The following is a 72,089-nucleotide window of genomic DNA, read 5'->3' on the forward strand; positions in this document are numbered from 1 at the left end:
TCCTCTTACACTGGGGTAATTGCTGCCTCACTGCTCCCTGTAAAAGGACTGAGTTTTGCAGTTTGTGTGAGGTTTTCCCAACTCTGAAGTAGACAGTGAAACAAAAAGCCATTTTATTTCACTTTTTTCTTGCTGGGGGAGCTGGAGTTTGCAACAACTGTGTTTTTACCTGTTTTTCCCCAATTTTGTTACTTTCTGTGGATTCTTTATTTGATTTGAGATTTCTTTCACTCTTTCTGACTTTTTTATCTAGTAGGAGCTCTGAGGCCAGATTGTTCTCTTTGATGGGGGAAGAGTGACTGCTGTTTGCAGTTAACTCTCTTGCACCACCTTCTAAAGATCGTTTTATATTAAAAGGAGCTTTTGATCATTACAATAAAATCATTTTGCAAAAACTTCCTGAAAGCATGGAATGAAGACTAAAATAATTCACAATTGCCTTTAGATGGAGCACTTTCACTTTAGAAATATTTATACATTATACTGGAAGCCACTGAAGGTCTTACAGTCCTTAGGAGTCTTTAGAAACTAAGGAAAATAAGAACTTAAATAAAACTATAAAGCAATAATGAATTTTTAATGGGTTGGATTACAAGCCACTTACATTTCTATTGTTTTCCAACTAGTAAGCAAAAGGAATATAATTGCATTTATTTCATTTTAAACAGAAATGTTTTCTACATCTTTTTTATGCTGAAGTATATTAAGCAAGAAAAGAAAAACAAATGTTAAGTATGTTGTCTTTTTGTTCATAGTTTTTGTGTTCTTCTGATAAGATTTATCTGAGGACCATTTGGGTTGGATATTTTAATCACTTGTATTCTTGCTGTCCAGGTACTTTTTAGTTCATCATGTTGGAAAAATGCCACAACAAAATAAACGAACACTACAAATGAATATCACATCTAAGATATGATTCATTTTAACATTTTTTCAAAAAAATTTAAATTTACAGCACATGACAATGTAACAAATAGTTCCCATCAGTTTTTAAGTTGACCTGTATACTTCATGTAAATAAAATTTAAAAAGGAATTCTTTTTAATTTTAATAAAATGTACTAAATTATTTTATAACAATATTGATTTATATCAATATTGTATCAAAAGCTCAATTATTCAGCTAACATACAGTAGTTATACAATTATTTACTGTTTTGCAAAGGGCATAAATATATTATGTTATACAAAATTTAGTTTACAGAAATTTACATATACTAAACATTAAAAGTACAAATGAAGAAACAGATATAATTTTTTTCTTTTGACTTTTTTTAGAAGCTTGAATACATTTTAGTGAACTTACTTCTTGGAAAACATTAGATTGATTAATTGAAAACTGTTTCCAATTTTCCCCAGAATGCATTATGTAGCATTTCATTTCTTTTTCTTTTTTTTTGGGTGGGGGGGTCTGGTCATGGGGCCTGAACTCTGGGCCTGGGGGCTGCCCCTCAGCTCTTCAGCTCAAGGCTAGCGCTCTACCACTTGAGTCACAGCACCATTTCCGGCTTTTTTTCTTTTTGCTTATGTGGTGAGAGGAATCGAACCCAGGGCCTCATGCATGCAAGGCAAGCACTCTACCACTGCGCCACCTTCCCAGCCCCTCATTTCTTTTTCAAAATATAATTTTATTGTTATTATTAAGGGTTATACAGAGGGATTACCATTAAACAAATCAGGTAATGAGTACATTTCTCTTTTGGACAATGTTACCACTTCCTTTGCTTTATCCCTGTTTCCCCTCCCCTTCCTGCCCACAAGTAGCTCTGTTTATTTTCTACATAGAGTATACTGAATACTAAGATTGCATTTGTTCAATCTTCCTTCCTCCCTTTCTGCACCTTCCCTTTATCCTCCTAGGAAGCAGAAAAAGATAAAGGAAAAAATGCACACACATACACACACACACACACACACACACCAACAACACCAACATAAATAACTCATGTTTTAATTTCCTGGAAACAGGTATAAATTTGATGACCAGTGATTTTGACAAGGAAGTTGCAGCTTGCATGACTTTAAATATGCAAATTTGAATACCTTCAGTTTAGAGTAAGCATTGTGCTTTGTGTTGGTCTGAAAAAAATATAACACTGACTGTCAAAGAATTGTGTCCAAAAATATTTAATTCCCTTCAAAATGTCATACACATTATGGTGGCTTCTGTGTTACCTCTAAAGTTTTAGTCATCCTAGGTTAGTTACATTACTTAACATAGTCCATTGAGTCTTCAAATACCATGGTGTTTCATGCCATTGATATTTCCATATCTAAAATTATTTAGAAAGAACTATATAATATTCATCACATTCAGAAATGCAAGCAAAAGATTAGAGAATCTGCCCTATTCTTTTGATATGATTTCATACCAACTTCATAAACATTCATTCCCATTGTAGTATAATTGAAAATTTAATACCTGAATTTTTCCCTTAATTTTTTTCTGTGCATTTCTATCAGCACTTGGGTGAGAATTTAATGTCCTAAGTGAGACTCATCCTTATGCTTTGAGTAGGTCTTCAACTTTAGAGATTTCTTCATTAGTTGCTAGAGTCCTTATCCTCTAATATGACTTGGTCTTCCTCCTCTGCATTCTGACATTGTTCAAGATTCTTTGTTCTCATGAATGTTCATGTCGAACTGAAACACCTTTGTACAAATACTAAAGTTTAACAACAACAACAACAACAACAACAATAGAATACATTTTTTAAAAAACTGATCATTCAATTTGTCTAAAGATTTTTGTATAAGGATATGATAATTGACTTTTAACTAGACATGCTTCTCATAAAAATTTTCATCTGTTACATAAAGGTCTTGGCCTCTTTTGTTCATAATGATGAGGACTAATGACAGTTTTTGTTTAAGACTTACTGTTTTATTTTTGGAATATAATGTTCTGTCCCACTATTCTTCAATCAGTGAAAATAACTTTTCCTTCCAGTGTATCTTATTTCAAATTTGTCATTTCTTGCCATTTGTATACTAATAAATTTCCTATTGCAGTCCCCTGAGTTATTACTTTCCCAAAATATTCATTTTTGGGTATGAATATTTCATTTATATCTGTCTTGGGCCACCGCAGCAGAAGGAGCTATTGACCTGATTTTTTGCTTTTTTCCTGACATCTGAACCACCATTTTAGTTTAATATAGTTTTATTATAATTTATGTTTTCTATCTCATTTGGGGTTGATTGTACTCTCATGAAAATTCTAGACTCAAATATCTAGATTTAGATATAACTTTTATTTTTGTTCTCTATATGTGGAGCATAACTTATAAATTTTTCCCATTGGTATTTTTCCGTGGCTTGGAATTCATTTTTGTAATGGTTATAGTTTTAGATTCGTCATTTATATTTCTCTATATACTATTAATCTCTCTAAATGACTGATTATAACCCCCTTTTTATCACAACACAATTTACTACTTCATATGTATTAGCATTTTCTCTTTTTTCTGTATATTTCTATCAGCACTTGGGCCCTAATTTAGGTCCATCCTTTCCATGCCTTCTAACCACTTAGGAGATTTCTTTGTAGTCTCAGATACTCAAATTCTCATATGTCTTTGTCATCTTCAAATGTCTTGTGATTTTAAGGCAGGTTATGATAACATAAAAGTTTAGGTTCTCTACTAATAAACTTTGCCTTTGAAAATGCTGATTGGATTTCAACTATATAATATTTTATGTCTGTGTATATTATATCAAAGTATTAGTGGAAATCTTTATTAAGAAATGGAACAGTGTTTCTTGTTTATGCCTTCTAAAATTTTTTCCTTCTATTATCTAGTCAAAATTTTCCCTGTCCTAATTATATTTCCTTTAATTAATTCCAGCAATTTCTTACAATGTACATAACAATGTTTTCTACAGATATATGTGACAAATTTAGTTTTTTTCTTATGATATTGAATTCAACTCTAGGAACATGTTTTACAACTTGATCTTGGTTCAAACTGTAACATGGAAAACTGGTCTTTCCTTTTAGCTTTAATGCCTCAAAAACATGGAAAGAGGAATCACAGAAATAGTGGGACAAAGGATGAACCAATTCAATAGTGATACTAGACACTATGTTGTAAATGATCTTTACAACTTGTGGGGGAGAGGAGACCAGAGGGGGGAACAGGAGGGGAAACAGGGGGAGAAAATGAGGGAAGGGGTAATACTGTTCAAAAAGAAATGTACTCATTACCTTACTTACGTAACTGCAACCCTTCTGTGCATCACCTTTAAAATAAAATTTAAATTAAAGAATGAAGATTTTAAAAAACCATGGTTTCAACTGCTTAGGAGATTTACTGGTTATTCACTTAACCGTTGAAAGTCTATTATGCCCTCATCATCTTCATGTACACTGTAATTAAAATCCAGGTTATAGCAACAAGATGAAGCCCAACATCAGGAGGTCACACCTTTAATCCTTGCTATTCAGGAAGCTAAGATTCTGAGGATCCTGGTTCAAAGCCAGGCAGGAAATTCTGTGACACTCTTATCTTCAATTAACCAGCAAAAAAAAAAAAAAAAAGGAAATGGACCTGGGGCCCAACGTGTCAGAATACTAGCACTGAGCACAAAAGCTTAGGGCAGTGCCCAGGCCCTAAATTCAAACTACAGGAGGAGTGCTCTTGTGCACATGCAGGCACATGTGCACACGCACGCGTGCACTCACACACACATACACACACACACACACAAATGATTGAACTTCTCCACTCATTTTTTGCCTTTGAAGATGACGTTTTGGTTTAACTAGATAGTACTCTTGTGATAGATTTATTGTAATTCCTGTAGTCACAGGTATCTTTTTCTAATTATTCATCATGTAGAAATGAATTTTTTATGCCCTTTAGAATTTGTTCCCTCTTTTCTGTAACACAGTGCAATGTTCTCAATTTCCCTACTCACTGAAAAGATCCTTTCCCTCCTTTGAGTCTACATTGAAATTTGTTACATTTTGAATACCAAGATAATTTCTAATTACTATCATAGGCTTTTTTTTTTCAAATTTGCTAGTCCTGGGGCTTGAACTCAGGGACTGGACACTGTCCCTCAACCTCTTTGTGCTCAAGGCTAGCACTCTTCCACTTGAGCCACAACACCACTTCTAGCTTTTTTGAGTTGTTAATTGGAGAGTAGAGACTCCAGGGACGTTTCTGTCCTCTGGCTTCGAACTGCCATCCTCAGATGTAAGTCTCCTGAGTAGCTAGGATTAGAGGTACAAGCCACTGGTGCCTGGCAATAGGCAATATTCTTGAAATGTATCACAATAGTTCCTTCTTCAAATGTATGGTTTTACCTCTTATATTTATAAGTTAATTTGTGGAAAAAGTTTCTTTGCTTTCTCTGTAATTTCTATCATATAGTGAGTGAAAATTTAATGTAGTATGCCATATACATTCTGATACTTTGAATGTATTGTCAACTTCATTGAAATCCTTCCATTTATTTATTTTTTTAAATTTTTTTTAAATTGTGAAAATACTGTACAGAGGGGTTACAATTACATGGACAAGATAATGAGTACATTTCTTATCAAGCATTGTAGCTTCCTCCTTTGTTTCCACTTCCCATACCTTCCCATCCTCCACCCCCCACTCCTCCTCCCCACGCCCACAAAAGTTGTAAAGTTCCATTTTTCCACATAACGACTTGTACATCTCATTGTTGCAATGGATCCTCCTGTATCCCTATTTAAATGATTTGTTTTTTCCCTTCACCTCCACAAATTATACCAACCTCAAATACAGTGAAAGCAGTGGTTATACCATGGGGAAGGGACATACAAAACAACAAAGAAATAATCTTATAAATATGTTAGAAACAATCATCTGAAAGCAAAAAAACAACATTTGAATACATATCTTAGGGTTCATTTCCCTACCATCAACTTATCTGACCTTTTCTGCTTGACTCAGACATATACTAGTAATTGCAAATAAGGGAAACCATGGGACCTAAGTTTATTTGGGCCAGGCTTACTTCACTTATTATAATTTTTTCCAAGTCTTTCCATTTCCTAACAAATGGGGCAATGTCATTCTTTCTGATGGAGGCATAAAATTCCTTTGTGTATATATACCACATTTTCTTGATCCATTCATCTACTGAGTGGCATCTGGGTTAGTTCCATATCTTAGCTATGGTAAATAATGCTGCAATAAACATAGTCATGCTGGTAGCTTTAGTGTGGCCTTGTTTGTAATCATTTGGGTAAATGACCAAAAGTGGGATTGCTGGGTCATAGGGGAGCTCCATACTACTTTCAAAAGTGGTTGAACAAGTTTAGACTCCCAACAACAATGCAGTAAGGTTCCCTTCTGTCCACATTCCCTCCAGCTTCTGTTGTTATTAAAATTCTTGATTAGAGCCATTCTAACTGGGATGAGGTGGTATCTCAATGTCGTTTTGATTTGCATTTCTTTTATGGCTAGAGAGGTTGAGCATTTCTTCATGTGTCTATTGGCCTCCTTCTTTCCTCTTCAGAGAAGTTTCTCTTTAAGTCTTTAGCCCACTTATATATTGGGCAGTTGTTTCTTTGAGGATTTGTTGATGAGGGATTTAATTTTTTGAGTTCCAAGTATATTTTAGATATGAGACCCTTGTCCGTTGTATGGCTAGTGAATTCTTCTCCCAATCCATGGGCTTTCTATTGATCTTGCTAGCTATGTCCTTTGCCATGCAGAAGCTCTGCAATTTCATGCAATCCCATTTGTCTAACCTTTCGTACATTTGTTGTGTTTCTGGGTCACTATTAAGAAAATTTCAGCCTATGCCAAGGAGAACTAGGGTGTCTCCTGTTCCGTCCTGTAATGTTTTCAGAGTGTCTGCTTTGACTTCAAGGTCTTTGATCCATTTTGAATTGATTCTGGTGCAGGGTGATATATAAGGATCTAGATTTAGTTTTCTACAAGTTATTAATCAGTTTTCCTGAAGAGGCTGTCTTTCTTCCATTCTATGTTTTTAGTTCTCTTATCCAAGATGAGATGTCTATATGTCTGTAGGTTCATTTATGGGTTTTCAATTCTATTCCATTGGTCCTGAGGTCTGTTCTTGTGCCAGTACCAAATGTTTTGATTACTAAGGCTTTGTAGTAGAGTTTGAAATGATCACAAACAAGACCATACTAAAGTTACCAGCACAACTATGTTTAATGCAGCATTATTTACTATAGCTAATATATGGAACCAATCCAGATGCCCCTCAATAGATGAATGGATCAAGAAAATGTCATATATATACACAATGGAATTCTATGCCTCCATCAGAAAGAATGACATTGCCTCATTTGTTAGGAATAGAAAGACTTGGAAAAAATTACATTAAGTAAGTCAGGTCCAAAGAAACATAGGTCCCTTGCTTTCCCTCATTTGCAATAACTAGCATATGTCTGAGACAAGCAGAAAAGGTCAGATAAGTTGATGTTAGATGAAATGAACCCTAAGATAAGTAGTTAAATTTTTTTTCTTTCTTGCGATTGTTTTTAACATATTTATCAGATGATTTTTTTTGTTGCTTTGTATGTCCCTCCCCCACGGTATAACCCCTGTTTTCATTGTATTTGATGTTGGTATAATTTTTGGAGGGGAAGGGCAAAAACAACCTGTTTAAATAGGGATACAGGTGGACCCATTGCAACAATAAGATGTACAAGTCGTTATGTTGAAAAACGGGGGGAAGTTTGGAAAGGATGGGAAGGGGAAACAAAGGAGGAGGCAACAATGCTTGATAAGAAATATACTCATTATCTTGCCCATGTAATTGTAATCCCTCTGTATGGTATTTTCACATAATTTTTTTTAAAAAAAGGTCAAACTGTTTCTTTTCCTGCTGCTAAAGACCTAGAATTGTATAATGACTAAGTATGCCCTTATTTAAGTGCAGTGCTGGTTCAGAATCTTTGAAAGGAAATTTAAGTGGTCTGACCTTAGGTATGATGCCAGTAGTACAACTACTGGCAGAGGACCCTGAAATAAGTGTGAACTCATACCACCACTTCAGCATGTTCTGGTCAAATATTCCAATTTTTCTTTTCATATTTTTCTTGTAGAAACTCTCACTTTTTGTGAATACTTGAAGTATGGAATTACTGAAGATCTATCATCAAATAATGCTAGCCTAATCTGTTTACAGATTTTATTTCTGTGCTTTTGCATGAATTCAATTTCCTGTTGTGTAAATGTTTGTCATAGATTTCACCCATGCAGCAGGTATAACCCTCTGGTTATATTTCCTACTGGAGCAGGAAATACAAACTAAGAAACCAATCTTCATGTTCAAAAATGTGGGGCCTTGCTGACTACATTCGAAATATTTCTGGTTGTGTAGGAGGCGCGTCATGTCTGGCAGCATCTTCAGGTGCTTCTCCTGTGCCGCTTCATGCTGGTTGCCATAGCTGGTTCCGGATTGGGAGCACAGGCAGCACAACCATGTGCCTGAGTCCATGGTCTGAAGGGCCACCCTGGCTATCGCCACCACCCTGCATCTGTGTGCTGTGCCTGGGCAGGGTCTGGCCCTGTCTTGGCTCAGTTTGAGACTGTGGGACACGAAGGGACACAGTGGAGCTACTCATTACTGCAGGACAATCTCAGCTACACCTCCTAAGAATATTTTCTGTTTCTTCTTGGAACCATCATGGAAGCAGGTCACATAAAATCTTGGGTGCAGCAGCACAACTTGGTGCTGCAGTTTCTGATCAAAACAACAGCACAGAACTTCGAGCCCATTCCATGACCCTTGCTCTGAGTGCTTCCATGCCATCATTTTCACTCTACTTAATTTGGTTTCTTTTCCTACTCAGTCCTTTACGTGTTTGCGTTGCCTTCGCCACTGCTACATTGTGAACTCAAGAAAAGTAATTATACTTTTGTTTTCATATAAAACAAGAGCAAGGAAAGAGCAGATACAGGAGAATATAAAACAAGAGCAGGGAAAGAGCAGATACAGGATAAATGAGGAGTATATGAAATGGGGAGTACAGCAAGTAACAGCATAGGACATTGACTAAACTTATTGAATATTTTACCAGTGATATACTAATGAAGCTATTTGCATGTTGGAAGAGATTTAGCTGTGAAATATGTCTCTTTTGTGGAATAATTTTGGCTATATCTGAAGGTATATAAGTAGTTTTAAACATATGTACATTAACATGAATAGCACATTTACCAAATTGTACATATATTTTTATGAAAATTACAATTTTCTTTATCCTTCCTAGAGGTATATCTTGAAGACACAGTTTATAAATATTTAAAATATGCTTATTTTGTTTCAGAATCTCTGGAGGACTCACAGTTTGGGCATTGTACAATATATCAATAATAGTTGTTTTGAAATTGTGGCTTATATTTTAATGCACAGGTATGAGCCATGGCAAATACAGCTCTGAATGACAAACTACTGTGTATAATTTCATGTAGATTCATAACTTTGTAAAAACCAACCAAACTTATTTAAAAAGCTAAAAACATTCTCTGTTCCTTCAGTAATGGGTATGGTATACAGAGAAAAATCGGGTTAATTAAAATATAATTTACCCCAAGTATACAGTCTAATCGATAATTGTCAATTAATGGAATTATTTTTGCCTTTAATTACTCTAAAATTTCATAATTTTAGTTGATATAATTAGAATTCATTAAACACACATACCATCCATAGACAAAGAGCTGGATGTATTAACTCCCATTGCTTTCACTTTTGCTCTACATATTACCTAGGTGATTATAATAGGCATTATGTTCATATTAATGCTTTTATGCTTCAAATTTAAGTTTCTAAAGTTTAATAGTGTTTTGCTACATAAATAATATGTAACAATAGATATTAAATGAATTCAAATATCAGAAATCAACAAAAGTAATGACAAAATATAAAAATTTTAAACTATGTATAAGAAACGCTTGTAAAATTTACTTGCTATGAGAAGTGAAAATGTGTATCAAATTGTTGAGCATCACCCTTGAGCAAAAAAGGTAAGGGCGATCATGAGACAGAGTTCAAGCCCCAGTATTAGACACAAATTTACTTGCTAGAAAATATTCCATATGACTTATATGCTTTGATTCTCTCAATAATGGGAGGTTAAAAATAACCTACTCCTATCAAATTTGGGATGATGAATAAATACTTCCATGGATGAAATTAGACTGAAGGAAACAAGAAAATAAGGCAAAACAATAACATACTCTTTATAAAGCACATTGTTAAAAAATACTGTGTGTACATTTCTGAGAAGAACTTTCCTATTTCTCAAAGCATAAAAAAATCCTGATGTTATATATAATCCTGGTGATGATGTGGAGAATAAGAAACCCTAGCTAGGTGCCTGTGGCTCAGTCTATGATTTGAGGATCATAATTCAAAGCCAGCCCAGGCAGGAAAGTCCACGAGACTCTTATCTCCAATAAACTACTGAGAAAAAGCCAAAAGTGGCACTGTGACTCAAGTGGTAGAGTGCTAGCCTTGAACAAAGAGAAGCTCAGAGACAGAGCTCAGGCCTTGAGTTCAAACCCAGGACTGGCAAAACAAACAAACAAAAACAAAAAAATCCCTTATATACTCTTGATTATGAGTGAAACCACTATAGGAACAAAATGGAGGGTCCCCCAAAAGCTGAAAATAAATACCATATGATTGAATTATATCACATTTGAGCATTTATCTAAAGAAATGAAATGCAGAAGCTGGGAACTTGGCTCAGTGGTAAAGTGCTTGCCTTGCATGCATGAGGCCCTGGGTTTGATTCCTCAGCACCACATAAGCAGAAAAAGCGGGAATTGGCATTGTGGCTCAAGTGGTAAAGTGCTAGCCTTGACCTGAAGAGCTGAGGGACAGTGCCCAGGCTCAGAGTTCAGGATCCACAACTGACAAAAAAAAAAGAAATGAAATACAAGATATAATAGAAAAACTTAAACATCCATGTTTTTTGCAAACATTTCACAATAACAAGCTATGCAGTAATCTGGATATCCTACAAATAATGGATGGATAAAGAAAATGTGGTTTATATACTTAATGGATTTTTGCTTAGCCATAAAGAATGAATAAATTATTCCTCTTGAAAAAAATGGATCCAACTAGAGAACATCATATTAAGCAAAGTGGGACAGGCACAATCAGAAGGGGGTCAAGTTCAGAAGGACAAAAGTTGCATGTTATACATGTTCTCTCATATGGAAAATATACACACATCCATATATAGCTAAGTGCAGGTGGCTCACAGCTGTAATCCTAGCCACTCAGGAGGCTGAGATATGAGGATCATGGATCAAAGCCAACCCTGGCAGGAAAGTCCATGAGGCTCTTATCTCCAAAGAACCACCAAAAAGCCAGAAGTGGAGCCATGGCTCAAGCTATAGTTCTGTAGCCTTAAGCAAAATCCTCAGGGACAGCACCTAAGTCATGGATTCAAACCCCAGTACAAGCACAAAATAAAGACATATATAGTGTGTATGTGTGTGTATAAGTATGTGCATACCTATACACACCTTTATATACATATATACATAAGTACATATAAATATATATACATATAAATACATATAGGAATACAAAGCAATTATTAATGTGAGACTATGGGCAAAGGGGGGGGGAGAAAGGAGAAGGAAAAAGAATGGAGGGTAAATGATATCAAAAGATTTTCTCATGAAGCTTCAAATGAATGGAATAAGAAAAGTCTCTTCGACAAATAAGTGCTAATATATTGGATATACAATGTTAAAATGATACTTTCAATTTAAACTTCACCACTTGTAGGGAAGGTATCTCAAAAAATATGCACAATTTAAACAAAATATTTTTTAAATAAGTTGAGGAAAAATTTGAAATCCAGCCATAAATAACATGTCATCATATTGGTAGAAAGGGAAAACCTGAAAAACTAGGCTCCTTAAAAATTCTCTTGATTATTTTATTTTATTTTATTTACATTTTATTATTATATCTTAAATAGTTGTACGAAGAAGTTCCCATTCTACAAAACAGTATATGAATACAAGGTGTCTGACAACATTGTCATCCATCGCTCCTAACCCATCCCTTCTCTCACTTTTTTTAAAAATTGAGATTAGGTGATTACCTAACTTTCACATATTTCAAAGTATTGTGGAATAGTGATACCTAGTTAAAGTCAGAAACACATTTTAACCTTCACAAGGCACATTGTCATTATCATGGTCTACAACGTTTGTGAATTCTATGAGCTTTGACAGTATAAATTATTTCATCCACATGAGGTGATGATTACATTTCTTTCATTTTGCTTAGTGTAGGATGTTCCCTCTTTCCCTCTCATTCTTCCCTTTCCATCTCTGTCTTTGGGTTGCTTAGTTCTTTTTATGTCCAGTGCAGTTGATGGGCCCCTTTACTGTATGTTGTTCCATTTCCCACTTATTCTGTTTCTCCTTCTGGCTTCCTTCTTCCATTGCATGCATATATCTACCCAATATATGGTCATGAACATGGAGTCATTTAGCAATGATACAACAAAGTGGGTGGCTGTTCTTTTTTTCTTGAGTCCTTTTTATTTTGTCATATCTTCTTGTATTTTGGCTTTAGCATCCACATAACAGGAAGACCATATGCTGTTTGTCTCTTTGTTCTTGGCTTACTTGGCTCAAAATAATCTGCTCTAGTTCCATCCATTTCCCTGCAAATGTCATTATTTTGTCCTTTCTAATGACTGCATAATATTCCACTGTATACAGATACTACCACTTTTGGATCCACTCATCAGTAGTGGGGCATCTGGGTTGTTTTCAAATCTTGGCTATTGTGAACAGTGCTGCAATGAACATGGAAGTGCATGTGTCTTTGTATACTGGTTCCTGTTGTTGAGGGTAGATGCCTAGGAGTGGTATGGCTGGGTTGTAGGGGAGGTCTATATTTAGCTTTCTGAGGTAGCTTCAGACTGCTTTCCAAAGAGATTTTATTAGTATGCATTCCCACCAGAAATGCAGTAGGGTCCCTCTTTCTCTACATCCCCTCCAGCATTTGTCATTGGATGAATTTAGGATGTGGGCCATTCTGACTGGGGTAAGTTGGTATCTCTGTTGTTTTTATTTGCATATTTGCATTTCCTTTACAGCCAGGGATGATGGACATTTCTTCATGTGTTACTTTGCCATTTTTGTCTCCTGATAAGTCTCTCTAGTTCCCTTGCCCATTTCATGATTGTTTTGTTAGATTTGTGAGGCATTTGTTTCTTGAGTTTCCTATATATAATGGATATTAGACCCTTGTCTGATATTTTGCTGGTAAATATATTTCCCAATTAGTTGGCTTTCTTTCTAGTTTGATTGCTATTTCTTTATCTGTGCAGAAACTTTTTTATTTTAAGGTAGTCCCATTTGTCCAGTCTCTCTCCAGTTTGTTTTGACCTTGGGTCTCTGTTCAGGAAGTTCCTGCCTTTGCCTATAAGTTCAAGTCTCTCTCCTACTCTGTCCTGCAGTAGTTTCAGATATTCAGGTTTGATGTTAGAAACAACACAGGAGGGATCATGATACCAGATTTCAAGTTCTACTATAGAGCCATAATAACAAAGACAGCTTGGTACTGGCACAAAAAGAGACCGAAGAACAATGGAACAGACTCGGACCCAGAAAAAAAGCCACATAAATACAATCAGTTGATATTTGACAAAGGAGCCATAATCTCTACAACTACTGGTGCTGGGAAAACTGGGTGGCCACATGCAGAAAACTGAAAGTGGACCCTAGCCTGTCACCCTGCACTAACATCAACTTAAAATGGATTAAAGACCTTAACATCAATTCTTTTGATATTTAAGAGAACTTTATCCTGTGTTAAAAGCATGAAATTAAAGGTTGAGCAAAAACATTTTCAAACAACATACAACATAGTCAGAGTATAAACATAATATCATTTACCTAAAAATAGAACGTTTTGTATTTGGATACTAAAATTTTATACCCATTTGTTACTAGATTTGTTTAACATAGTCCTGAAAAAAATTAATCTTCTTGAAAGTGCCAATTTAATATCCAAAACTGCAGTACCATTTTCCCCTCCCTGAATAATTGTATAAAGATAAAACAATAGGTTATTGTTTAAAATAATTGTCAATCAAATTTTAACATATTTTCCATTTATCCTTATTTTGTAAGGACTGTAAGACACAATGCAAAAATCAAAAATAAACAGACATTATAGAATCACAACTTCTGCTGCACCCAGTGTGAAGCCAAACCACCAAATATAATGACTACATAATTAACTGGCAATATCTTTAATTTTTCCTTGCTTTTAATGCAGAACCAATCAGTACCAAAAAATATACTCCATTAGCCAATACTGTAGCAGTACAGTCACATCTAAAACTTTGCGAAAATAACACACATTACCTACCAAGAATGATGACCATAATGGCTTTAGTTTCAAAAGTATCCTTTGAGAAATGGCAAATTGAATCAGCAACTGCTTTCCAATGTCGAAATTTAAACAAATGAAACTATCAACTTGAAAGTCTTCCTCTCTTAAGCCCAGTGTTCGTGGTTTATACCTGTACTCATAGCTCAGGAAGCTGAGATCACAGGGTTGTGCTTTGGAGCCAACTCAAACAGGAAAGTCTATGACACTCTTATATCCAATAAACTACTCAGAAAAAGCCAGACATAGTGATGTGGCGCAAGTGGTAGAGCACCAGCTTTGAGCAAAAGAATCTCAGGGACAGTGCCCAGGTTTTGGGTTCAAGCCCAAGGACAAACTCACATAAAAAGTCATCCCCTTTTGTTTTCTGTACGTTTATTTATCTTTTCTACTTATTGTTATTTTTTGTCTATACTGGAGTTTGAAGTCAGGGTGTTGTGTTTGCTAGGTAGGTACTTTAACACTGAGTCACACCTATACCTAAAACTGGAAATTTTTATCCATCAACATTATCCCTCTGAATTCAGCATGAGTTACACATATAAAATTTTAAAAGGAATGCTTGGTCCTCTTTAATAATACATAGTTATAAAGAAAATTATTTAGATGGAAGGGAAAAATTTTCCTCGCTTAAGTACTACCTAAAAGGAAGAAGAGTACTGAATAGAGAAATTGTATGGGCTAAATCAAGGCTATTTTTCATATTATTTCATCTTAAAAAGATGTATCAAATATTTTAAGTGAAAAAAGTATATAATTTACAATATTTATTGAAGTGCAAGCTTAAATACTGTGTATCAATACATCCAACCTGTACAGATTGAGACTTGCTGCAGGAGACTGGATGATTGTGCTTGGAATTTGAATGATACCAGTGGAAAGCTCTGATTCTTTGATCGTTTATTCTGAGTAAAGACACAGAATTATGGGTATCTGACCTTCTGCAATAATCCTGACAAAATATAGGAGGGATCCCCATATATACACATCTTAGTGTTTCCTGATTTCTTGTCTACCCCTTGGAATGTGCCCTTTTGTTTATTTTCTTCAATTGTATCAGGACAATGGGTGTGGAGATATCTACAATTTAACCCAGCCTTTCCTTGCCCCATGCTGTTACTAAAAGATTGCTGAATATGTCAGACCTGGTGCTGGCCCTGTAATCCTAGCTATTCAGGAGGATGAGATATGCGGATCAAGGTTGAGACAGACCAGGCAGTAAAATTCTTAACACTATGGTTTCTAATTAATCACTAAAAAGAAGTGAAGCTTTAGCTCAAATGGTAGAGTACTAGCTTGAGAAAAAATTTTCAGGGACAGCACATAACATATAAGTTCAATTTCAAGGACCAGCATACACACACACACACACACACACACACACACACACACACACACACACACACACACACACACATACACAAGATTGAGGGGCACCTGTGTCTCACACCTGTAATCTTAGCAACACAGGAGGCTGAGATCTGAAGATCATGGTTTGAAGCTAGCCCACACAAGAAAGTCATTGAGACTCTAATCTCCATGTAATCACCAAAAGCCAGAAGTGGAGCTGTGGCTTAAGGGACATCACAAAGGCTCAGGAACACAAGGACAGCACCCAGGCCCCAAGTTCAAGCCCCAGGACCAACACACACACACACACACACACACACACACACACACACACACACACACACACACACACACACACAATATAAGGTAAGACTGCATGGGCGTATTCCTTATCTGTTATTATGGAATCTGCTGGTAGGAACCTGCACTTATACATGTAAATTACACTTCCCTTCAGATAAAAAGTGGGTATAGCCTGATATGGATACACAAATCCATAATCTTTGCAATCACTAAGTCATTTGGACTAGTCATTCCATTCCTGGATGTTTATTATATCAAGGAAATGTATATGTGGACACCAAATGCTGGTTGCTCACACCTACTAGCTACACAGGAGTCTGATACCTGAGATTGAAGTCTAGAGCTGGCCTAGGCAGAAAAGTCTGAGAGACAAGATTTGTATTATTGGAGGTATGGCTTAAGTGGTAGACTGCCTGCAGCTGAACAAGAAAGAAAGCTAAAAGGAGGGATGGAAGGAGGGAGATAATTTGATCTGGCCCCAGTAAAGGTAACATCAGGCAGGACTAGAATTTGAATAAATCTAGCCTTTATCAAAGCAAAATTCAATAAATGTAGGCCCCCAAATGATGCTTTAATATCCAAATAGCAGTTGGAAGAAAAATGGTTCCCACATACCTAATTACCATGATTGCCAGATAACATACAGTTAAATTTTAAAATTTTTTTGATAGTAGTAATTCAAACTGATCACCTTACAGACATCATAAAATGTCATGAAATTTTACACATGATATAATTTTAAGGATTTTCCCAAGTCTGATCCTATTAAATTGATAGGATTTTTTTCTTTTGGCCAATCTTGAGGCTTGAACTCAGGGCCTGGGCACTGTCCCTGAACTTCTTTTGCTCAAGGCTACCGGTCTACCACTTGAACCATAGTGCCACTTCTGGCTTTTCTGTTTATGTGATACTAAGGAATTAAACCCAGGATTTCATGCATGCTAGTCAAGCACTTTATCACTAAGCCACATTCCCAGCCTGATAGGATTTTAATCCTGATTACTACCCAATTTCTTATATCTTGGTGAAAGAGGATCATTAATAGTAGATAAACTCTAGCTTATACTTCACATTTACTCTCTGAAAGAACTGAAAGATCATTCTTGTTATAAATTTTCCTTTGACTTATAGCAATTTCATGGACTAATTAGAGGTCAACTTCTTTTAAATGAATTATTTCTCTAGAGATGTTCTATATTTTATTATAATTTCTTTGCTTTGTAAGCTGCTCTGTAATTAACTATAATTATCTATAATTCTTACTTATTTTCCAAAACAAAAGATCATCAAAAAGAATTGTTGTGATAGCCTGTAATATCACCTCTATTTTCCTTTATAAATGACAAATAATATATCAGCTTAAAATTTCTAAAAACATATCCTTTCACAGGTATAATTGTGATTATTACTCTGTTATTTAGCAAATACATATTGTGAACAGAAATAATCCAAATATCTTACTGAATATATTAATAAATTATAATTTACTTGTATAACTTTATTTATGTATTTTACATTATGTAAACTAGATTTACTAACAATATGCCATAAAGCTATTTTTACAATTATAATGACCTACCTGGTTGAGTATTTTCTGAAATGTATTAGGACAGTATATTCTATTAAAAAGAACTATTTAACATTTTGTATCCAATACTGTATATATTATTTTTAACACATACTGTCAGATATACTCATAAGAACACAATGACTATAGAAAAATGAAGGAAAATTTAAAATGTTTCTTTTTGTAGTACTGGTGATTGAAATCAAGGCTTCCTATTGCAAAGCAAGTGCTCTACCATTTGAGTCACACATTAAGATCTTTGTAGTTTGAAGTGTATCTCTCCTTAACTCTTCCCTTATAAGCCCCAATCTCAATCTCCTACCTCTATCTACTGAATTATTAGCATGTTCCATGATGCTTGACCTTAAAATATTATTTAAAATATCAAATTAATTTCCAACAAGAATATCATTTTTACTTTCTCCAAAACCTGATTCATGAATAAAATACTTTATCTTATCATTTAATTTCTAGTAAGTGCCCATGATTTTAATAATTATCAATCAACATTTATTATTGTATGGCATGTTTTTCACTTAAAGATTTTAAGAGTGTGTTAAAATTATTTAACAAAATATTACATATTACCTAAATATATGCATAAAACCACTTTATTTTCATTTACCTTTATCATGTATCACTGAATTATTTCTGTTGTTCATTCTCTTTAGGCAAATCATTTCATCAACAAAACAAAGTAGAATGCTATTCTATGTTGAATTAACATCATTAAATAAAGTACTGTAATATTATGTACCTTTCTAAAACTTGCATGTGTGAGATATTTTAGGGTTTTTTCTTTAAAATTATATATCATGTTCAACATTAGAATTAAACCAAAAATTCTAATAACAAGTGATTTTATTGTGCTTGTTGAACTAGGCCTATTTTTTGTTATTGTAGAGATGATATATAGAGGGGTTACAGTTACATGAGTCAGATACTGAGTACAATTCTTTTTGAACATGTCTCCCCTTCCCTTGTTTTCTCCTCGATTTTCCTACCTATTCCCTCCCAGAAGATGTACAATTCATTTTCCATAGTGTCTAGTATCACTGTTGTTTATTCACCCATAGTTTATCTGCCATACTTATCCTCCCAAAGACAAACAAGATCAAAGGAAAAGAAAACAAAAACAGCAACAACAGTAACTAATATAATTCTCTTGTTTCCTGTTCTTGGAGTTCATTTTATAAAATATTATTTTATATGATCATATGGTGGAAAGCGGGAATACCATGGGGAAGTGAGCGGGGACAAGGCTGAATGAGGGTATACCATGGAATGAGAGGGACAAAATTATGTCATGTGGCAAATGTAATATGGCAATTCTCAGTAACAGTGACTAGACATTTACTCTACTGGGGTTATGCTACATAATTAACAAATGCTACACATAAAACCCCCAAAAAGGTTCCTTGGCACAGGCTGAATTTTTCTTACTAGAGACCCAGAAACACAACAAATCAAAGAAAGATTGGACAAATTGGATTGGATGAAACTGCAGAGCTTCTACATGGCAAAAGGACATAGCTAACAAGATCAATAGAAAGTCCACAGATTGGGAGATCTTCACTAGCCATACAACAGATAAGGATCTCATATCTAAAATATACTTATAACACAAAAAGTTAAATCCCCCAATAACAAATTCTCAAAGAAACAACTGCCCCATTAATAAGTGGGATAAAAACTTAAAAAGATACTTCTCTGAAGAGGAAATAAGAATAGCCAATAGACACATGAAGAAATGCTCAACTCCTCTAGCCATAAAAGAAATGTAAATCAAAACAACATTGAGATTCCACCTCATCCCAGTTAGAATGGCTATAACAGATGCTAGAGAGGATGTGGCCAAAGGGGAACCCTACTGCATTGTTGGTGGGAGTGTAAACTTGTTCAACCACTCTGGAAAGCAGTATGGAGCTTCCTCAAAAGACTCCACATAGAGCTCCCCTATGACCCAGCAATCCCACTTCCAGGCATTTACCCAAAAAATTACAAACAAGGTTATACTAAAGCTACCAGCAGAATTAAATTTGTCGCAGCATTATTCACCATAGCTAAGATATGGAACCAACCCAGATGCACCTCAGTAGGTGAACAGATCAAGAGAATGTGACATATATATATATATATATATATATATATATATATATATATATATATATATGCATCTATCTATCTATCTATCTATCTATCTATCTATCTATCTATCTATCTATCTATCTATCTATCTATCTATCTATTCCGATTCTATGCCTCCATCAGAAAGAATGACACGACCCTGTTTGTTAGGAAATGGAAAGACTTGGAAAAATTATATTAAGTGAAGCAAGCCAGACTCAAATAAACATAGATCCCATAGTTTCCCGTATCTGCAATAACTAGTATATGTCTAGGACAAGCAGATGAGGTCAAAAGCTATGTACTTATGACCATAAAATCTGATCCTAAGCAAAATGAACCCCAAAATAGGGACACAGAGGTTTTAAGTTTGTTGCTGTTCTTTTTAATGTACTTATAATGTGCTATGTGATTTTTTTGTTCTTTGTATGTTCTTCCCTCATAGTATAATCCTTGCTGTCACTGTATTATATTCCAGTGCCCTACATCTTGTATATAGATTTTTCTAATTTGGGGAGGGGAAGGGAAATAACAAAATGCTAAAATAAGGATTCAGAATGGCCTGTTGTAATAATGAGATGTACAAGACAGTATGTTGAAAACGAACCTTACAACTTTGCGGGGGGGGGGGGGCGGTAGGGATAGGGAGGGGGGTGGAGGAGAAGGAGGAGATGGAGAGGTGGAGAGGAAAGGGATGGTAGAAATCAAAGGAGGGTGTAACAATGCTAGATAGGAAATGGACTCATTACCTTGCTCCGGTACCTGTAACCCCTCTGTATAGTATCTGCACAATATACAATATATATTAAGAAAAAAAGAAAATAAAAAAAAGAGGAATTAAAATTTAACAATAATACTTGTATAAGGGCTGGGGGTGTAGCTTAAGTGGTAGACTGGCACTAAGCAAAGGAGAATCCTTGAATTATAATTTCAATATTGCTAATATAAACTCCAATAAATCTTAAGGAAGAAAAAAGAATGAGAAAGTGAAATTGTCAGATGTTTATAACCCAGTTTGTAATTATGCTGTACATGATAATGACTAAGATATTTCAGAACTTGAGAACCTCAAAATGTACAAGGAAATCTAAGAAGTTGAAAACATGTTTTAAGAATCAACCCCTGACTGACAGAAATTACAGAAAAATTGAAGAGGAAAATTGTTTCATTCATAGAATTATAAATTTCTATGATATAGAGAAGGGAAAAACACATTTGAAGGAGGGATGGATTATTGTGAAATAGGAAACATGCCAAAATTTATTATAAATTATAATTCCAGGAAAGATAAAAATACCAGAAGACATAGTTTTAAATTACTTTCCACCCACAAAACAATCATGAAGAAAAACTAAAATCAATATAAGTATGATCAAAAAATGCCACAGAATTCTACAAGTATAACAAAACATATATGACATGGATTCAATCAATTACTAATATTGATTTTTGTGGGCTGCTAAGTTGTGTATAATAGCTATTAAAACAATGACAAAATCTGGAAAAAACCAGAAGGCACATATTTTAAAATTATTACCCTATATATATACACACAATGGAATTCTATGCCTCCATCAAAAAGAATGACATTGCCCCATTTGTTAGGAAATGGGAAGACTTGGAAAAAATTATATTAAGTGAATTAAGCCAAGCCCACAGAAAGATAGGTCCCATCATTTCCCTTATTTGCTATATCTAGTATATGTATGAGTCAAGCAGAAAATGTTAGATAAGGTGATGTTAGGAAAATGAACCCTAAGATATGTATTCAAATGTTTTTTTTTCTTTCATGCATTTGTTTCTAACGCATTTATAAGATTTTTTTTGTTGCTTTGTATGTCCCTCCCCCACAGTATAACCTCTGCTTTCACTGTATTTGATGTCGGTATAATTTGTGGAGGGGAAGGGGAAAAACAAGTCATTTAAATAAGGATACAGGTGGACCTGTAGCAACAATGAGAAGTACAAGTTGTCATGTCGAAAATGAACTTTACAACTTTGGTGGGCAGGGGAGAGGATTGGGTGGGGGGGCGGGGGGGAGGGGGAGGCTGGGAAGGGTTGGGAAGGGGAAACAAAGGAGGAGGCTACAATGCTTGATAAGAAATGTACTCATTATCTTGCCCATGTAATTGTAACCCCTCTGTACAGTATTTGCACAATAAAAAATAAAAATTTTAAAAATTATTACATTAATAACTGAAAAAATCATGTAGGAAAGAGTACATCGAAATGTAGATGTGTGTTTCTGAAACTTTGAAGAGTACAGGATCAAAAAATATGGCTTAAAAGTCATGAAATTGTAGTATAAAATAAGTACTGTTTATCAGGAAAACCGAAGTTTGTAGAAGTTTCTAGCATCACAATTACAAAAAGATCAAAATGGCTACATGTAGGGGCTGGGAAGGTGGCTCAGTGGTAGAGTGCTTGCCTTGTATGCCTGAGGCCTGGGTTCGATTCCTCAGCACCACAAAAGAAAAAAGCCAGAAGTGGCACTGTGGCTCAAGTGGTAGAGCCCTAGCCTTGAGCTGAAGAGCTGAGGGACAGTGCCCAGGCCCACAGTTCAGGCCCCATGACCGGACCCCCCCCAAAAAAAGTGGCTACATGTAGCCTGTTACAGAAATCCGCAATTTATACAAATAAGATTGAATAAATGAGGAATTTAAATTGTAAAATAAACTGCTTTAAGTTACATTACATTAGGAAAATTTATGGAGGTTAAAAAAATCAATCCTTCAAGGTAAAATTGTAGCATTTAACATATATGTGAGAGATACTAGAAAGACTGACAACAATTTTGGGGAAAAAGTTACATTAAGTTAATCAATACTGCAAAATATATTTTAAAAATAATACAAACTAAATAGGTCACAAGATACACAGAAACTATTTTAACTGTTTTTGTAGAAAAAAATGAATCCAGTACAAATTTACAAAAGGAAAGACATACTCTGTGAATGACTGCAAAAGCATATTAATGATGCTGACTTTCAGCCCTGTAGAAAAAGTCTATCAAGAACACTGAGACTATTTTGGTAGCTTTAGACTTTAAGATGAGAAAACAAAGCAGATCTTTCCTATTCTATGATACCATTACAATAGAATATAAAATGGTTTTAGAAATAAGGTGAGATTCACCCAAAATCTTAGAAAATAATCACTCAGAACATTATAAAACTACATCAATATCAGAATGGTATGAAGTGACTAATTTGAATGACAGCATATTGAAATAAATATTAGAAAAAAATAAGTATTAGACATTGGAAAAGGGACCAAGTTAGAAAAGACAGAACAAATTTTAGAAGGCATAAACAAAAACTGATTGCCAATTTTCGGACTCATTAACATTGAAAATATCAATAACAATATATACAAATTTATCCAAGAAAAAACTCTAGTTAAAACCTAGTTGGCATTTATAAAGCAAAAAATTGATTAGAGAAGATGAATTGTCAAACTGTTATGATACAGATTTAGTTACATGCAGTACAGGGATATGTAACAGGAAACAGAATTTGGGATAGTTAGACAACTTATTAGGTAATGTGCTAAAAATTTTGGGTCACATTCCAAGCACCATAATTTGCCTTACTTAAGATATTAAATTTTCATCCACATGCTGATTAAAATATGTAGACATATTAAAAATCTCAAGGTCCAGTTCTAGCACACACGAACAAGGAAAATTTTAAAACCAGTCCTTTTACTGAACAGATATTTTCCCTGAGTAAATTTATGATGAGACTGAACTAATTTAGCTTTAAATAATGTGAACATAAAGCTTCTTAAGAAAATTTAGAAAGTAGAAAATTTAGAAATCAAGATGAAAAGAATGCAAAAAATAATCACAGTTGCACTGGACACAACCATGATATATGTACATATGACCATATAAGATGATGTTAAGCAAAATGAACTCCAAGATAGGGACACAGTGTTTTGTTTTTTCTTACTATTGTTTATAATGTATTTATAATGTAGTTTTTTGTTTCTTTGGTATGTTCTTCCCCCACGGCATAACCCCTGTTTTCACTGTATTTGATTCTGTTTCCCTGCATCTTGTATATACATTTTTCTAATTTGCAAAGGGGAAGGGAAATAACAAAATGCTTAAATGAGGATACAGTGTGACCCATTGTAACAATGAGATGCATAAGACACTATGCTGAAAAGGAACTTTACAACTTCGACAGGGGTGGGGGAGAGTTGGGGACGTGGGGAGGGAAGGGATGGTAGGGGGAAAACAAAGGAGGAAGTAACAATGCTCCATAGGAAATGTACTCATAACCTTACTCATGTAACTGCAACTCCTGTCAGTATTTTTACAATAAAAAAATAAAAAATACAGAGAGATTGAGAGATCCATAGAGAAAACAAATCTAGAGTTATTTCAGAGACACTGAAGAAATACATTCATATAAGAACCACAATAATGACTAATTTCAAAGATTTAATGGGAGAAAAGAATCAGTAACTTGGGGCAAAGGTATGCAGTTATATTTTAGAAAAAAGAAGGAACAAATGTTAGAAAGCATGAACAAAAAGCTCTCTGCTACATACCAAAATCCTTATTTAAAAAAAAGATTAACTGTGCCAATATTGAGACAAAATGTATTCAATTTTTCAAAGTAAAAGATCTGACTAAAATAGAATCAAGATCCACAGAGTTAGAAACTGAGTGGAAGGCTGGGAAGGTGGCTCAGCGGTAGAGTGCTTCCCTTGAATGCATTAGACCCTGGGTTTGATTCCTCAGCACTACATAAGCAGAAAAAGCTGGAAGGGGCACTGGGCTGAAGTGGGGTTTGATTCCTCAGCACTACATAAGCAGAAAAAGATGGAAGTGGCACTGTAGCTCAAGTGGTAGAATGCTAGCCTTGAGCTGAAGAGCTGAGGGACAATGCCCAGACCCAGAGATCAGGCCCCACCAACGGCCCCTCCCCCCAAAAAAAAGAGAGAGAGAAAAGAAACAGTGGATAAGCTGAATTGTCAGGTTGTCAAAAGCATGCTTCTAATCACATTTCTATTAGAAAAACAGCTGAGATTTATAAGCTCATGTACCCTGACTTGAATACTGTATTAACCGCTTACATCTTGATTTGTGTTCTAAAAGGCCTCCCTTAAAGATTATACAGGTGGACCCATTGCAACAATGAGATGTACAAATCGTTATATAGAAAAATGAACTTTACAACTTAGCCATAAAAGAAATGCAAATCAAAACATCATTGAGATATCACCTCACTCCAGTTAGACCCACAAAAATCAAGAACTCTAACAACAACAGATGCTGGAGGGGATGTGGACAGAAAGGAACTTTACTTCATTGTTGGTGGGAATGTAAACTTGTTCAACCACTTTGGAAAGCAGTATGGAGGTTCCTCAAAAGACTTCACATAGAACTCCCCTATGACCCAGCAATCCCACTTTTGGGCATTTACCCAAATGTTTACAAACAAGACCATACTAAAGCTACCAGCACAACTATGTTTATTGCAGCATTATTTACCATAGCTAAGATATGGAACCAACCCAGATGCCCCTCAGTAGATGAATGGATCAAGAAAATGTGGTATCTATACACAATGGAATTCTATGCCTCCATCAGAAAGAATGACATTGCCCCATTTGTTAGAAAATGGAAAAACTTGGAAAAAATTATATTAAGTGAAGTAAGCCAGGCCCAAAGAAACATAGGTCCCATGGTTTCCCTTATTTGTAATATCTAGTATATGTATGAGTCAAGCGGAAAAGGTCAGATAATGTGATGTCAGGAAAATGAACCCTTAGATGTGTATTTTAATGTTTTTTTCTTTCATGCATGTGTTTCTAATGCATTTATAAGATTATCTCTTTGTTGCTTTGTATGTCCCTCCCCCACAGTATAACCCCTGTTTCACTATATTTGATGTCAGTATAACTTGTGGAGGAGATGGGGAAAAACCAGTTGTTTAAGGATACAGGTGGACCTGTTGCAACAATGAGAAGTAGAAGTTGTCATGTCCAAAATGAGCTTTACAACGTCGGTGCGGGGGGAAGGAATAGGATTGGGATGGGGGGGGAGAGGGGAGGCTGGGAAGGGATGTGAAGGGTAAACAAAGGAGGAGGCTGCAATGCTTGGTAAGAAATGTATGCATTATCCTGCCCATGAAATTGTAACTCCTCTGTACAGTATGTTCACAAATAAAATTAAATTAAATTTATAAAAAAAAAAACAAGTCATAATGGAAAGAACATTACTTACAACGACTGGAGTATATGGGTCCATTCTCAGTACTGTCTACAAAAATGGAAAAGTTGAAGAATAAATTTAAAAATGTTCAAACACAGGACTGAATAATTATTAAAGAATTAAGGCAAGACTTAGTGATTTCATATATTTGAATTTTCATGAGAGGATTTCTTTAAATTCCAGTCAGCTTCACCAAAGTAAAAACAGAGCAGACAATTTGAATTATATCGTTATTATAATATGACATCTATTTCCAGTGGCCATAAAGCTAATACAAGACTTGATGAATTCAGAGAGCTCACAAGGAAATCTACTAATAAACTGAGGACAAGTTCAAATAATCAGGACAGATATGGATAGATATATAAATCACACAAGGGATGATAGAAATGTCCAAGATAAGAAACAAAGGAAAAATATCTGTCAGATGCTAGATTAGAAATTATTCTATAATGAAAGCTGTAAAAATTAGTTTTGGGAGTAGCAAAAATAGATAAATATATATGAGAAGGCTGAAACAATAACTATTATAAAATGATTTCCAGAAATAAGGGGAGAAGAACAGAAGACAAGTAAGTCTAAATTACCCCCATGTTCAAGAATTACAGTAAAGAAATGTCTTATCTCATTCCAGATATATACTTGTGGAGCTTTCAAGAGTGCAAAACCATGTCAAATCAGGTAGAAACTTAAAAAATATAACAAAAAATGTTAAATGGAAATAACCAGAATATAAAATATTTTAACAAAGACAAAAATAAAATTATATAGTCTCAATAATGTAAAATACAGTATTATGTAAATTAGAAATGATTATAGGCTTGAAAGAAGATATAATGGAAGTAAAAGTAGACATCAGCAAAAGGGGGAAAAGGGAAAAATCACCACCACAATGACTATGGAAAAGAAGGAGAAAATTTAGACAGCATAAATAAAAATTTATACCATGTGGTATTAAATAAATATTAAAGAAATACATAGTTCTTTACCTAAAATATGCTCAAATTGTACCAAGAATATTAGCAATAAAATTAAAAAACAATGTTGAATACAAACCATCCTTTGTTACAAACTGGTTTCTAGCCACAGTTTACATGAAGATGACCAAGACATTAGAATTGAAAAAATAAAGAATCTCAAAAGGAAATAAGAGAATTTGAACACATATTCCAAGAACTATAATGAGATGAATTTGGAGCACTAAATTTTAAACCAAGTACTAATGCTGATAAAAAATGTTCTTATAAGGCAGGCACCGGTGGCTCACACCTATAATCCTAGGTACTCAAGAGGCTGAGATCTGAAGATAGTAGTTCAAATCCAGCCCAGGAAGGAAAGTCTATGAGACTCTTAACTCCAGTTAACCACCAGAAAACCAGAAGTGGTGCTGTGGCTCAAGTAGTAGAGCACTTGCCTTGAGAAGAAGAGCTGAGGGACAACATCCAGGCCTAGAGTTTAAGCCCCAACGACTGACAGAAAAAAAAATCAGTTATAAAAGGAAAAATTAGAATTGAAAACAAGAAGATTTTTTTCTTCTTCTGTTGCTATTTTCATTTTCTTTTCTTTGTTCTATTTGTTCCTTTAGATGTCTTTGGGAATGAAAGGGAAGGTGCACAACTGGAGGGAAATAAATGCAGCAATAGTACTCATTGGGTACTAGGTTGATAAACTACACAATTTATGGGTGGGAATGGGAGGGAAAAACTGTGAGAGAGCAAGGGAAGGGGTAAAATTATCCAAAAAGAAAAGTTACCTGACTTAAATAACTCTAACCCTTCTGGACATAACCTTTATGGTAACAATAAAATTTTTAAAATAAAATGCTTTCCAGAATCAAGATATAAATTATAATTCAGTGAAAGTCTAAAAAGTAAATAATGACCATGTAGTAATGATGCATTGATAATTCTGCATTAAGTGCAAATAATAATTAAAATATCAATTTGGAAACATGGCAAAGATATCAGAAAATACACATTTCAAACCTACCTTCTATGTTACCCAAATGATCATAAAGGAAAAATTATACTTAAATCAAGATAGCTACTAAAATTTTGAACTTTCCAAATTTAACCTCAAAATCAATATAAAGGTAGAATGTTTAAAAGTATTCCAACATATTATCTTGTGAGTCTCCTTGTTGCAGTTGGTCATCCTGTGTCCTTATTTCAGCATTTGGTGGGGAGGATGAGTGGAGGAGGCAGGGGAGGGGTGGGATAGTAGGAGACAAACAAAGGAGAGTGTAATAATGCTTGACAAGAAATGTACTCATTACCTTACTCATGTAACTATAATCCCTCTGTACAGCATCTTCACAATAAAATAAAAAATATTCCATGGACACTATAAATTATCAACCTGTAAGTATTAGACTGTTTTCAGCTGGCTGCTAAACATTGGTACACAAAGCTGTGAGGCAAATACCGAATGTTGCAAAATGTTCTCACATCATAATGATAAAGAAATTAAAGGTGGCTACAAGTTACCTGTGCCTAGAATCTAAAACTACATTATGTAAAGAATTACAGAAAGTTAAAGGTAAATTTGAAACTGTTCATTTTGTTTTCATCACTTAAATGGAAAGTAATCTCACATAAATTAATCAAAATAGTAAGATACACAAATAAATTGACTACCCATACAGGTACTAGTATATGTCTGGACAAGCAGAAAAGGTCAGATAAGATGATATTAAGCGAAATGTTTGAAGCTTTCTGGCCACTTTAACAGTCAATGTGTGCCATTGGTGTACCTCAGGCATGCTGATGGTCTCATGTGTAACCTCCGAAGACACTAATTGGCCACACCCTTTGTCATTATTTGGTACGCAAGTCATTCCCACAACCGTGCATGAAGAGTATTAAACATCACAAAACACCATCCTGACACTTCTGAGTGGGAGAGGACAAGATTTTCTATGTAGAGAAAAGGAGTTTTAACTTTTTTTGTCTAAGGTCAGGATTCAAACTCGATGTCTGGGACTTTTGCTCACTGGCAAGCAAGCTACCACCTTATCGATGCCTCCAACCCTAAAGGGAGTATTTCTTTAACAGTCCTAAGGAGGCTTTCAAATTAACATGCCATCCCTCCCCATATCCTCTCTATTATTCATCTCAACTGATGCAGATATAAGTTGTCATCTACAATGACTCAGATTGTAAGCAACAAGTTATCTATGTTTTCAGATAAATCAGAAAACCTGTGGTCACATGCCACTCCAGAGATAAGCAATTTTACTGTACATGCCCCAAGAAGCTTGAGTTTTTGAGAATAGCAGATTTTGTTACATCTGGATTCCAAATTTGACGCTAGTGTAGCAAGGTCTTTAAAGGTCTTCAAAGGAAAGGACTTTCAAATATTGATTTAGACAGGAGAATGCCAAAGGTTTTAGAAAATTTTAACATGTCTGATATTGTCACAACATTGGAGTTGCCTGAATTATGCAGAGTTTATATTATATGTACATGAAAAGCAAGACTTGATCCTTAGGTGCCTATATAGACAACCTGCAATCTGTTTCTTGCCTTTCAAAACAATTAAACAACAAATCAAGAGTTTGGCCACCCTTTTTATGGGCCATTGTTGCTGCTTATGACCTATTCTGAGATGGTAAGAAATTTAATTGGTCAGCCCCTTGTGGTGTGTGTGACACATCAGGGTATTATCCTACTAGAAATAAAAGGGGAATCCAGACAATTATCTATGCCTTTGACTGAGTAATAAAATTGGACTCTCCCAGACTATTCTGCCCAGGATGTCTTTGAAACATGATCCTCCTGATCTCATTTTCCTGAATAGCTAGTATTACAAGGCTGAGATGAATTTATTTAGTTGATTTGAGAATTGTGCCTGTTGCTATAGCCGTTCTGGTGGAAATTTATGCACTTCATCAATGGTTTTCCACTGGGGTATGGATTAATTTTGTAAATGAGTAATTTGGCACATTAATCTGATATTCAACAAAATGAATGGTACCTGATACAGAAGATTTAGAACCATTAATGATCCAACAAAGTAAACAAAATGTCTGTCAGTTATGCCACAGACTGTCCAAAACAGATATGTGCTACTACCATGTTTTCTCTAACCAAATAACCCGTCTAATTTTTGTCTACAGAAATAATCCCCAAGGTTCCATTCAAAGGAACTATCTCCTCATTCATTAAAATAGTTATACTTAGGCCAAAAATAAAAAATCCCATCTTTTCCATCATCAGGAGCTTATTAGTAAATAAATCTGTCAGAATTGTCCCAAAGTGGTTTCAGATGGAATTGGTATGATGCCATCCATAAACATAAAAACTGCATAAAATCATGATGCACCTAAACAAACCAAGGAGAATTCTTCAAAGGCAAGGCAAGTACTGGGCACTAGTGGTTCCTGCCTGTAACCCTTTCTACTCAGGAGGCTGAGATATGTTGATCACAGTTCATAGCCAGCCTAGATTGGAAAGTCTGGGAGACTCTTATCTCCAATTAGCTATTTATAAATACCAGAAGTGGAGCTGTGGCAAAAACACTAGAGAACTAGCCTTGAGCTCAAAAGGTCAGAAAGAACATCCAGGACCTGAGTACAAGCCCCAGAAATAGTCAAAAAAAAAAAAAAAAAAGGCAAAGCCAGGTAATGAGAATCCTCAACAAAATGACAGTCAATAGATACAGATGAACTCCAGATTATTAGTATTATTTACTCTCTGACCTGTACCACAAATAATCCAACAAAAATTGCCCCCTATGGGGCCAAGTCCACAGGGAAAGCTACTTGAAGTTGTGCGATAAAGGGCTCTTGATATATATCTGAGAGTACTCACACAGGGTTGGATAAAGTGGCATGATTTCATTCAAAACCCTTTCTTTTTCCCAAAAAGTTTATCCAACAATGGGAGTCCTGAGTCTGTAGTGCCCAGGGGAAAGAAGAGAAGTGCTCTGGACCTGTATCTGGCTTGAGCAGCTGCTGCTATGTGACTTAGTCTCCCTTCTTTTTGCATGTCAGCACCTCTGTTGATACTGGACCAGAGATTAACTGATTAGGGTCTCCCTGCAACCCCTGGGGTATTATTCTCTACGAGATAAAGTGAGAAATCTCCATGACTTACTAAGTGGTTACCAGATTTGATACTAGAAATTTGGGCCCGTTAACAAAATACCAAGTCATAAATGATGAGACCAGCCTTTTGGAGAAAAGCAAATAAACTTTATTAATTTTTAAGCAAACATTGTTAACATGTAAAAACAACAACAATTCTATTCCAAGGGGGAGGGGGAAGGGATTTCATAGAACAGCTAAGAAAAATGGGTTTCTGGATATATGTGTCAAGGCATTGACTTTGGGCAAGAAGGATATACTATAAGTTCTAAAGTTGTATTCCTTCATGTCTCAAAAGCTCTTTAACTCATAGTTTGCAAGATTAAGAGAGCGCTGTGGTGAACCTGCATGGAAATGTAAAGACATTTTTGAGTGTTTTCACATGAAGGAATGAGTGGGAAGAGAAATACCAAACATACTTTTTACACTTGTTTAACTGAAAGCATGCTGCTCACTAAGGGCAGTTACTTATCTGACCCAAAATATGATTGTAAGTATAATTAGGTGTTTGTTTTGAATATATGATTTGTCACAAATGCTTCCTTCATTATTTACCCTACTTGGTAAAGTAGATGGGTTTTAAGATCTCTGTCTTCCCTATACAAGAGTAGGTGGGTGGGCCCCTTCATTCAGAGAGTACACAAGTCAAAATAAATACTAACTAGGCTGTCCTTTGGGGAAGGAGCTACAGAATTGAGTGGGTTGACAGGTCCCACTTCTGTATGCTGGAACAACCTACAGTTTAACCTTGCCAGACGAGATTATGGTGACCCACTGCAACTCAGTATTCATCTGGCTGTGATGGCTTGAAGGTAATTTTGGTGGGAGCATTAACATCAGGGGAATGGGGCAATCCTGTCAATAAGAAGTATGTCCTCCTAATCATAGAAGAATCATAGAAAAATGTTTTTAAGTCTGTACAATATGGTTCCTTTAAATCTTAATTTCTTTTGAATATTTTCTGTAACTTTGTCATTCTGTACACAACTGTGTACATTATATAAATTGCATCTTATATGCCTTCTTGAATAAGAAGTAACCTAAACTTGTATGCTGTGCTTTCTAACTTTGCAGAGCAATGTTGACACATAAGACCACAGTGACAATTATACGAACTTAGCTGGAAACTGGTGGTTCATTCAGATTGTCCTAGCTATTGTGGAGGCGGAGGACCAGGGTTCAAAACCAGCCCAGGCAGGAAAGTCCACGAGACTATTATCTCTAACTACCCAAAAAAAAACTGTATGAGGAGCTAGGGTTCAAGTTATAGAGAACTAGTTTTGACCACAGAAGCTCAATGACAGCATCCAGACCCTGAGTTCAAGCCCCAGAATCTTCCTCTCAAATACAATGTCATCTTTGGTAACAAGAGTTTGTTGATAGTGCTAATGAGAAAAACTCATCATTACTAGTAATAGCTTGGAATCTCCTTACATGCAGTTTTGGAATTGGAATTGCTGTGATCACCTCACTCTTTAGGTTTTATTTGAGATTTAAAATATATGGGATCTGTAGACAGCAAAGAGTAACAAAGATGTAATTGACTACAACTACAATATTGGAGCCACATTAGAGCTATGCATTGTAACTTACATAAGGACAGTAGCCTCTAATTCAGCTTAACCTTTCTCAAAGGTCCATGTTACTACAGAGGAGATGTTAAATGTGTGTTTAATACTTAGAGAAATATATATTTCAGCAAATGAAATACTAAATGCCTAAAATAATTCTTAATTTTCAATTTCAAATTTTGTTACTTACAGTGTTCAGCAGAATTTTTGGTTACACGGAAAATATATTTTCTTGAAATGAAGTGTATTCACGAGAAATTTCTTCTTTATGAATAGATTCTAGGTCAAAAAGAGTCTGAAACAAAAATCCAGTTCCACTATAAATAATCAGTTTTCATTTCAATAAAGCAATATTTCAAAAGAGGTGGGTATGAACAACCACAATATGTTCATTTGTGGGGATAGGATCAGGCTAACTTTTCCTGAGTATTCTCGAAATATGACCATGATGATTTCTGTCTCTCAAGTAGTTGGTATCATAGGCATGAACTAGTGAGATAGCTACAACTTACAATTTAAATTTCTACTCATCATTCAGAAAACATACTATATAAAATGTATGACTATATAAAATGTATGACTAAAATGTTACAGAGGAATTACATAATGAACAGTTGATCTCTTTCATATTCAGATGATCATAAATGAATATATCAATAGAAGTAACACAAAAGGCATAGAGATTAATGTCGAGATTAGAAAGTATACAAAGGAATATAATTTAATAAGTAAAAACAATCAGCTATAATTATCCCAGAGTAAGAGCATCAAGACAGCATAGAACACAGGGGAGTGTCAGAGAAAATATCTATCCTGGAGGGGTGAGAGGAAAGAAAGCTGCAGCAAATAGAACTTTGAAAGGAGTGGGTGTCTGCACATGTAAAATCTTGGAAGAGGAAGTCCTGACCATTTTGGAAGAGGGAAGGGTTGTGATTAGGATCATTACATTGAATAACCTTTAAGGACTAACCTCAGGTAAATCTAAATACATCAGGCAAGGAATGAGGTGGTCCTAAACTAGTACAAGACCAATTATAGATCATGACAGGTGTGAAACAACCACTGTCATCGTAAGAATCACAGAGCATTATGGTAACTTACTGGGAAGGGTGCTGAAACACAGAATTCTTAAGTAAAAGTAATATTACTTTAATTAGCAACATTAACACTAGCATTTAGAACTCCTCTCCCAAACCTGTACATTAACTAATGATAAACTGTCATGGAGGATTTCAACAGTATATTTGTTATGCAAAAGTGGTTGAAATTAATGCTACCATACACTGGTTTGTGTATACCAAACATTCTATAAAAATAGAATTTCTATTTATAAACTAGATTCCTTTAACCATCTCAATTAATTGGATGGAAGCATGAAGTAATTTTTTTGTTTGTGGGTTGATTTTGTTTTGTTTGTTTTTTTGTTGCTCATCCTGGGGCTTTAACTCAGGCCCAGGGCATACAGTCCCTGAGGTTTTATGCTCAACGAAAGCACTCTACTACTTTATGCACAGCTCCACTTCAGGAGTGTCCTTCCTGGATTGGCTTTGCACCTCAAACCTCAAATCTCAGCCTCTTGAGAAGCTAGAATTACAAGTATGAGCCACTAGCAGCCAGCAGAAGAATGAAGTTTTAATATGATTGTTAAAAAGTATTTAAATACATTTTCAAAAAGAGGAAGGGAAAGCCTCAGAGAAATAGGAGGAAACTAATATTTAAAGAAAGAAGAGAAAAAGAGTGAAATTGATTCCTAAGTGAATAACAGCAGTAGCCAAAAGTCAATGTGTCTTTCAAGTTTTTATAAGATTCACAGATAATGTTCACAAAATATCAATCTTTGTTCACCTTTTCATTGTTCTGTATGTCTAGGGCCTGTTTTATCATAGTAAATGCCTATATAAAACAATTTATTGGCTACTCAATAACATAAAAAAATCAAACGTAGAAAAACACAGGGTGTTCATGCCTGTGATCCTAGCTTCTCAAGAGGCAGAGATGTGAGGATTGCAGTTTGAAGATAGTTCAGGAAAGTATGGGAAACTCTTATCTTCAGTTAACAAGCAATTGCCAGAAGTGGAGCTTAGGTTCAAATGGAAAAGTCTTATTTTTGAGGGAAAAAAAGCTCAGGGACAATATTCAGGCTTTGAGTTCAAGCCCCAAGACTGGCACACACAAAAATTCTGCCATGAACTATTCAGAAAGTACATGGAATTCAGGATCATTCTCTCATATAGGAATACACATATATAAAATTGGTTATGGAACAAATAACTATGATAAATTATAATCAGTTTTATGCAGGATATCTACACTTCTGGGAATGGTCGATTTACCAATCCCTATTTTTGAAAAAATAGTGACCATTATGAATGTATCCTAAAATTGAAAATGAATTTAGCAGTATGTCAACTTGAACAACACTGTTAAGAATATAATCCTGAGTAATTTTAGACATACAAGCACAATGTTCTTAACACAATTTTAGAAAGTAATAAGGATTTCCTCTTCTACATTTACAGTAAGCTTTGTAAGAAAATACTGTGTGGCCAAATAAAACAGACCATGAAATGATTCTGGAATAAATTTCCCAAGGATGCTATTTTCTTGCTGTAAGCAGTTACATATTTTTGAAAAGTTTCTTGCTGTTCTTGAAACTGAGTCTGCAAGAAAAAGAAAAAGAAATGTAGTAATTTGGGACAAGTTAACACTGACCAAATTAATTCCATACTAAATTAAAACATAACAACTTGTGATTAATAAAATATTTTTCTTCTTTTAAGAAATGGTATGATCAAGTTTATATAACTTGTTTCCCAATACCATGTAAAACTACATAGTAATCCAGTCACAGATTCATTTAATTAAAAAGCATCATTTTTAGTATTTTATTCAAACTCTTGTGCAAATAGATTTTCATTCGATATGCCAAATTACATATACAATGCATCTCAATCTGAGTCACCCCTCTTATATTCTATTCAATCTCATCCCACACATTTCCTCATTTCTAAGTTAAGCTTTGTCTAACATAGACTAAGTGCTATAAGCTAAATTTGTTCATATCTTTAGGGCATAAAAATCCACACATCTAGTGCTTCTAATGTTGGACTTTCTGTTCCTCCTTCAATTACCTTGAAATAGCCAGTCATTAGGTTATTAACCACTTAGTCTCTTACATAGGAACCTACTATCCTTCAAAATATACAAAATTTAGATTAGCAAGGCATTGTATAAGAACCATATGTCAGATAATATTCTGAAGCCAGTTAATAAAATTTATTGAACAGTAACTCATTTGATATAAAGCAATTAATGAATTAGGGAATTTTAGTATGTCTTCTTTCAAGAAGGAAAGAGAGGCAAATAGTTAACTGGCCTATGGATTCTCAGATAGCAAAGTTCAATGAACAGCAAATAGTGGGGTTCCAGAGTTAAGACTCATGGCACTCTGCAAACTATATATTAATTTTTCTCAATATGTAGGCACTAGTGATAGGCCTCTTTCTCCAGTGTTCTAGCACAGTAGATTTTAAGGATGTAACATACCTTGAATGGAGCACTTTTCAATACTAAACATCTCACTTACCCATCCTCACATTGTCAATATCAGCACCAAATACAGGGTCATTAATCTCATCCATCATGCTTGTTTGCACATTGATATGCATGGACATGCATTCTACCCTCTCCCTCTGTCAACATACTTGAAAAACTGCAGCCTCTAAAAGTTTTGTATCTATAATAGAAGTAGTCGAGAGCCTGCTGAGAAAGCAGTTCCTGAATTCAAACACTACATTGTAATGAAAAGACACCTCTTCAAAATCTGAAGTCTAAATTTTCACCTATTTCGCCACATTCATGTTGACTACTCTAAATTTAAGTTTATCCTCTCTATGACATAATCCTAGATTGGATACTAACAATGTTTTGCCTTTATACTCTTCTAGTCTATGTTCTACTGGTCCCTGTATGGAAATTATTCTGTGCTTTCACTTATGCTCCCAAGGCAGCATTTGCTTTGGTCCCTATCCTTACTACTAATACTGGATGACCCTGTTATCTCACTAAACAACATCACACAGAAACAACACCAAGGATGATATGTCCATTATCCCATTACTTCATCTTCCACCTGCCACTGTTCAACTAGGACCATATTTCCAATTTCCCTCCCACATGTCTGTGTGAACTACTGTTACAAAGGACTAATAGTGAAGCAGAAAGTTAATCTGGATACCAACAGCTAGTTTTTCTGCTTCTTTCTTGATTTTTTCCATGTCTGTTGTTGTTGTCACCACAAAATTTGCAAACTCACGGGCATGTTTTTGATAAACCACCTTCCTGTAAATAATAATAATAAAATGTGGTGATGGTCCATATCAATAAGAAAAATTGAAATCGTACTCAAAATACATTTGATTTGTCTTGCTTTGTATTACCAATAGAGGTGGGAAATAGCAACTAAAATATTCTGAAGGAAAATAATATAATGAAGCATTTTACTTAGTGTTCCTCTAAGAAAATTTGTTCCTAACTAGCTGAGAATAAAGTTATTTCATGTTCCTTGAATCTAGGAATATAGGAAGACTTATAATAGATTAAATGTACCACAAACACCTTAAGATAAAGAATAATTAATTGTTATTGACCACCTTTTCCTGAGTAAGGGATGCAATGAGAAAAGTACATGTTTTTCATTAAAGAATTTCATTCTTCCCCAATTGGTCAAATGATGATTTTGTACAAAAGAGTAATAACACACATGCAGTGAATTTATACATGCTCACATTATGACATGTCCTTTTCCCCCTATGTCATTGAAAACAATTAACAGAAGGTATTTTTAAAGACATTTTAGTGCACAAAAGGCATTTATTGAATAAGGGTAATTTTCTAAGCACTAAACAATGCAAGAAAACTTGAAAGAGCAAAGATCATCTTTGTCAATCTCAAGGATATGTAGCTCCGTTCAATTATGGTATGAGAATACAGCATGAAAAAGATTATTTTCTGTGGAAAAATTAAGCCAGGGCTTGTGTTTTGGTGCATAACTGCCATCTCAGTTATGATGGAGGCAGTGTTTAAAGGATCTTATCTCATGGCCAGCTTGGCTAAAAGCTAGGCATATACCATTTGAAAAAATCAAGCTGATTCTTCCTGTAGTCTGATGTATATAGCATGAGAAATTAGGGGATCACAGTGTGAGACAGGCAATGTACAAATACATTACATTGAAAAATAAACTAAAATATTAAAAGTTATAGGGGTGCTGTTCAAATATATTAGCTATTACCTAGATTTCACAAGGTCCTGAGTCTAAACCCCATTAGAGAAAAAACACTTTAAAAAGGGATTGAAAGAAAAATCCACCCAATATATTGTAAGATGATTAGATACATTACAAAGGATGCAGTTCCAAACCTCAAAACCTTACCTGCGCTCATGCTGCAATTTCAACACTCCGTCCAGTTTTTTCTGAATGTTTTTGAAAGATTGATTGACTTTCAGTTTCATACTATTTTTCCTGGTAAGAAGCAGCTTCGTAATGTCCTCTGCATAGAAAATATATTGTCTTTAGTATTTATTGTCAAAATAATAAAAGTAAGGAACATCAATCCAGCTCTATTGGAAAAAACAAACAGGCATCATTTTTAAAAAGTCAAACTGTTTTTCTTAAGCTCAGCAAAACAGAGTGGCTAATGATTGCGATGTGAAACATTATATATGTATAATATATATATATATATGGAATATAGCTAATAAAAATGTTTATGTCTACCAAAAATTACAAACACAACTTCAGAGCAATATTTAATTCTTTAGAAAAAATTTGTAAAGGGAAATTTTGAAGAAATAATTAACAAAGGACGAGGCAACAATCCTTGATAAGAAATGTACTCATTACCTTGCTCATGTAACTGTAACCCCTCTGTACAGTACTTTCACAATAACTTAGTAAAAATAAATTTAGTAGGATTGTGGATAGGACTATGTTATATAAGGGCAAAATTATGTCACAAATTTCTCCAAAGAAACAAAGGTAATTATATAGTAAGCTAAAAACTGTTTGGCAAGGTAGGCAGTGAGGTTTCACTACAAGAAACAAATACAATGCTAATTTAAAGAAATAAGTTTGCTTGAAGTCACCTTGCAAGTGCTGAGCTTACACAAGTCAAAAAATGCTAAATTACCTATCTTTCTTCAGAGTATGACCTCTAAGTATCATTAGTGCAACTCATTTTAGAAATAACTACTTAAAACTTAGTTTGATTCTGTTCCTTCAGGTCTTTCACACTGACTTTGTTTTTCCATCACAAGTGTTATATATGCAATAAGGCCAATCAAGAGCTATTTACAAAGATTTAGTCTGCTCTGGGCCTCAACCATGTGAAAGAAATGTGTAAACATGTAAATTAATTTTAATGAAAGTATAAATATGTGATACTGAAAAAATGCCATTTACCATTTAATGTGTGACCAAACCTGGCATAGATAGTATTCTATCCAATTATTTTCCTAACATTTCACACTGTAGAAAGTAAAGTATGACTCTTATCTCACAGTTGATTTAGGTCCTTCACATTTGTTATTAAAATGGACAAGTCTGAAAATCTAAACTACACATAGTGAGGAATGCCTTGAATTTCAGCCCATAAGAGAATCAAGTAGGAAGAATGCAAGAATGAGACCAGCTTTGGCTACATAGCAAGAACCTTGTTAAAAAATTTAAAAAAATCATTTAACTAGGGATACAGGTGGACCCATTGCAACAATAAGGTGTACAAGTCGTTATGTTGAAAAAGGAACTTAACTTTGGTGGGGGGATAGGAGAGGAGTATGGGAAGGGATGGGAAGGGGAAACAACAAGGAGGCAACAATGCTTGATAAGAAATGTACTTGTTATCTTGCTCATGTAATTGTAACTCCTCTGTACGGTATTCTCACAATAAAAAAATCAATCTAACAAGAAAAATAAACACTATAAAGCCATTTGATAAACCCTTTTTTAATGTTTTGTAAGAATAAGCCATCAAAAACTACCCTAAATGCTGCTAACAATCATTTTTCATATTAATTTACATTGTTTTAAAGCAAGTTTTTTGAAATACTGTCTCCTAAAATTACCTTGCAACTTCTGAAACATGTCCTGAAATTCAGTCCTGTGGAGAAATCATATTAGGCTTTTAATTAAATGGAGGGGAAAAGACTGTGTTTATTGTGGAAGAACTATTTGATGCCACGTGACTTCCACAGAACAAAAAGAAATTGACTTTTCTGCAGTATTTTTTCAGCAGGCAAAAATCACTTTAAACAAATTACCCTTCTGACTCTTCTGCTTCTTCAAGTGTATGAGTGTCCTCACTGATATGAATGGCTGGGTTGTTTGCTGCATTAAAAGAAAAAAAATAATGTTACAGGAATTTTCCTATTTTGATCATCTCTCATGGAGTGTCTTTATTATGGATGTTCTTAGGCTCATTGACATCCCCAATTATCAAAACATATATATGAGGATGGAATAACTCACATGCTTTTCAGATATAATTAGTCCATGGCTAGGGAACAGTTTACAGAGACATTTATCCAACCAGTTTTATAGAGGGAAAGCCAGCCTAACCCATGTCCTACTTAGGAGACATGTTGTAGGTAAAGACTGCATAAACCCAGATTTCCTTGGAGTTCTATAGCTTTGCATCACCCCAATCTGGTAAGGTTTTAATGAAAAGCTTAAATTCCACAAATACCATGGCCCTGAGAAACAGCATTCAGTATTTAAAAAGGTTTGGAATCCCAAGCAAAGACCCTAGACCTGGACTTAAATGAGCATTGTATTCCACATGACAGGATATGAGACAGGCCTCCCTCTGGACAGATATTGCCTTGTAGTGGAGTACAAGGCTCACAATAACCACATATACACCTTGCATGTTTTACCTGAGCAATGGCAATTGGAGGTCACCTCCTGCTGATTACCTTGATTGGGGGTCACATCCTGCTGGCCACGTCTAGGCACCTGGCCAGCTAATCTGGGGTACTTTCTTGCTCTGGGTTCCATTACTGTGGTCTTCCGGTGCTTAACAAAAAAAGGAGGGCTGAGAGGGTTGAGAATGCACTGACAAATTATAAAGAGATGGTGATGGAAAAGGCAGGTTCATTTGGGGGCTATGCTTTTTGCAGGATTCACCTGGCTGGCATGAGGTGGAAGACCCAGGTGGTCAGAAAGGGGTGGGTGGGGAATAGGCCAGCAGCTCCTCTGATCTTATCCAGTTCTATCACTAGACCAGCATGCAGGCTTGTGGCTGCCTCGCACCCTTCAACATCAGTTGCAATGTGCCTGCAGTTTTCTGCTTGTCCTGCAGTTCTGCAGGACAAGAAACCAAACTCCATCCTCTGGTCCCCAAATGACTCAGTGCTGCTCTAATGGGGAGCTTGGGGGTGGAGTTGGAGGCAGGGAGAGAAGAGATGAAACCAGGACCAACCGGCCCACAGTCCTAGGGAGGCAAACCTCTACTAATCCTGGGAGGAAATGGTGAGAGGTGGTCTTACCCTGCCAAGGGGCCAAAAATGAGGGTCCCAACATGAAACCTTTCATTCTACCCACAATCCAACCCAGAAATACCTGGAACTAGACACCCTCCACGTGGATCTGGACTCAGGTTTCCCTAAGGGCCCTTGGCCCATCCGGGGCACAGATGAGGAACTGCATCACATGCTTGAGTAGGCCGGAGTGGCCAGAGTAGGCCAGAGTATCCCAGAGTCACCAGACTGGGCCAAAGTCACCCAGAGTAGCCCAGAATGGGCCAGCTTAGGCCAGAGTAGGCAGGGGTTGGTGTCTGGTGATCACTCACTCATTCCCCACAGTTCTCTACAGCTGTGCCCATCCTGCTTCTCTGTAGCCTGATGCCTTGTATGGAGCTAATTTTAAGTGCCTGTGTAACTGCCAGCTCCATTAAGCCAATACACCTTTAAACTTTGCGGTTCACTGAAGCCTTGGCCTCTGGGACAGCCAATTGCCACCCATCCCGGTGATGCCATGACATAGATGTACAAGCAATGAAATCTGTGGCCTCTAGGATACTAAATACCCAACTGCAACCCATCTTGGTGATCCTGTAACTCTCACCGTATAGCCACAATCGACGGAAGCCTCTAGTCTCTGGGGGCACTACCCAACGTTCGTTTCCAACGGTCATAAATGGGCTGCCCAGTTTCCAAAGGATGAGGCAGCTCACTTTACTGAATGGCCATCTCAAACAAGCTCACTGATTGGCTGATGCCGCGCATGCGGAAAGTGGGCAGTATTGAAGGTTTACCTCACAAGAGAAGAGGTTCACTCAATCCGTTTTTTTTGTGTGGTTTCTGGGCTTTGAACTCTCACCTAAGGTGCTGTCCCTGACCTTTCCACTTGAGCTACAGCTCCATTTCCAGCTTTTTGATGTTTAACGGTAGATAACAATCTCATGGACATTCCTGCAAGGCCTGGTTTTGAACTATGATCCTCATCTCAGCATCCTGAATAGCTGACATTACAGGAATGAGTCAACTGTGCCTACTCCAAAAAGCTTTTGCAGCTTCTCAGCCTAACAGCAGCTGACCAAGGATACCAGGCAGGGGACAAGCCCTGAAACACTTATCTTATTCTGGAGACACATCTAGACAGCCCTTATCATCCCTTCTCAGTTCTTTCCATTCACCTTTCTCAGAGAAAAAAATTGCTTTGATCCTTCTGAGCTTTCTAGGGCATCCAGGTGTAATAACACACCTGCCTGTAGCCATTCATGTATCTCTGGGGTCCTTCTTGACAATAACATCCATCTGTCATGCTCCACCTACCATTTGCCTCATCTCTCTCAGTTGGACCTGGAGTTTCTAATAGCCTCTGCACCTTGCACTTACCTTTATCTAATCCATAATATATTCATTCACCATAGTTCCTACCCCCATTCCTGAACCACTCAGGTTTTCATGTTGGATTATTTTTTTTTTCCAATCGTAAGGTCTGTACTCTGGGCCTGGGCATTGTCCCTCAGCTCTTCAGCTCAAAGCTAGCACTCTACCACTTGAGCCACAGCACCAATTCTGGCTTTTTCTGCTTATGTGGTGCTGAGGAATTGAACCCAGGGCCTCATGCATGCAAGGCAAGCACTTTACCACTGAGCAACCTTCCCAGCCTCTCATGTTGGATTCTAAACAATAATGATGGAATAAGCATGTATTGTTTTTTATGACTCAACTATACAAAGTATATTTCCCATGTAGACACTGGGAATTTCCATTTTGTATGCTAGCTGAGTACTCTATTATATCTTAATGTTTCTATTAATATCCCATAAGAAAGTTGCATACACTAATATATATATATATATGTAATATACATATAATATATATGTTTATATATATTCACCAACAGGTGGTGAATCAAGATTTATTAAATTTGTATTTTCTAAGGGATGTGATACTTTTGTGCAGTAGCGAGGCAGGCACTGAGATTTGAACTCAGGGCCTGAGCACAGTTCTTAAACTTTTTCACCCAAAGCTAACACTCTACAACTTGAACAACATCCCACTTCATTTTTGTTGTTGGAGATAACAGTCTAATGGTCTTTATTCCCTGGTCTTGTTTCAAATCACAATTCTCAGCTCTAACTTCCGAATTAGCTAGGATTACAGGTATGAGCTACAGGCGTTCAGCAAAAGCACTTTAGTGTCTTGTACTGCATGTGCCCAATCACTAATAAGACTCAGTTTTTTTTTTTCTTTCTGAGTGTATTTGCATTTCGGTTTATAATAGTATACTCATCTTGATCATCTATTTTCTGGGCTCATTCCTGTAATCCTAGCTACTCCAGAGGTTGAAATCTGAGTATTTTCTTTCAAAACCAGACTGGAATAGGAAGTTCTGTGAAACTGTCTCTAATTAACATAAAAAAGCCAGAAGTAGAGCTGTGGCTCAATTGGTAGAGCTCTAGCTTTGAGCAAAATGCTCAAGGATAGTGCCTAGTTCAAGCCTCAGAATTGCATGAAAGAAAAGACAGAGAGATCTAGAGAAAGAAAGGGAGGGAAGGAAGGAAGGAAGGAAGGGAGGGAGGGAGGGAGGGAGGGAGGGAGGGAGGGAGGGAGGGAGGGAGGGAGGGAGGGAGGGATGAAGAAATAAGGAAGAAAAGGAAAAGAAAGAAAAGAAGATGTTAATTTCAGTTCTTCAGCAGGGCTTTAGACTTTATTGAATTCAACATCTTCACGGGTGTGTTTTCTTGGGGTTTATTGAATCAGTGTATCATTACTCTGAGATGATAAAAATAACTTTTTCTAATAAATGCTTTGAGGCTTAATTTTGCACTCTGAATTATATGTTAATAATATGTGATTTCAATTTGCTTTTGGGGGGTCTTTTGAAACCATGTTTCTTCCACATGTCTATATTTACTTTTTGTATTCTTTATTTAAAAGTTTATTGTAAAGGTGATGTATAGAGGAGTTACAATTACATAAGGCAGGTAATGAATGAGTACATTTCTTTTTGAACAGTGTGACCCCCCTCCCTCATTTTTACATAGATTTTACCCTCCTTTCCCCAAGTTGTGTAATTCATTCCCAATATAGTGTCTAGTGTGTTTCACTGCTGAATTGGTTTACCCTTAGTCCCACCATTTGTGTGTTTCCCCTCCCATTCCCTCCTCAAATCAGATAAACTTACAATATAAAGGGTACAGAAATAAAAAATAATGACAAAAGAAGTAAACAAAACAAAAAAAATAACTGCAAAACATACAATAGAAACCTCACTTCTATTTCTTGGAGTTCATTTTGATAAACATCATATTATATGGTCATATGCACATTGCTATTGAGACATTGTGATCCTCTCCTATAATATCCTCCTTTGGCCTTACTGTGTGAATGTTTATAGTGCTGTTTAATTAATCATGTGCAAATGTAACTATTTGTCTTTTACTATCCATTGGGCATTTGGTTGATGGTTTGGCTCAGAGCTAAAGGTGTTTCTTAGATGAGAAATAGTTTGGCTTCAACCCCCAGCACTGCAAAACTAGGAAAAAAATAAGCTTTTAGACCATTTTTTATCATGAAGGCAGTGAAACATATCTTCCCCAGAGAGTATAATCATCTGAAGTAAGTCCAAGTCATTGAACATGTAATGTGTCCTTTTTGGGGGCAGTACTGGGCTTTGATCTCTGGGCCTTGCCATTACTAAGCACTCTGCAACTGTGGCCACATTTCCAAGCCTTTTTATTTTAGGTATTTTTCAGAAGAGGCCCACTAACCTGGTCAGAGGGGTCTGGAAAGTGAGTATCCTACTTAAGTTTTCCATATGGCTACCACATAAATGAATAGCCATACCATGAGTACTACATAAATAAACAGCCATACCTAATTTATTCATTGAGATGGAATATCAATCACTTCATTTTTCTGGAAATGTGATCCTGATGATCTCTGTCCCCCAGTAGTTGGGAGACATGAATCACTGGGCTCATGTCTGAGATTCAGCAGAGAAAGGAGCTGAGTATTAGAGAGAAAGAAAAAATTGGGTATGTGATCTCTTCCAAATTCTGATGACAAAAGTGAATTTATCAATAGAGCCACCACAAAATTTATGGAGATTAAAGCTTACTGCGTTGTCAAAGAAGAGATTGCCGTAAGTAAAGAAAATAAGCTGAAAGACCATTCAAAAAGCATAGATGACAAGAGAATGACATCAGACAAATTCTTTATCCTGAATGTGTGGGATCCATGTACCAAATAAAGCTTTGAAAGAGGTAGTTCAATAGGTGGGTGTTTGCACATGTAAAAACCTGGAAGAGAAACCTCTAACAGAAAAGACCTATATGGAAAAACCTCATACTGAATGCAAATAAACAGACAGATTAAATACAGTGAAATCAGGGGTTATACCGTGTGGGAGGGAAATACAAAGCAGCAAAGAAATCATCTTATAAATATGTTAGAAACAATTGCATGAAAGAAAAAAAATTGAATACTTATCTTGGGGTTCATTTCCCTAACATCAAGTCAACTTTGTGTGGGGGAGGATCGGGTAGAGGGGTGGGGGGTTTGGGAGATGGGAAGGCAAAACAAAGGAGGAGGCAATAATGCTTGATAAGAAATGTTATCTTGCCCAAGTAATTGTAACCCCTCTGTACGGTATTTTCACAATAAAAAAAGTACTCATTACTTTGCTCATGAACTGTTACCCCTCTGTACAGTATTTTCACAATAAAAAACTTATTTTAAAAAAAATTAAAAAGACAGATTACAGACGAGCAACCTCAGGTAAATCTTATAACTCAGGAAGATGTTGTCCTTAACTGATACAGCACTAGTGTTAGAATAAAGACAGCAATGAAAGAACCCCTACAGGGGTGAGAATCACAGTCTTCTGATAACTGGTTGGGACAATAAGAAAATGTAGGACTCTAAGTAATAGTAGATTTTTACCTTAGAATTGTTTAGCACTGACATTGAGAAGAAACTCTCTCTTAAACCTGTACTTTAGTGAATGTATTTCATGGAGAATGACATCCACACATCTGCTATGCAGAAATATTTAAAATGAATATTTTCCTTGGTAGTGTGTACCAAATATTAAGGAAATATGGAATGCCTATTTTTAAACTGCCCTGCACTGAAACATTAAATTGAAGGGTATATAACTTCAAACCAACATCATGCTTTTCTCATATAAAAGTAGAGAATTCACAATTCACAAACTGCTAGTGCTTGAGTAGCTTTTTCACTCTGATGTATCTTGTAATAGTAAGTGGCCATAGAAACCACATTGTGGGCTATTCAGCATTCAGCCATTGGACAAACAGATATGTCAGGAAATACTCAGGAAATAGAGATGTTGCCAATTCTTGCTTTCCTATATTAGTACACTGAGTACTAATTTTAAAATAAATAATTATGCCTAATCTGTTGTCTTTAGTATATTTATATCTCTGGGAAGAATGGGTAATTGCCAATTTCTGCTTTAAATAATACCAACCACAGGGAATGCATTTTAAAATGAAAATATATTTATCATTATTTTAAACAGAATCAGTGTTGCCTTGAGTAAATTGTTGACAAATTTCAGATATATCAGTACAAAGTAAAAACAACTTTGGAAACGAAACAGCATTATTTTGGTATATCAACAGAAGTCTTTGTAAGGAAATGGTACACAACCAAATATAATAATAGCTCTGGTAGTTCTTGTCATATAACTTTTCCAAGGCTTCTATTTTCTGGCTGTGAACACTTAGATTATTGAAAAGCTACTTCTTGCTTTTGATACAGAATGTGCAAGGAAAGAAAGGGAGATGCAATAACTAGAAAAAATAATGTTGACAAATCATAATTCCACATCAAGTATAGTAATATACAGAATTCTTTGTAAAAAAATACTGGGTTACCAAATACAATCAAACATAGTAGACTACAGAATTCTTTGTAAGAAAATACAGTGCTGAAAAGCCTCTTCTTGCTTTTGAAACAGAGTCTGCAAGAAAAGAAATATAATAGCAATGGACATAATTAATTCTGATCAGCTACAATTCCATATCAAATCAAATAACTTAAATTAACCTGAATATTTTTCTTTTATTAAAATCTGACAAAATTTACATAATTTATCTTCTTCTGTAATCCTGCCTCTGATTCCTTAAATATAAAATAATCTTACTTAACAAAAGTTACAATACAGATCACTTTTGAAAATATACACTTCTAAACCAGGTATATCTGGCTTATGCCTGTACATGTACCTATTCAGGAGACTCAGATCAGAGGATCATAGTTCAAAGCCAGCATTGGCAGGAATATTCATGAGATTGTTATCTCCAAAGAACCACCAAAAAGACAGAAGTGGAGCTTTAAGTGGTAGAAAACTAGCCTTGAACAAATAAATTCAGGGATACTGCCCAGGCCTGGAGTTCAAGCCCCAGGACTGGCACCAACACACACACACACACACACACACACACACACACACACACACACACACACACACACACACACACACACACACACACACACACACACACACACACACACACACACACACACACACACACACACACACACCCCAAAATCCACACAGACAGTAATGGATTTTCTGTTCCTCCTCCCATTACTTAGAAATATCCTGGGTCACTAGATCAATAGACACTGAGACTCTTAATTAGCCAGCAAGTACATTATGCATTCCTATTAACTGCACAGTATCAATTAAAATACTATTAGCAAAGCCTTCTTCAGAATCAAATGTAACTGTTTGAAAAGAAATATACTCACTACCTTCCATATATAAGTGTAACCACTCTGTACATTACCTTGACAATAACATTAAATTAAAAAAAGAAAAAAACCAAGAGGTAAAAAATGAAAAAAAGAATCATATGTGACACAACATTTGCATATATATGTTATACAGGAACTCATTTGATGCAAAAGCCAAGGTGATAAAGTAAGTAATCTTGTCATGTCACCTTTCATTGAGAAGAAAATAGAGGCACAAAGATTACCAATATTTCTGTCATTCTACCACTAGCCACTTCAGAATGACTTCAAATAGCAGGATCAGAGGTCAAGAATTGTGGCCACTGTGCTATACTAGTCCCCAGTTTTCCTCAAAATGTAGCTCTAATACTTATAGCTTTAGTCTACACTTCTCAGTGCTAGAGTTCAATAGTGTCTTAGGATGTAGTAGTCTCTTTTTTAATTAATTTTCTTTATTGTTATTATATAGGTTGTATAAAGAGAGATTACAATTACATGAGTCAGAGTCATGTAATTGTACATGTAATTCATACAGTATCTTCAGTTCCCTCTTTCTCTACCAGTCCCTCCCTCTGGTCTCAACCCACGAATCATATAGTTGGAGTTCTTTCAGTGCTTATCATTCTATTCTCAAATCCTCAGTTTTAAGTACTGCATCAAATATATGATCATTAATCACATTTTATACCCTGTCCCCATTCCCTCTGTCTAAACCACATCTCTAAATAGTTGCAAGTGTATTTTAAATTACAAAGTAAAGGCACAGCAAGGGAGAGACCCTGAATTCAAAGAATTAAGTGTTCATCCCCAGGGTGCAAGACCAATAGATGTTTGACTTAAATTCTCTCAAGTCTACATTTTCATCTGCTCAGTCACAGCCATTAGGACTCTCAATTTACATTCATGGTTTCTATTATAATTACACGATAGACTGTGCCTGGGAATTAAACTATATAGTTCACATTCCAATGGTTGCCACTGCAAACAATCTGTGGGACTCCTTCTCTGCTCTATAGGTAGTATACTTTCTCTGAGGTCTGTCTTACTCCTAACAAAGTGTGACTCTGCCATCATACTAACTACAGAAGCAACCAGAAGGGGATTTCCAGTATCTGCCTGAATTTCTCCATCTAAACTCATATTCTTAAATATCCCACCTGTATGTCAGTGTGAACTATTGTTAAATGGGGCTAATGGACTAGTGAAGTAGAAATCTAAACAGGATACCAACAGCCAGATTTTCTCCTTCTTCCTTTAACTTATTCAACTTCATGTTTGATAGTAGAAACAAAGTCACCATCTTCTGAAGATTTTTTCCATAAAGATTCATCCTGTAGAAGATAAAAATAAACACCGTGGAGATTTATAACAAGTAGAAGAAAGTTAAGCATATTGAAAGATCAGTTGATATGCATGATTTCCAATCTCAATGGGGGAAGGGATACAGCAATATTAAACTAATGATTTAGTCTTATTCATGTAATGAGTGTTCTTACCTGGCTGACTGAAGAGTTATCTCATGTCTTAGTTCTAGAAAACTCAAGGAGAATGGTCACAAAAATATTTTAGATTAAGTGAAGTAAGCCAGGCCCAAAGAAACATAGGTCCCATGGTTTCCCTTATTTGCAATAACTAATATATGTCTGAGTCAAGCAGAAAAGGTCACATAAGTTGATGTTAGGAGAATGAACCCCAAGATAAGTATTTAAATTTTTTTGTTTTTTATTTCCTTTCATGCAATTGTTTCTAACATATTTATAAGATCATTTCTTTGTAGTTTTGTATGTCCCTCCCCCATGGTATAACCCATGCTTTCATTGTATTTGATGTTGATATAATGTGTAGAGGAGAAGGGAAAAAACAAATCGTTTAACTAGGGATACAGGTGGACCCATTGCAACAATGAGATGTACAAGTAGTTCACACTGACATACAGGTGGAAAAACAAGCATTACAACTTTGGTGAGGGTGGGCAGAGGATTGGGTCCGTGTAGGGGGGAGTATGGGAAGGGATGGGAAGGGGAAACAAAGAGGGGGCAACAATGCTTGATAAGAAATGTACTTGTTGCATTATTTACCATAGCTAAGATATGGAACCAACCCAGATGCCCCTCAGTAGATGAATGGATCAAGAAAATGTGGTATATATACACAATGGAATTCTATGCCTCCATCAGAAAGAATGACATTGCCCCATTTGTTAGGAAATGGAAAGGCTTGGAAAAAGTTATATTAAGTGAAGTAAGCCAGGCCCAAAGAAACATAGGTCCCATGGTTTCCCTTATTTGCAATATCTAGTATAGGTATGAGTCAAGTGGGAAAAGGTCAGATAATGTGCTGTTAGGAAAACGAACCCTCAAATATGTATTTTAATGTTTTCGTTTCTTTCATGCATGTGTTTCTAACGCATTTATAAGATTATTTCTTTGTTGCTTTGTATGTCCCTCCCCCACAGTGTAACCCCCGCTTTCACTTTATTTGATGTCAGTATAACATGTGGAGGAGATGGGGACAAACAAGTCGTTTAAGGATTCAGGTGGACCTGTTGCAACAAGGAGAATTACAAAATGTCATGTCAAAGCAAGCTTTACAATGTTGGTGTGGGGGGGGAGGGGGTTATGATTGGGTGGGGGGGAGGGGGGAGGCTGGGAAGGGAGGTGAAGGGTAAACAAAGGAGGAGGCTGCAATACTTGGTAAGAAATGTATGCATTATCCTGCCAATGTAATTGTAACCCCTCTGTACAGTATGTTCTCAAATAAAATAAAATTAAATTAAAAAAAAAAAGAAATGTACTTGTTATCTTGCCCATGTAATTGTAACTTCTTCATACGGTATCCTCACAATAAAAAAAAAAGAAATTTAAAAAAAATTTTTAGAAACAATTATTTATTATTACTAATTTTATTTTTCTGATTTATGGATTTAATATGCATGTCTCATGTTTTTGTATATTTATATATTTTTATGATATTTATATATTTATTTTTACATATTTTTATTGTGCAAGGTTTCTGCAGAGAATGATTTCTTTGCCAAACTGTCCAATTTAGGATTTTTACAGTATAAATGATGGTGAACCACACATAGTGAATTTATAAATTATCACAATATGTGATTACTCCCTTTGAAATAGTGGACATACAACATGGTTTGACCCATTTAATTTTAGTGCAGCAAGGTCATTCACGGAATGATAAATCTCTTTGTGGTAAATAAATTTAAGTATAATTTGAACGGACACAGAAACTTTGTGGATGTCTAGGAAAACCAGCTGATTTGAGGATACAGGGTGAAAAGAATTATTTTCTATAGAAAAATCAAGTCAGCCTGTGAGGTAGTGGCTCAAGCACATAATCTTATCTACTCTAGAGGCTGAGATCTGAGGATTATGGTTCTAAACCATCCAGAGCAGGAAAATCTGAGATAGAGCTGTGACTCAAAGTAGTACAATGCTAGTCTTTAGCAGAAAAGCTCAAAGACAGCACTCAAGCCCTGAGTTCAAGCTCTACAACTGACAATAAGAATGAATAAAACAAGTCAGGACAAGATAGTATGTTCACTACTTTCATTGCAGCTATGTGGGGGCAGAAATTACAGGATCACAGTTAAAGACCTGGTGGATTATAAATTAGGGATATGCTATTTCATAAAACTAGCAGGCTATGTTAAAGCATTTCAGTAATCTAAATATGTAGCACATAAAATCAGGCTTATAGTCTGAGGCAGGGAATGGAAAATTATAATTTTTTGCTGTTCCTGGGGCTTGAAATAAGGACCTGAGTGCTGTTCCTGAGCTTTACTGCTCAAGACTAGCATTCTACCACTTTGAGCCTCAGCACCACTTCAGGCTTTTTCTGAGTAGTTTATTAGAGAGGTAAGAGTCTCACAGGAACTTTTCTGCTCAGGCCAGATTTGAACTGCCAAACTCTGATCTCAGCCTCCTGAGTAGCTAGGATTACAGGCATTAACCACCAGTCCAACTAAAACGTAGTATTTTACCTACAAAATAAACTAAACAATTGAAGTAGTAGGGTTACTGTGCAAGTGTATGAACGTAGTACTAGCTAACATAAGATCCCAGGTCCAAACCCTATTACACAAGAAAATTATAAAAGAAGATACAAAGAATAATCCAGCTAGTATATTGGAATGGAGTAATGTGTACACTTAAGTGCCTACAATGTTAGAAAGAATATAACTCAAAAGTCTCAAAAACTCACCTCCGTTCATGCTGCCCTTTCAACACATGGTCCCATTTTTTCTGGATGCTTTTGAAAAATGCATTGACTTTCGTTTTCAAACTTCTCTTTGTGAGAAGCTTCTTCCTAATATCCTCTGCATTGAAAATATATTGTCATTAGCATTGACTGTCAAGACAGAAGAGGGAAGGAACATCTGCCCAGGTCTATTGTGAAGCACAGATAGTCATCATTTTCCAAAATGAAATTATTCCCTTCTACTCTTTCAGCAAAATCTATCATAGCTGAAAACCTCATTTTCAAGTGTTAATCATCTACTTTATTTTTTAATATTTTAGATGTAGAATATAGCTAAGGAAGAACATAATACTATTTATCCAAATTTACTAAATGGATTGCAAAAACAGTCTTTAATTTTTATATGAAATTCCTTTTACAAAGGCTGTTTTTTTATTTGGAGGTTGAACTCCTTAGCTTTTTTCTCAAGGCTGCTGCTTTACCATTTGAGCCACAACTCCAATTCTGCCTTTTTGCTGGTTAAGTGAAGATAAGATTCTCCTGGCCTTCCTTATCCAGTATAGCATCAAAACATCATCCTCAAATGTCAGCCTCCTGTGTAGCCTGGATTAAAGTTATGAGCTCCTGGTGAATAGATAAGTCTAGTTATTGAACAAGTGTAAAAAGCAGTACATGTAGACAGAATACTGATGGACGGCTATATGTAAAAGTCCGAAGTATTCAATTTATGAAGTACTCCAAAGGCACAAAGATAATTACATGAGATAAAAATGGAATCACATAACTTTAAGGTATGGATCGGGTTTACAAAGAAGGAGTAGAATGATAGAAGAGATCATACAAATCAAGGCACACTGCAATCTTAATCTTATATATTTAACTGAAATTACTTAATATAAATACTTGAAGAAAACAATGAAGTAGTTAACAAAAATTAAATATGACTATTTTAAGGTAGTCAGTGAGTCTTGTTACTAAAGTTCACTATTAGTCAAAAGGTATTTGAAGTCAAAGTCAAAGATAATCGAAAGAAAAAAGTTTGCTTACAAGCCATTTATGTGTTTATTATACATTAGATAGGAAAAGCTAACAACTCTCTAAGTCTTTGTTCAGAATTTCACATTTAATACAATTAGTGCAAATGAAATAACCAAGTACTAAACATCAACCATTAGAAGGAATAATTAGAAAATCACAGCCCCTAGTAGTGGCCCACACCAAGATTTCTAGTTCTGGTAAAAAAAAATCCCATGGGAGAGCTAGTTAAGATTTAGGAGACTAAAGCCAGCCTTGAATAAAACAGCAAGTAAAAACCTTCTCAGAAAGAAAAATATTATACAAAAAGGGAAAATTGTAACAAAAGGCAGAGTAATAAACCTTAACATCACCTGTATGAGAACCAGGCTTTATGTGCACTCCTGTAGGCAGAGGTAAATACATTTGGTAGTAAAATCCTTTGGCTTAAGACAAGTTTCTTAAAACACAATGTAACCTAAAACTTACTTGAAAATTCTGAAACATGTTCTGCAATACAATCCTGTAGAGAAATCCCATGACATTTTTTAATTCAATGTAGAGAAAACACCAAGCTTATTTGGTAGGTGTGTTCTACAGCAAATTGTTTCTATATTAGATGAGCAGCAGTTGACGGTACTGCAGCATTTTATCAGAAAGCAAAAGTCCGTTCAAATACCTCACATATTCTTCTGGTGTTAAGAAAGAACCAAGGTCCCTACAGCTTTGACTTGCTGGATTGTTTGCTGCAATGAAAAAAAAGAAGGGAAACTATTTCAAGGTAAGTGTATTTCTCTGATCATTTCCCATGAAGAAATGTATTCATTATGGAGTATTTTGGATTATTTTATACTGAAAGTTGTCAGAAGAGACATGTATATATGGAATCATTTCCATGAAGGTCACATACAATTAGGCCAGGATCTGGGAATAATTTGTCTAGCAAGATTTACAAAAGGAAAATTTGCTTGACCAGGCTGTGTCCTATGCTAATTATGAGAAATGTTGCCAGTTAGGACGGCACAGATCCAGAAATTTTACCGAGAATTTCTGTTGCCATTCCCAACCTCAGGATAGTGGCATCAAAATATACTTAAGTACCACAAATACATTGTGCCAGAGAAACAATATCCAGAATTTGGAAAGGCTGAAAATCCCATATAATAATCAGTGTCAAGAGTAGAATTAAACATGTATTGCACAGGTCCGGATATTACACAGACCCTCCTCCGGGGCAGGTATAGTGTTGCATATTAGGGTGACTAATAAACCCAGAACTGGACATCACATGATTTACCTGGATTCTGAGAGGAATAGCTTGCCATTTGCTGAGTTTCATCAGAGGCCTGGGAATCTTCATTGTGATGCTTCTTTCCCTTAGGTGCCATGCCTGTGAATTCCTATGCTACCCACTATGGATTCCTAAAACTCTGGAGCACAAAGATACAATAAAGAAACAGGAAGAGTGACACAGATACATTTACAGGCTATCGTTTGAAACAGGGTTCTCCTACATATCATAAAGGTGCAGGAAGCAGAGGTGAGTGGCACCTTTGATCATATCCACTGTCATCTTTCTGTCAGCCTGAATCTGAAGGTGTGCCTGCCCAACATAGCACTGAGTTATGCTGTCTGGTCCTTGTCTACCCCACTAGGAGGACATGTATCGGTCTTGCAACTTAGTCACAAAGTGACCTCGTGCTGTTGAATCAAAGGAAGGGAAGCACCCTGACCCAGAAAAATCCACACTCACATCAGCTATGCAGCTCTCCACTAAGTCCAATGGGAACGAATACTTCAGTACGTCTGAGCGGTGGCTTTGCCCTGCTGAAGAGCAGAAACTAAAAGTCCCCATGCACATCCGACATTCTACCCTCAAACCCACTCACAAACTTCCAGAAACTGGGGACCTTCCACTTAGATCGGGACTCGGGTTTCACCTTAGGAACCTTGTCAGGATCGAGGTCCAGGTGAGAATTCTCCAGTCACCCTCTCACAAATGAGGGCTCCCTTTCCGGAACCCCTCCCTTGTTCCCCTTATTTGTTGGAGCCACGCCATTCCCACTTCCCCCATCCCATACCTCATGTAAAGCAGACTCCTAATTGCCTCTGTCCAATTTCTGCCCACCGCAACACTCACCTCATCCACATCAATGGATCCACACATGGGTCCAAAATGGTAGCTACACTGCACACAGTTCAATTGTCTTCTTGCTGATAGGCTACTGCAAGGCACATGCGCAGCATGGATCAGGAAGTTAAAGCCATCCATGATCTTTGCAACTGCTTGGCCTGGCAGCAGCTGACCATGAATACCAAACATGGGACAGACCACCAAAATCTCACCTTATTACTTTATTCATGAAGCAAATCTAGACAGCCCCTGACACCTTGTTTTGCCTTCTTCTATCACCCACTTCACAGGAGAGGACCAGCCATGTGTTGATCCTGCCTGGGGTCTAGATTGTCTCCTTCCATATGACTTCAGGAAGTAATACATTTTACTTCATCCATTCACAGATTCCTGGTATCCTGCTAGTAGTAAATTTACATTAATAAACATCTGGACATGTTCTAGCTAACATTCTGCCCTCTCTGACTTATTTGACCTAGTCTGTCCACAAGACTCCTTTGCTGTAGGTTCCACACTACTTCTCTATACCTGTGCAGGCTAAACTGTGGTAGACCCACTAAGCACTCCTCCGGTTTCTGGTTCCTATATCCTCTGAGATGGATATTTTGTGCAATTAAATAAACACATCCCCTTCAGTTCAGTTAGGAGGATCAGAGTTGAAAACCACATAGCTCATGAAAGTAGAGCAAGAAAATATTAGCAAACACTGACTAGGCAATCAGAAGAAACTTACAGCTCACTTGGAATCCAAGCAGTTCTGACAAAGATGCGGATGGAGAGTTCTGTCCTGTGATTCACCAAGGTTGCTCTTTCCTTGAATCTCAGAACTGGCAGGGAAGGCAGGATGATCATAGCCCACAATGCACAGATGTTATCACTAAGGTGAAGAAATCGGAGGGAATGGACCAAGACACAGGTTGGGCAAGACAAGGGGTGAGAAATTGCAGGCCCAAAGTATGGACCAGTCAAACCTTTCTCTGCCGTCTACACACAGCTGGTATCATGGCACTAATTTATTGCAGTAACTAGCCCTCCACCCAGAAAAGACTCCAGTGCCTGTTGGGCCATATTGGTACCAAATACCTGTGGTTCTAAGAATCTCCAGGATAACTCAATATGCAGTCCACCTCCCTCACACTCACAAAATATGATTCCTTCTTAGTCTGATTTCAGGAAGAACTCAAAAGGAACCTATTGCATATATATATATATATATATATATATATATATATATATATATATATATATACATGAACTTCAATCTACTAGAAAGATATAGAAGACAATTTTAAACATTCCTATCACAACCTCCATTCTTAGTAAAGAAACCTGTACCTGTTCAGCAGAGGCATGAGAATATGTTCAAAGAGAAGAAGAGAAGCAGGACAAGTAGGAGAAGATCAATTCATTCACTGTCAACCTAGAGAGAGTTGCTCTATCATTTATAATCTACTCTGCTTTTCCCTTCCACGTGAAGTTTTCTTAGTGAGCTCCCTGATCCTTGCTTTTGGTAATCACTGACTCTGTGACTTCAATCATGACAATTGCCCTTTGAATGTCTAACCTGTGTTTGCCATGTGTTTTCTTATAATTATTTCCCAGAATCATAAGGCTTCTCAAAATGGATTTTATTTTCATTTGTTTTGTTTTACAGTGGTAGATCTGACACAAGGTGTTCAGAATTTCCCATTCTGGGCCTCCAAACCAAATCAATTCAAAATTATTCCAGAACCAGCTAACCAGTGCCTACCACTGGTAGTTGGTCACAGAGTCTCAGTCTTCCATCCACAGCAGCAGTGCTGGGTGCTGAAGGTGAAGGTAAATGATAGCAGAGCTGATAGCAGAGCTACAATTTTCCAGTAGGTACCTAGAGTTATGAATGTGACTCAGTAGCTTGCAGCTGAAAGGACTTTTGCAAAGATGAGTTTTTATTTATTCATCTCTGGCAGTTTGAGAGAGTATGGGCCCTTTTCAGTGATTGTAACCTCTTACATTCTATATTTTATGCTCATTCATACCTCAAAGCATTATTTAATTTAAATTTTATCTTGGTCATTGGAGCTTGAACTCGAACCTGGACACTGTCTCTGAGGTTTTCCTCTCAAGCTTAACACTCTACCACTTTGAGCCACAGTGCCACTTCTGGTTTCCTGGTGGTTAATTGGACATAAGTGTTTCAAGGACTTTCGTGCCTGGATTGACTTAGAAGCATGATCCTCAGATCTCAGTCACCTGAGTACCTAGGATCACAGATGTGAGCAAATGAGCCTCTGGCCTCATAGCATTTTTTATGGGTTTCTGAGTGTATCATTCAATTTTACAAATGATAGACCTAAAGCAGAGTGGTTAAATATTTGCATGTGGGCACAGATGAGAAGCCATCTGGGTTGGATTTTAGTCCCATAGGCTGTAACACAGAGCCCATAATGGAGGTCATCCCATTGTGTCTCATGGGGAAGAATTAGATGCTTTACATTTTGGAACACAATGACAATCCTTGGTACACCTGAAGTGGACAGCATTCAGATTTTTAAATTGTCACTCTACAGGGATCTGAGAAACCATATGTAAATTCCTATTTGTCTTTTTTAAATTTAATTTTATTGTCAAGGTGATGTACAGAGGGATTACAGTTATACTTGATATGAAAACACTGGGCCTTATGTATGCTAGATATGCATACCTTTTGAGGCACAATCCAAAGCCATGGCTTTGTATGTTGATTTATAAATGCTTGTTGTGCTATCTTTGCCTGGGCTGACCTAGAAATCTTAATCCTTTTGTCTTTAGAACCTTGGGTAGCATCAATTACATGTGAATACTAGCAGTACTCTCCAAAAAGATAAGGGAACAAGGTTGGAATTGCAGGAGTTCCACAAACTGTCAAAGCTCCCAGTGTCAAAGTCCCATTTCCTCTACCATATATCTCTTCTGTCCCCTTATCCCAAAGAATCAAAAAGAAAAGGATGTTGCCCCATTTGCATTTGATGATACTGAGATAGACCAGTACCTGGTCAGTACCTGGCCACAATCTCTTCTGCCTATAGCTCTTCCTTCAGGCCTACTCATTTATTAGTCTGTTTCAACCTCACAAGTACAGGAGCTGCAGCCCACATTGGGTAACCTCTTTATCCATGTTCCTGACAATTGTGAGGCAGCACATGTATGAACCATAGGTGACAAGATGTCTCTGTGTTCTGCTCTTATAGAGGACATCATGAGAAGAAGGCATCATTCCCCATTGAACTAAGGTCATTACCAGAATCTGGGAGGCTATATTGGTAATATTTGCATTTCCAACACTGGTTGGGAGAAGCTCCAGGCTAGGTGCTTTCTTTGATATAGGTAGAAGGAAAATGTTTCTTGTAGCTGTTGAGTATCCAAATGGTCAAGCAAGTGTAGTTAGATGGCGGTTTAAAGTTCAGCATATGAGAATGTACACCATAGTATGGAAAGTGAAATCCCCTTTCCTTTGTAACATAAATCTACCTCTACTATTATCACCAAATATAACCTGAATCCCCTGTCCTCTCCTTCTCCATTTCATCATCGCAGACTATAATAACTCAAAGTTTCATCCAAAGGCAGTTTCCCCTGTTTTCTTAAAATATAAGCACACAAGATTGTGTTGCAGTAACAGATAATCTTTTTGTAAGTCATGAGTTTGTGATAATGAAAGCATTTATAAGATTAACCCTAAATTTCAGATGGAATGGTCATAGTGCCATCTATAATAAACACTAAACAATCAAAATAAAACCTGTGAAAAGAGAATTCTGTAAAACCAAGGCCAACAAATGCAAACATTACACCAAATGAAAATGCAATAGATGGAGGAGGTTACCCTAGTTTTGTCTTATTGAGCCTTTCACTTCCACTTCAAATGGTGCCACAAAACATGCCTCCTGTGGGACCAGAAGATAAACAAGTGGATTTCCTACAATAGGTGGAACGTTTGATTCTCTATATGTATGCCAAAGTATTCAGCCAAGGGTGGGGACAGTAACAAAGTTTCTTCAATATCTTTCTGTCACCAAAAGGAACCTTGTGTCTGCAGGATATTTTGATGGTAAATGAAGAGAAATAGGTGGTGTCCTGTAGCTATACCTGGCCCATCATCTGCTGAGATAGTGCCCTAGTATGCTCCTCTTCTTCCATGTCAGCATCTATCCTGGGGCTTCTACAGAATTCAGTCCAAAGGTAGCTAACTAGAAAAGCCTCTGTACCTATTGTACAGGAATGTGAGATGAGGACTCTGACTCCCACAATGGTTGTCAGGTTTCACATTAAAATCTAGTCTACTGAACTCATTGTCACTACATAAATGGTGAAGTATACTTTAAGAGAGAGGAAATTCTTATTAATTAATTGAAGCAAAAGCACACTTTAAGAGAAAAGGAAATTTTATTAATTCTGTCAAGTAAATTAAGCAGTGTACATTGTTACTTCATGAAATAAGGACAGTCATACTCCAAGGTGAGGACAAACTCAGGAAAATGAGTTTCTGATGAACATGAGGAAGCAGGGCTTATATCAACTTGGTAATCTTCAGGCTCTTATTTCATTTGTCATCATTGGCCTCCAGAGTTGTGCTTGTTTCTTCCCCGAGTTCCATACTCATGTAGTCAGTAAGACAAGCAAAGAAAGTTTCCTGGAAAAATAAAGACCTTGATTTCCCTCACATAAGAAAAAGTTTGGGGTAAAAAAGTCATAGAGGGCAAAAAGGACAAATGTCTTCTTCAAACTTGCTTATCTGAAAGAATGCTGCTCTGTGTATCAAGTTATTCACTGGACTGAAACCACATTTGTAAGCATATTACAATAGGCATATTGTTCCCAAGATATGGTCTGACACTAACATATTTCTCACTTCTCATTCTACCTGGCAAGGTGATAGGTCTCGCAATTGGTATGCCATTCCTCTCCATGAGGAATTAGATGTATCTTCCATTCTCTGGTTACACAGAAAAAAATAATACTGAATTTCCTGTTCTTCTGGCAATTGCATGTGAAACTGAATGGCTTGAATTGTTCTACACTCTCTACGCCCCTTACTGTGCTATGTTTAACTGCAAGTAGTAGTGCCAGAACAAAATGGCAAGAAACTGCTACTTAACAGTCCGCAATTGGTAGCTGTTGGTGGCCGTGATGCCAGGATGAACACTAGGGCTCATTTCTAGCACATCACTTCACGGTGTTGAACATTTGTGGTTTGTTTTACCAATAGAATCATCCTTACCACCAGTTTCCATTACAAGAGAAGAAATGTTATATGAGTATATAAGTATATACTTATATAAGTTATACAAGATATATGAGTATAATGGATTTTCATTCCATAAAGAATGGAATGACTAATCAATCCTTAGGTTTCACTTTTAAGCATACGAAACTTAAGAGTATCCAGTGTCAATTCTACTTGGAAGAAACCATTTTTTCTCTTTATAAATAGTTATTAGACACAAACAAACTTATTGTCATGATAAATATCTAGCTCTTGAAAGTTCCAGAATGTTTTGTAAGAAAGAACAAGTTTTCATTTCATTTTAAAAATAGGAAATGATCTACATTCCAAAAGTATAAACATTAAAATGTAGTGATGCAAGTAATTAATTCCAAACCTAAATATTCTGTATATTACGTGAAGATTGAAATACTCCTAAGTCATCAAGTAAATTGCAGATTCAGTTCACTCACACCTATAATCCTAGCTACTAAGGAACTTGAGATATGAGAATATTGGTGGACAGGAATGAACATCCCTAACATACTCATCTCTATGTATTCGCTAAAAAGCTGGAATTTAGGATGTGGCTCAAGTTGTAAAGCGCTAGCTTTGAGCAAAAAAGCTCAGGGCCAGTGTCCAGGTCCTGAAATCAAGCCCTAGGGCTGACATTTCAAAAGTGAAAAAGTATGTTTATTACTTCAAAAAATGAACTTTACAACTTTGGTGGGTGGGGGAGGATTAGGTGGGGGGGCGGGGGGAGGCTGGGAAGGGATGTGAAGGGTAAACAAAGGAGGAGGCTGCAATGCTTGATAAGAAATGTACTCATTATCTTGCCCATGTAATTGTAACCCCGCTGTACAGTATGTTCACAATAAAAAATAAAAGAGAAAAAGAAAAACTTAAAAGAAAAAGAACTGAGTGATTAGGAAAATTTTTTCCATCACAAGAAAAACAAAGCTTGGTTTTATTAGCATAGGTTGGGATGATGAACTGTCAAAGTGAACTAGAACTGAGAAGAAGTAAAGATGACATAATTAGGAAATACAAATATAAAATTTCAAAATATGGGGTATTTAGTTGGTTACCTGGCTCAGAGCTAAAGGTCCTGCTTAGAATGAAAATCTGGCTTTAATCCCCAACATTGTAAAACTAGCAAACATGACCAATTGGTCTAAGAGACCAATTATTATCATAAAGTCAATGTAACATATCTTCCCTAGAGGGAGTAAAATCATCTGAAGGTAGTCCAAGTCATTGAACATGTACTGTGTACTTGTTTGAGGCCAAATTGGGCTTTCATCTCTGGGCCTTATAATTACTAAGACAGTACTCTGTAACTGTGACCTCATTTCCAGGCCTTTTTTCTTTAGGTATTTTTCAGAAGATTGCCCCCTAAATCAGGAAGGATTAGACAGTGATTATCACACTTAAGTTTTCCATATGGCTCTACTACAAATAATAAAAGCCATACCATATCTTCATTGAGATGGGATATGAGTAAATTTTCACTTGATTTTCTCTAAATGTGACCATGATGAACTGTACCTCCCTACAGTTGAGACCTTCGGCATTAAACACTGGTCTTGTATCTACTATTCAAAAAAGATATACTATAGATTTTGTAACGTTTAAGAGCTAAGTACTATAGAGAAAAGAGTAAATATATGCTCTCTTCCAACATTTGGTTACAAAAGTGAGTATTTCAAATCTTCTAAGACAAAATTTATGCAGATTAAAACCTAGTAGTTTGAAATTCCAACATTTGGTTACAAAAGTGAGTATTTCAAATCTTCTAAGACAAAATTTATGCAGATTAAAACCTAGTAGTTTGAAAAAAAGATTACAATGAGTAAAGAAAATAAGATGAAAGAATTCCTGGAAAGAGCATCAGAAAATCACAGGAGCAAGTGATGACATCAGAGAAAGCCTTTTACCAAGGGGTGGGATCCATATACCAAATAGAGCTTTCGAAGGAGTGACTTTGGTTGGATGGGTGCAACTGTTACAATATGGGCAAGAAGTGACTGAGGACTTTATAAGAGGGAAGGTTTATGTGCAAGGACATCATACTGAATGTACATAAAAGGAGAGATTATAGAAGAGAAACCTCAGCTAAATCTTATAGCTCAGGCAAGTAAGATGCTTTTCCTTAACTGATACAGCAACAGTGTTAGAATAAAGACAGCAATTGAAAAACCCCTACAGGGGTGAGAATAACAGTCTCCTGATAACTGGATTAGAAGACTAATACAACGCAAGACTCTACAAAATAGTAGTTTTTACCTTAGCATTGTTTAGTACTGACATTGAGGAAAAAACTCTCTCTTAAAACTGCACTTTAATTAGTGAATGTTTCTCATGGAAGATAACATCCACACATATGGTACGCATAAGTAATTAAAGTGAATATTTTCTTTGGTAGTGTTTAGTGTGTATCAAATATTAAGGAAAGGCAGGATGTCTACTGTTGAACTAGCTTGCATTGAAACAGTATATTGCAAGATAAGTAACTGCACAACAGCACCATGAAGTCGTCTCCGTGTCTCTGAACACTTCATAAAATGCACATATGACAGCCAATAAGTCTCAATGCACAAACTGTTAGTCTTTGGCTAGCCTTTTTGTTCTTGACATGTCATGTAATAGCAAGTAACCATAAAAAGCACTTTTTGGAATACCAGGAAATACTAAGGGAGTACACAATGTGCCCAACTCCTGTTTTACTCTATTAATAAATTTAGAACATGGATTGTGAAACAAATGACTATGCCTCTTCTGTTTATATTCATTGCCCTCAGGATATCTCTTTCCTGGGGAAATACAGCTAATTACCAAGGTTTGCTTTGAATAATACCAACTACAGTGAATGCTTTCTAAACTGAAAATGCATTTATTATTATTTTAAACAGAATCAGTGCTGCCTTTTGTAACTTGTTGATGAATGTCAAATATGCTATGGCAATATGTAAACACAACTTTGGAAAATGAACATTTTTTTCTGTGGTGTATCTACAGAAAGCCTTACAAAATGTTGTGCTACCAAATATAATAACTGACCTTGAAGTTCTGGTCATACACCTTTTCCAAGGCTTCTATTTTCTGGATGTGAACACGTATAGATTGTTGGAAAGTGTCTTCTTGCTTTTGATACAGAGTCTGCAAGAAAAAAGTAGATGTAATAATTAGAAAATGATTTTGGAGGGTCCAGTCGTGGGGGGCCTGAACTCTGGGCCTGGGCACTGTCCCGCAGCTCTTCAGCTCAAGGCTAGCGCTCTACCACTTGAGCCACAACGCCACTTCCGGCTTTTTTCTTTTTGCTTATGTGGTGCTGAGGAATCAAACCTAGGGCCTCATGCATGCAAGGCAAGCGCTCTACCACTGACCCACCTTCCTAGCCCCTAGAAAATAATTAATGCTGACAAACTATTATGCCACATTTAGCACAATAATTTGAATTCATGTAATATATTAAATCTGTGACAACCTTTAAATAATTTACTTTTCCCAGTATCATGGAAAATTATATAATAATCCTGCCTTGGATTCCTTAAACACAAATGCATCCTTCTTAACAAAATTCACAATATATCATAATTTTTAAGTATATAAAAATCCACACATCCAAGCCAGGTACCTGTGGCTTATGGCTGTAAGCCTAGCTACTCAAGAGGTTGAGATATAAGGCTCACAGTTCAAAGCTAGGCTGGGAAGGAAGTCCCAATGAATGACTAAAAAGCCAAAAGTGGAGCAATGGCTCATGTGATAGAACACTAGTCTTGAGCAAAAAGGCTCAGGATTACTATCCAGGCCCTGAGTTCTAGCAGCAAGACTAGCATGGAAACTCTCCCTCTCTCTCCTCTCTCTCTCTCTCTCTCTCTCTCTCTCTCTCTCTCTCTCTCTCTCTCTCTCTCTCTCTCTCTCTCTCTCACACACACACACACACACACACACATTGGATGCTGGATTTTCTGATCCTCCAAGTATGACTGGAACATACTGGTCACTTGTTAACTATTCAGTCTCTTACATAGCCACCAAACATGTTCTTCATTCCTAATTCCTAACAACTTCACTATATGAACTAAACTACTACTAGCAAAGCCTCCTTAAGAATCATATGTGATACAACATTCAGAGGCAATTTGCACATATTTGTTAGACAGTACCTCATTTGATTCAAAAACAAATGTGATAAGGTAAATAATCTTGTCATGTCACTTTTAATTGAGAAGGAAGTAGAGGAACGGAAGTAAGCAAATATCCCTTTCATTCTACCATTAGCTACTGTGAACTGAAAGCAAATAGTGGGATCATGTGCCATGGGACTGTGGTCTATGTGCTATAGTATTCCTCTATTTCCTTCAACATGAACCCTGAATGCATTTAGTCAGAGGCTACCCTTCTCAGTGCTACAGCTCAGCATGTCTCAGGATGTAGTATTCCTAGATGGAATTCTTTTCAATGCTCATCACTCTATCCTCACATCCTCAGGCTTAAATACCAGCAACAAATACATGATCATTACATGTACACATTACATACTCTGTCTCCTCTTCCTCTGTTCAAGCCACATGCTCTAGAGTTGTGAGTGTAATTCAAGTTACAAAGTATTTGCAAAGCAAGCATGAGGCCATATATCCAAAAAATTCTGTGTGCATCCCCAGTATACAAGAAAAATAGACATCTGACCTAAAGCCACACAAGTCTAAATTTTTATCTGCTGTAGCCATGCTACAGTCAACATCCTTATATCATCACCATAGGTTAGACTGAGCTTAGAATTTATACTTAACCAGGTCATATTCCAATGACTGCCACTGCAAACTATGTGTTCCCTGCTCCTCTGCTCTAATGGTAGCATTTGCTCTGAGTTCTTTCTTACTTCTAACCAAGTGTGAATCTGTTATCATACTAAATACACAGAAGCAACAAGAAGGGTATGACCAGTATCACATCACCTTATGTACAGCCTGAATTTCTCCATCTAGACTCATGTTCTCAAACTTCCCACCTGAATGTTAGTGTGAATTTTGTTAAATGGGGCTAATGGAGAGTAGTGGAGTAGAAATCTAAGCAGGATACCAACAGCCAGATTTTCTCCTTCTTCCTTCATATCATTCAACCGCATTTTTGACAGTAGCAAAACAGTCACCATCTCCTGAGTATCTTTTCCAAAAAGATTCATCCTGTGGAAGACAAAAATTAAAAAATACAGTGAATTTAAATAACAACAGAGAAATTTAAACACATTCAAAGGTCAGTTGATTTTTATATGGTTTTCAATTTCAATAGCGGATGGGAAATAAGAAAATAAAATCAAATAATGAATGTTCTTACCTGGCTGAGAGAAAAGTTATCTGAAATGTCTTAGTTCTAGAAAACTCAAGGAGAATGGTCACAAAAATATTTTAGCAATAATTCTTTTTTCTTTTTTACTTTTCTGGTTTATGGATTCAATGTGGATGCTATACATTTTTTGCACAGTATTCATTTATTAATATGATTATTCTTCCATACTATTGTTATACAAGATTTCTGCAGAGAATTTCTTTGTACCAAAATTTGTGTAACAGCATATTGTATAGCACAAATGATGCTAAACTGCACTTTGTGAATTTATACATTATCACTAAGTGTAATTTCTCTTTTCCAAATCATGGAAATACAATATACTACAGGTCTAATGGTCTAACTCATTTAACTTCAGAGCAGCAAAGTCATTTGTGAAATGGGAACCAATCCCTTTGTTGTAAGCAAATTTAAGTGCAATTTGAAAGGTCACAGATGCTTTTTGGACTTCCAGCAAATGCAGCTGATCTTAAGATACAGGAGGAAAAGAATTGTTTTTTGTAGAAAACTCAAGTCAGGACCAAGACTGTATACTACTGTCATTGCAGCTATGTGGGAGCAGAGATTGCAGGATCAAAACATCGGGGGCCTATAGATTAGGGATAGAACATTTCATAAAAGAAGGGGTCATAGGGAAGCATATTAGTGATCCTAATATGCAGCAGACATAATAAGGGTTTCATAGTCTGAAGCAGGCAGTGGGTATAATGTAATAACATACCTACAAAGTAAAGTAAAACAATCAAAGTTTTGGTGCTGCTGCTCAAGTTTATTACCCTCAGCCTCACTAACACTAGGTATTGAGTATAAACCCACTACCCACAAAAACTAAAAACATTCCAAGAATAATCCAGCTAGTATATTTTAAAATGGTAGTGTATACTCAGAATTAGCTACAATGTTACAAAGGATATGGCTCAAAACCTTCACAAACTCACCTGCGTTCATGCTGCCCTTGAAGCATATGGTCCCATTTTTTCTGGATGTTTTTGAAAGTCGCACTGACTTTCATTTTCAAACTTCTCTTTGTGAGAAGCTTCTTCCTAATATCCTCTGCATTAAAAATATATTCTTATTAGCATCTACTGTCAAGACAGTAGTGGTAAGGAACATCTGCCCAGCTCTATTGTCAGGAAAACATAGGCATAATTTACCAAAATAAAATTATTTCCTTCCTCTATTTTAGCAAAAGTTTTTCATGGCTGAAAACATCATTGTGAAGTATTAATATTTATTTTTAATATTTTAGATGTAGAATGTAGCTAAGGAAGAATATAATTTTATTTACCAAAATTTACAAAGTGGTTCACAAAGGCAGTCTTAATTTCTCTATTACAAACATTTACAAAGGATAATGTTTTATTTGGAGATTGAATTCAGGGCTTGAGTGCTGACCCAAGTTTTCCCAAGCTGGTAGGTGTAAAATCTGCCCTAGGCCATGCATGCCCTGGCCTCCCCACCTCCTGCATAAGTCTCTGTTCAGTATAGGCATCACCTAGGTAACTGGTACACCTGGAAGCAGTCACCTCTTCCTCCTCCGAGGTCACATCCTGGGCAGCCACCTTGTCATGCATCTGATAGAACCATGGAAGGATCCCAGGCCCTGAGGTTACATCCGTATCCTGTGTGGCCACACCACACTTTCTCCCTGCCCCTGGCCTGGATAAGTCCTGGCCGGGGGGTGGGTCACCCCTTGTAGCCTAGGTAGCTCCACCATGCATTGTGGGGCAGCAGTTCGGTAATAATAAAACTTCTCTTCCTGCCTGAATACCACGTAATGTTCTCTTTATCAGCTACCTAATTAAACCCATCTATTTAATTTACTTAACAGTAGGCTGCTGCTCTACCATTTGAACCATATCTTCAATTCTGGCATTTTGCTGCTTAATTAGGTAAGATTCTCATGGCCTTCTCTATCCAAGATTTCGGCAAAACATGGTCCTCAGATTTCATCTACCTGAGTAGCTAGGATAAAAGACATGAGCTACTGAAGCATAATACAAAGCCTGATTTTAATCAAATATATAAAATATACACAACTTGTTGGCATATGCAGAAAAGAATATTAATGTACGGCTTTATGTAAAATCCCAAACTATTCAATTTACAAAGTTCTCCAAAAGCACACAGGTAATTGCATGAGGTGAAAATGAAACCACATAACTTTGGAGTATGTATGGGGATTGGAGAGATGGGGCAGAATGAACAGGGGACACTGATCATGATGCATTGTATTCGTAATCTGATTTGTTTAATTAAAATACCGTAATACAATTATTCTGACAACAAAAATAATAAATTAAAATGAAAATGCATGTTCTCAGAGACTTGAAAATAATTTCACTATTAGTCAAAAGGTATTTAGGTCAAATTAAAGATAATAGAGAAAGTAGTAAGTATTCTCACAAGCCATTTGTAAGTGTTGATCATATATGACAAAAATCTAACTACTCTCTAAGTCTCTGTTCACAAATTAATATTTAAGACAAGTCTTTTTTTTTTTTTTTTTTTGGCGGTTGTGGGGCTTGAACTCTGGGCCTGGGTGCTGTCCCTCAGCTCTTCAGCTCAAGGCGAGCGCTCTACCACTTGAGCTACAGCGCCACTTCCGGTTTTCTGGTGGTTTATTGGAGATAGGAGTCTCATGGTCTCTCCTGCCCGGGCTGGCTTTGAACCACGATCCTCAGATCTCAGCCTCCTGAGTAGCTAGGATTACAGGCGTGAGCCACCGGCGCCCGGCTTTTAAGACAAGTCTTGCAATTTGTATATGTAATTGCAAGTTTAGCTTTGCTTTGATTCTGCTCTTATAAGAATCACGTTTGACTATGGTTGACTTCAGTTCTCCACTACATATGTTATAATTAGAAGAAAAGTAGGAGGAGCTGTTTGAAAGTATTAAGTTTGTATTGCCCTGCCTTAAACAGAAAAAGAAATGAGAGAAACTTAGAAAACACTTCTATATCACCTTGCTTATGATAACCAGGTTTTATGTGCACTTTTGTAGGACAAAAGTAAATACTTTTAGTATAAAAATTCTTTGGTTTAAAACAAGTTTTTTGAAATGTAATGTATCCTTAAACGTACCTTGAAACTTCACAAACATATTCTTCAATTCAATTCTGTGGGGAAATCACATGATACTTTTAATTCAATGGAAAGGAAACATCATGCTTATTTGGAGGAATGTTTAATGACAAGTGGCTTCCATAGAAAAGATTAGATGAGCAGAAGTTGGGTACTTTGCAGTATTTTATCAGCAAGCACAAGTCTCTTGAAACATATTACCTCAATTCATCTTCTGGTGTAAAGAAAGAGTCAAAGTCACCACAGCTTTGAAATGCTGGATTGTTTGCTGCAATGAAAAGAAAAAGAAGGTAAACAATTTCAATGTAAGTGTTTTTTTCTGATCAAATCCCCTGCAGTAATGTATTCAATAAAGAGTATTTTGGATTATTTTATGTCCAAGTTGGTCAAAACAAACATGTGTGGATTGAATCATACAGGTCACACACAATTAAGCCAGCATGTGGAATAGTTTGTCTAGCAAGCTTTACACAGGAGAATTGAGTTTGATTCTTGTGTGTTCTCTTGTGCTTATGAGACATGTTGTAAGGCCTGTACAGATCCAGAAAGCTGCCTCAGAATTCCTATTGATCTGTCCAGAACCAGGATAGTAACATTACTCCTTAAATACCACAAACACCATGTGCCAGAGAAACAATATCCAGCATTTAGAAAGACTGAAAATCCCATATAACAATAAAGTCCAAGACTAGAATACAGCATGTATTGCACAGGTCAGGATAGTACACAGACTCTGCTCTGGGGCAGCTATGGCCTTACATAATAAGGTAGCTAATAAACCCAGAACTTGACATTACATGATTTACCTGGATTCTGAGGGGAACAGCTTGCCATATGCTGAACTGATTCAGAGACCTTGGACTCTTCTTTTTGATGCTTGCTTGGCTTGTGTGCCATGGCTGTGACTTCCTATGTTACCCACAATGGACTCCTAAAGCTTGGAAATACAGAGTTACAATAAAGAAACTAGGGAGAAAGAAACAAGATTCATTTAAAAGCCATCTTTTGTGCCAGGGTTATACTAGCTAGCACAAAGAAGCAGGACTCAGGGAGTGAGAGGTACCTTTGATCATATCTTGTCTAATGTTTCTGATTGTCAGCTCCTGTAGTTGTGTGTGACCAACATAGCTCAATCTCATTGTGCTATGCTGTCTGGTCTTTGTCTTCCCCACCAGGAGAACAAGTCCTGGTCCTGAACCTCAGTCACAGAGTGACCCAGTGCTGCTGGATCACAGGAAAGGAGGCACCATGGTCCACAAAAATCCATATACACACCACCACCACCACCAGCTATGCAGCTCTCGGCCAAGTCCAGTGGGAATAAACACCTCAGTACGGCTGAGCTGTGGCTTTGCCCTGCTGAGGGGCAGAAACAGAATCCCCACCCACATCCCCATTCTAAGCTCAAACCCACTCAGAAACTTCCAGAAACTGGGGGCCCTCCACTTCGACTAAGACTCGGGTTTCACCTTAGGAACCTTGGCCTGAGCTAGGCCCAGGTGAGAGTTCTCCGGTCACCCTCTCACAAACAAGGGCTGCCGTTCCAGAACCCTTCCCTTGTTCCCCATACTTGCCGGAGCCAAACCATTCCTGCTTTCCCACACCCCTTACCGTGTAGAGTAGACTCCTAATTGCCCCTGTCCAATTTCCACCCAGCTCCTTAAACTGCGCCACTCACCTCACAAATGTTGTCGACGGAATGGCCCAAAATGGCCGTTACACTGCACACGGCCCCACTATCCTCTTACTGATTGGCTGGCACTAGGCACATGCGCATCATGGATCAGAACGCTAAAACCACGTGTCATTCTTACAATTCCTTGGCCTGGCCACAGGTGACCATGAATACCAACCATGGAGAAACCATCAAAACCTCATCTTATTCACAAAGCACAACTACACAGGTCCTGGCACTTCGTCTTGGCTTCTTCCATTCCCCACTTCACAGGAGAGGACAATCGTACAATCCATCTCTTGTTCCTTCTTTGACTTCTAAGATATCTCCTTCCATATGCCTTCAGGTTACAATAAACCTCCCTCAGCCATTCACAGATTCCTGGTGTCCTGATAGTAGCACATTTACATTAATATCAAGTTGGTCATGTTCCACCTAACTTCTGACCTGGACTGCGACGGACCAGGACCAGCTTGGCTGGAGCACTGGGACCGACAGGACAAGGATCTCAGGATACATGGGCAAGGAGTCGGCAAAGTGACAGACACAGACTCAAAAGAGTTGCATCTGAATGTATATTAAGGAGAACTAAGTTTTTTATACAGTGTGTTATTGTGACATAGATTCTTTGTTTATTTAAGCACATAATCAGTTTTTAAGAAAAGCAAAGCATTAATGGGTTACATGAAAATTGGTGTCTATCCCACCAACAGTTTAAGCTAAGTGGTGCAAAACAAGTCTAGCAGATTGTTTAATACAATGCATCATCTATTCAGCCTTTTTATGTTTAGTAATTAACAAACCTAAGACAGGGCTGTACTTATATTGTACGCTTTTTGTTTTTTCCATATATTTTCAAGTCCCTTTGGAACCATCCTAAAAATCACTCCCAGGTTGAGTCGGGCATTCTCAGTTTCCTATGATTTTAATCCCAATATTTTTTCACATAAATTTTTAATTATTATTTTAAGCTATCTTGTTGTTTTGATAATAAACACCATAATGATCCAGATCTACCTCATCTTTGCATAAAATATAATGGAGTACCAAGATACTCTTTTCCTCTTACATGAATCCATCTATTTCCATCTTTATAAATTCCTGTATAAGGCAATGGTTCATTGGTCGGCTCAGGAAATGTGATGTCACTAACTTCATATTTTGTGGGAAACCACCAATCTATTCCCTCTAACGTAAGCTGGACCAAACTTAGTCATAACTGTTTGGGGAATCTTTCTTTTCCTTTTATTATCAGGGGTCCTTTTTTCTAGAACTCTCTGTGCTTTTGGGATAACTCTTGGTTTAGTTTAATTCATTAATTCTGCCTGTTGTAACATATCTGGAAATTTTAAATTTCTATATTTACTATGAGTGAGCCACAAAACTGCATGTGAAGTTGCAGGAGCTTTTGGAGGCAGCATCACATCAGATGATATATTGATTGGGGCATTGTCCACATCTAATCTTTGGTCTTAGT

General features: G+C 36.4%; 2 protein-coding genes across 2 annotated transcripts; both read right to left on the reverse strand.

Annotated features, from left to right (window-relative positions):
• Window positions 1–8,582: 8,582 nt before the first annotated feature.
• LOC138839790 (synaptonemal complex protein 3-like) lies at window positions 8,583–41,796 on the reverse strand. The gene is made up of 8 exons (XM_070039337.1): window positions 41,760–41,796; window positions 40,610–40,709; window positions 39,956–40,022; window positions 39,761–39,795; window positions 38,070–38,187; window positions 36,877–36,976; window positions 35,197–35,295; window positions 8,583–8,702 (listed from the first exon to the last, which is right to left on the reverse strand). The coding sequence occupies exons 2-8, from the start codon at window positions 40,689–40,691 to the stop codon at window positions 8,583–8,585; spliced, it is 621 nt and encodes a 206-aa protein (XP_069895438.1). The 5' UTR covers window positions 40,692–40,709; window positions 41,760–41,796.
• Window positions 41,797–59,727: 17,931 nt separating this feature from the next.
• Window positions 59,728–69,864, reverse strand: LOC138839463 (synaptonemal complex protein 3-like). The gene is made up of 7 exons (XM_070039035.1): window positions 69,744–69,864; window positions 69,139–69,205; window positions 68,938–68,972; window positions 66,795–66,909; window positions 65,594–65,693; window positions 63,565–63,663; window positions 59,728–59,931 (listed from the first exon to the last, which is right to left on the reverse strand). Exons 1-7 carry the CDS (start codon window positions 69,832–69,834, stop codon window positions 59,842–59,844), a joined length of 597 nt encoding a protein of 198 aa, XP_069895136.1. The 5' UTR covers window positions 69,835–69,864; the 3' UTR covers window positions 59,728–59,841.
• Window positions 69,865–72,089: the final 2,225 nt, after the last annotated feature.

This window comes from Dipodomys merriami, unplaced genomic scaffold (genome assembly GCF_024711535.1).
Source record: "Dipodomys merriami isolate MVZ:Mamm:240054 unplaced genomic scaffold, mDipMer1.0.p SCAF_3, whole genome shotgun sequence".
Lineage (NCBI taxonomy): Eukaryota > Metazoa > Chordata > Mammalia > Rodentia > Heteromyidae > Dipodomys > Dipodomys merriami.

What these genes read in the sequence shown, in the direction of transcription:
- LOC138839790 (XM_070039337.1), bottom strand. Translation starts at nt 40,691, where the DNA reads ATGGAACCCAGAGCAAGAAAGTACCCCAGATTAGCTGGCCAGGTGCCT. An exon ending in GAAGCAGAAGAGTCAGAAGG is followed by an intron (nt 39,796 to 39,955) that starts GTAATTTGTTTA and finishes ATTTCTCCACAG; the next exon opens with GACTGAATTTCAGGACATGT. An exon ending in AAGAAGCAGAAAAACTAGCT is followed by an intron (nt 35,296 to 36,876) that starts GTTGGTATCCAG and finishes TTTTTCTTGCAG; the next exon opens with ACTCAGTTTCAAGAACAGCA.
- LOC138839463 (XM_070039035.1), bottom strand. Translation starts at nt 69,834, where the DNA reads ATGGCACACAAGCCAAGCAAGCATCAAAAAGAAGAGTCCAAGGTCTCT. An exon ending in ACACCAGAAGATGAATTGAG is followed by an intron (nt 68,973 to 69,138) that starts GTAATATGTTTC and finishes ATTTCCCCACAG; the next exon opens with AATTGAATTGAAGAATATGT. An exon ending in TGTATGACCAGAACTTCAAG is followed by an intron (nt 59,932 to 63,564) that starts GTCAGTTATTAT and finishes TTATTTTTCCAG; the next exon opens with GAAACTTTCTTTGCTTGTCT.